We start from the raw sequence: 69,974 nt of genomic DNA on the forward strand, positions 1-69,974 counted from the left end.
CAGTCATGGCTGGTGGCTCTTACACAAACATCTTGATTACCATCAAGCAGCATCTCACTCACCATTTGGATCATCTGGCTCCAAAATGAGTCCAGCTGACCACCAGCAGTTCTGGGAAAGGTGGTCCTTGTCCTGCAGGTCTCTTCTGGGCAATCATTTCCAAGCCAATTGCAGTGCACTATGACGGCATCTCATCAGTGCAGACACCTCAAAAGTTAATGGCCCACAGACCTCTTCTGAAGAGCCACCATGGGTCTAGCCTCATCGAGCCCTAGGTCAAACCTGTGGTGCATGGAAGCACCTATGGGGTTTGGGCAGCTCCACCAGCACTCCAAGTTTGTCCTCTGTCAAAGCTTAGCAAAAGCTTGTGTGAAGATTGCATGTGGGGGGTTAGAATAGAATAGAATAGAATAGAATAGAATAGAATAGAATAGAATAGAATAGAATAGAATAGAATAGAATTCACAGAATGAACCAGGTTGGAAAAGACCTTTGAGATCATCAGGTCCAACCTATCACCCAACACCATCTAATCAACTAAACCATGGCACCAAGTGCCTCGTCCAGACTCTTCCTAAACACCTCCAGTGATGGTGACTCCACTACCTCCCTGGGCAGCACATTCCAATGGCCAATCTCTCTTGCTGGGAAGAATTTCTTCCCAACATCCAGCCTGAACCTCCCCTGGCACAGCTTGAGACTGTGTCCTCTTGTTCTGGTGCTGCTTGCCTGGGAGAAGAGACCAACCCTCTCCTGGCTACAACCTCCCTTCAGGTAGCTGTAGAGAGCAAGAAGGTCTCCCCTGAGCCTCCTCTTCTCCAGGCTAAGCAACCCCAGCTCCCTCAGCCTCTCCTCACAGGGCTGTGCTCCAGACCCCTCCCCAGCCTCGCTGCCCTTCTCTGGATACCTTCCAGCATCTCAACATCTTTCCTAAACTGAGGAGCCCAGAACTGGACACAGGACTCAAGGTGTGGCCTAACCAGTGCTGAGCACAGGGCAGAATGACCTCCCTGCTCCTGCTGGCCACACTCTTCCTGATGCAGGCCAGGATGCCATTGGCATTCTTGGCCACCTGGGCACACTGCTGCCTCATGTTCAGCCTACCATCAACCAGCACCCCCAGGTCCCTCTCTGCCTGGCTGCTCTCAGCCACTCTGCCCCCAGCCTGTAGCACTGCCTGGGGTTGTTGTGGCCAATGTGCAGAACCCGGCACTTGGATGTGTTCAGTCTCATGCCCTTGGACTCTGCCCATCTGTCCAGCCTGTCAAGGTCCCTCTGCAGAGCTCTCCTACCCTCTAATAGATCAATTCCTGCCTCCAGCTTGGTGTCATCTGCAAATTTACTGATGCTGGACTCAACCCCCTCATCCAGATATTGAACCCACCATAGTGGGTGCTACTGAAGGGGTCTGGTCCCACCACCAAGATGAGTGATATTGAGGGGAGTCCCACCACAAGGTGAGAGGTGCTAAGAGGATAGCAGCTCTAGCTGGGAGCATCCTTCCGGTATCTCCTGTCCCTAATTCCCAGCCACACGTGGAGCATCAGTGACATCTGCTGCCCTCTTTGGGCATCGGCGCTGGACCCACCATGCAGCCATCCTCCACGTCTCGGCTCTGTCCCCATAGGTCCTTCCTAGGCACACGGAGCCTGTGGGTGTCCCCGGAGAGGTGAAGACACCACCCACATCCCCCGGCCAAGGGATGGGGCATGGCCACCATGGAACCACTGCTCGCTCTCGCCCTCCTGCTGTGCTCATCCCTGTGGGCTTCATCTCAGGATCTGCTGGAAACTGAGCCTAAAAAGATCAAAATTTTCCAAAACAAAGAAAAATTGTGCTTGGGCGGCCCAGCAGCTGGAGCAGGGCATCCTGCAGTGCAGCAACATGAGCTGCAGGTACATGGGGGAACAGCTCCTTCTCCCCCAACCTGAGGAGAAGGAAGAAGGCCACCAGGAATTTAATTTCTCAGGGGCTGGATTTGTGTTTCAAGGGGACCCCCAGAAGCACCAGAGCAAAGTAACCACCACCATGCATGCTGTGGTCTTTCCCCTCAGTGTGTGCTCGTTGCGTTTGTAACCAACCAGGCACAAAGCGAGAAGAGCCTACAGCATCCTGGCTGTGCATGAAGGATCAAGGTCCCTCATGCCCCTGCAAGAATAGAATAGAATAGAATAGAATAGAATAGAATAGAATAGAATAGAATAGAATAGAATAGAATAGAATAGAATAGAATAGAATAGAATAGAATAGAATAGAATAGAATAGAATAGAATAGACCAGGTTGGACCTTTGAGATCATCCAGTCCAACCTATCACCCAACACCACCTAATCAACTAAACCATGGCACCAAGCACCCCATCCAGTCTCTTCCTAAGGATCAATGTCCATGATGCTCCAACCATTAACCCAACAAACACATCATACCCGTTACTCAACAGGGCAGCAGTGGAGTCCTCATCCCTGGAGGGGTCTCAAAGCCATGGAAACGTGGTGCTGAGGGCCACGGTTTAGTGGTGACCAGGCAGTGCTGGGTTGATGGTTAGACTTGAAGATCTGAAAGGTCTCTTCCAAGCAAAATAAGTTTATGGTTCTGTGATCTTCTGTGATACTCCCAAGGGTTAATGGTTGGACTTGATGAGCAGAGAGGCCTCTTCCAATCAAAATGATTCTATGTCTCAAGCTGTGCCAGGGGAGGTTTAGGCTGGATGTTAAGAAGAAGTTCTTCTTAGAAAGAGAGATTGGGCATTGGGATGTGCTGCCCAGGGAGGTGGTGGAGTCCCCATCCCTGGAGGTGTTTAGGAAGAGCCTGGATGGGGTGCTTGGCGCCATGGTTTAGTTGATTAGATGGTGCTGGGTGATAGGTTGGACTTGATGATCTCAAAGGTCCCTTCCAACCTGGTTAAGTCTATTCTATTCTATTCCTATTCTATTCTATCTATTCTATTCAATTTATTCTATTCTATTTCTAATCTATTTCTATTCTATTCTGTTCTATTTCTATTCTATTTCTATTCTATTCTGTTCTATTTCTAGTCTATTCCTATTCTATTCTATTCCTATTCTATTTCTGTTCTTATTCTATTCCTATTCTATTTCTGTTCTTATTCTATTGCTATTCTATTCTATGATACTCCCAAGCCCAGCTGTGCAGAGCTGGCACCTCCCCCTGCAGAGCAACAGCTCCATCCCAACCTCCTCCTCGACCTCCTTCCACCCCACCCCACATTCCACCACCAGAAAACGAAACCCAAAGCCACCACCCCACCCCACCCACCGTCTACCAACCCCCTGGGGGTGGATACTCCCCCCAGGGAAGGAAACAAGCAGGCCAGCTACACAAACTGAACAACAAAGCAGCAATTCCATTTGGGTTTGCATTACTCTTTCCTGTTGTCCTTTTCCAATAGTCTCACTTTATTAGATGCCACATCGAGAGAGGACGTTGTGCTGCATGCAGCGGAAGACTGGAGGGTTTCTAGGTCCTGTGTAACATTTTCTCGGTCTCTTTAAGAGTTGTCAACGGAGTACTTGGCTGTAAAATCACTGCATGCAACTCAGAATGCAACCAGCAGTAGAAGAGGCTCTTTTTTTCTGTTGTTGTTTCTTTGTGTTGCTATTTCCCCAACCACCCTCCCTCCCTCCCCCCCTTTTTTTTTTGCCTTTTTGTTGTTGTTCTTGTTGTATTTTTATTGGGTTTTCTTGCACCATTCCCAATCCATACCTGCATGCTTTATTTACAATGCAAAAGGAGTCATTCAGGGCAGAGATTACCAGCAGAAACAAAAAGAAAAAGAAAGACCCCCAAGAAGGTGGTGGCAAATGGAGACAATAAAGGATGAGCTGGGACAAGGGGGGCCAGCAAGTTGTGTGGCTTTAATTGTGGGGGTGCAAGGAGATGATTTGAGCCTTGTTTGCCTGAAGGGAAGGCAGGCTGAGGGGAGAAGGGCAAGACAGGAGATGGGGAAAGGCAACCTTAGTTGCTCTGCACACACGAAGGAAGAGGCTGGGCTGCTGCAGGGCTCAGATCTGGGGGGGTTGTTTCTAAAGGTAAATTCATCCCCCACCCATTTCCCCAGCACAGCTCAGAAGGACACAGAGGCCAACTGCTGCTCCAAGAGGTTAGGGAAAGGCCAGCAAAAGTTTGGGGCAGGTCCATCACTCTGGAAGGATGACACCACCCTACAGCCCAACCAGCTCTGTCCAGAGCAGTGAGGATTTGGGAATGGCTGCACTGAGGACCATGGGATGCAGAAGGAAATGATCCAAAAGAACCAGGTCATTCCCATCTGGGTCCTCCATGCAGCCCACAGTGAGGGTAACATGGCTCAGGGCCTCTTGCACTTACTCATGCAGAATTGAGAACTGCCTGAAAAGGAGGAGAAAGCCAATTTGGAGTGTCCTCTCCCATTGCACACTTCCATGCACTATGACCTGAGGAGTTCCCCTCTTGGGAGCCATGCCACTGGGCAAAGTCTAGAGTGATGGAGCAGAGCATGCACATGCTGCTTTAAGGTGTCTCCATCTGTGGTCCAAGGGTGGCTCCTGGTGGAGAGATGGCAACAAAGAATTTGCAGCAGCCAGCTGGGGCTGGAAGGAGGAAAAAGGACTTCCCTGCATATGCAAGGTCTGAGCTGGGCTGGGGAAGGGCTGCTCTAAGGCAGCAGGATCACACAACCAACGTGGACATCACGCAGTGCCATGGAGATCATGCAGCCCTGCAGAGATGCTCATTGCAAGTCAGCACTCAGAGCAAATTCTGCTGGGAGAAGAGTGGTGGTGGTAAAATAACCAAGAACAGGACAGTAACTCAGCCAATTCAAGAAGAGCAAGCTCTGCAGTACAGCTGCATCAAGATCACATGAGAGGCCAGCAGGCCACAGCAGCAGGTTGCAAGGGCAGTGATGGGACAAGGGGCCAGGGGGCACAGGACATGCACAGTATGTAGCTGACCAATGACATATTCCAGATGTGCTTATTGTGCTACTAGTGACACCTCTGTGCTTGAGGTGGTCCAGAGACAGCCAACAGTACCGAACCTGATCAGCATCATCGAGTCTGAGAGCAGCTTGACTCTCCCGCTACTGAGAACACATCAAAACATCTCCAGATGACCCTCAAAGTGCAGGCTGGAGACAATGGTCCTTGTGCATATGTCAAACAAACCCAGGCCAACCCAAAGTCTGGAAGGCCTCTAACTGTGCCAGCTCATTTCAGTCCTTGAGGTCTTGTGAAGCAATAATCCTTGCAGACATCAGCTGGTTGGTGGGAAGTGTCTTCTCCTTCAGCTTCCCTCCTGAGTGTGGTATGGAAAACAGAAAGGACAGTCTGAGGAGGACCAAGGAACTGCCCTGGGGGGTCCAGCTAGTCACTACTGCACAGCTAGGAGGTGAAGAGGAGGTAGTCACAAGCTTGAAACATGAGTGGGCTCCTACAGCAAGGAACACAAACCAACCCAAATCTCTGTTTGCCTGCGAGCGCAGAGTGGCTCCTGCTCCTCCTCCTCAGTTTATAATTATAGGTGGCTCTGCCTCAGCAAGGGACTTGTCAGGATATTGCTCAGGTGTACCAGATCAGAACTCAAGCTCAAGCAGGACTCAGAGGGTTACATCAGTGACGCAGGCTTTAGCCTAATCATGACAACACAGATGCCGGGCTACGGCCACGACCCACACCGAAGCCAAAAAGAGCTTTGAGGTATCGACATCAGGCAAGCAGGAGGAGCCGGCGCTCCCACCCCCCGGTGCTCAAACCCACCCCCAAGGCTGGAGGAGAGAGCACAGCCAGGCTGGTGGCCGTGCAGCCCCACCGGGAGACCCAGGGGCCACCAGCGGGCGGCGATCGGAGGAGCCAGGCGAGCAGGGGCTGGAGGAACACAGAGCATCGCACACGCACACACACACACACACACCAGGAACGCTAACCACGGCGGGCGTGAGACTAGTGAGGAAGAGGAACAGGGAGGGGGCAACTATTGCTTGGCAAAATTGCACACCAGGATAAGCCAATGACTTCCCCCACCCCGAAAAAACAACAACCACCCCCCCCAAAAAAAACAACACCCCCAACCAACCAAAACAAACCAAACCAGAACCAAAACCAAAAGGAAGAGAATAGAAAAGATCTGGGTTAGTTTTGAGGTGGAGATACGGAGCGGGCACGGAGGATGCTTGGAGAAGACAGGGGAGGGTCGCTGCCCTGTGACCAGAGGCGTGTAGCAAGACATGGCTGCGCTGGAAGACGGACATCGGGGCATCTACGAGGGCTCGGCAGAGGGGATGGGCTGCTCCCGGGAGCTTCAGGCAAGCAGCTCCTTTTAATCACTGGCAACGTGGTTCTCGTTCTGGAGGGTGTGCCAGCGTTCGATCTTCTTGTCCTTGTTCTTCAAGCACTCGTACCAGTGTTTCAAGCGCTCCCCCTTAGCCGTGATGCCCAGCTGACAGCCACCTGGGGGAACGAGAGGGGAAGACACATCACACTCGGTGAGGAGGCTGACGTGAGGGGGAACCACTTCCCTGGGGACAGAGCTCACATTTGGGGCGTTTCCCTTCCCCTCCTGGATTTAAAATGCAGTGGAAACAACTAGAGCTGCTCTGCTTGCACTGAAGACCCCCACCCCCTCTGTGATGCTGGAGATGGGGCAGTCCATCAGGTTCCATACTGCCCCAAGCACCCAACCTGCATGGTCCCTCCTCAAAGCCCAACCTGGGGTGCCTCAGAGGGGTTAGTGACCTACACATCCCTCCTGCAGAGGTCAAGCAGAGCACTGGGCACTGAAAGCACATCCCAGAGCACAGAGACTCGCAGCTCACCAATGTAATCGTTGGATTTCCCGATGTCATAATCCCAGACAGAAATGTCCAGAGACTTCTTGGCCAGGTCGTTGTGTTTTATATCATAGAAGAACTCCTGCAGAAGGAGAACACCTAGGTCACCCCCAGCACCCCCAAGAAAACACAGCCAGGAATTGCAGCTAAGGAGCTGCAGATGATCCCTGTGGAGCCTGAATCCACAGTCCAGCAAGAGGATAGTTAAAACACACCAACAAGGAGCAAATGCTCCTGCCCTGCAGCACCTCTCCTTCCAGGATCACAGGATGGTGCTCAGATGGTGATACCAAACTGGGAGGAGTGGCTGGCACACCATCAGGCTGTGGTGACATTCAGCCAGACCTGGACAGGTCAGAGAGTTGAGTGAGAAGAACCTCATGAAGTTCAACAAGGGCAAGTGTAGAGTCCTGCATCTGGGGAGGAATAACCTTCAGCACCAGTACAGGTGAGGGGGTGATCTGCTGGAGAGCAGCTCTGTGGACAGGGACCTGGGAGGACAAGTTCATCATGAGCCAACAACAAGCCTTCATGACCAAGAACACCAATGGTCTCCTGGGTGCATTGAGAAGAGTGTGTCCGGCAGGTCGAGGGAGTTGTCCTCCCTCTCTACTCTGACCTGGTGAGGACTGGGAAAACTGGGTTCAGTTCTGAGGTCCCCAGTTCAAGAGAGACAGGGAACTACTGGAGAGAGTCCAGTGGAGGCTGGCAGCGGTGCCAAGTGACAGGACAAGGGGCAATGGGCACAAACTGGAATCCAGGAGGCTCCACCTGAACAGGAAGACAAAATTCTTTGGTGTGAGGCCGATGGAGGCCTGGAGCAGGCTGCCCAGAGAGACTGTGGAGTCTTCATCTCTGGAGAGACTCCAAGCCCACCTGGACATTGTGATCCCGGGCAAGCTGCTGTGGGTGCCCCTGCTTGAGCTGGGGGGCTGGACTGGATGATCCACAGAGGTCCCTTCCAAATCTCACCATGCTGGCATTCAGTGACCCATCTGCTGAGCTCACCCCTTGTCTCTAACTGAGCACTTTGCAGGTGTCCCACCAAAACAGCACCACCTTGAGGATGCTCATCCCACCCATAGCCCAGGCTGAGGTGACACAGGGCTGGCAGCATGGGCAGCAGGGAGGTTTCAGGGTGTAGTGGTGCTGCCCAGCCCTGCACTGGTGAGATCACCCAGAGCAAAGCGCCTCCTGAAATATTCCTGGGTACAGAAGGGGAAAAGGAGCTGGAACTCCAAGAGAGGAACCAAGCCTTGGGCAGTTTGCCTTCTGTCTCCTTGGCACAACCCATTAATTAGCTGAACTGATTTAATAATGCAGCAATCACATCTGTCCTCACCTCGTTAAACTCGGGATTCAAGGTTTTCTTCTTAATCTGTGTCTTGTGCTTGGCCTTTTTTCCCATGTCAGGCTTCAGCCAACTGGGGGCAAGAGAAAACAGCTCAAAACTCAAGTGTGACATCAGCCTGAGCTTATTGACTAAGCAAAACTGAGGTTTGGGGCTAGAAAACAGCAACTGCAGGCTTCTAGAGCGAAGAACTGGGTTAGCCAGGCTCTTCCCCCCTTCTAAAATAAACATAAAATCAATAAAATCCTGATGATTATTTTTCTTTCCCCCCCTGGACTGCCAGATGAGACACAGGAAACCATAAACACCTCAGCAGAAACCTCTCTGGAGGAGCATCTCTTGCTGGGAAATGCTCAGACACCGGAAAGCAGAGAGTCCTGCACACAACTTTTGATGTCCTGCCAAACAATGCACTGGTCCCAAGGCTTCTTTTCCCCACCCAAGAAAAGAAAGGACCTCCTGTTCTCCAGCTCTGCAGCTCTGAGTCTATGCATTAGGGAACCTGTGCATTCAACAGGCTGCCCAGGCCAGTGGTGGAGCCCCTACCCCTGGAGGGATCTAAAAGACCTGTAGACATGGTGCTGAGGGACATGTTTTAGTGGTGGAATTGGCTGTGCTGGGTTAATGGTTGGACCTGATGATCTTAAAGGTCATTTCCAACCCAGATGATTTGGTGATTCTATGATTCTCACCTACAGGGACTGGAAGGGCCTAAAGGTTGGGTCAGTCTCACTTAGCTTCAGCCATGGCAGTGGTACCCAAGCAGAGCATTACCACTTTGCACAGTCAACTCTGGTGGGCATCTCACTCCTGCATGAGGTCTCAAGGTGGTTGGGGAAATGCTCTCCTCTCTCCAGTGGCTTTAGAAGGAGCTCTCAGCCCATCAGTTACTGCCCAAGGACAGTGGGTGGCTCCACAACCACATGTTACCACAAGGAATCACAGACTCATAGAGCTGTTAGGGTTGGAAGGGACCTCAAGGATCAGCTAGTTCCAACCCCTGTGTGAGGGGAGGGACACCTCACACTACAGCAGGTTGCTCAAAACTACATCCAGCCTGGCCTTAAACACTTCCAGGGATGAGGCTTCCACCACCTCCCTGGGCAACCTGAGCCAGTGTCTCACCACCCTCATGGGGAAGAACTTCTTCCTAACATCTAATCTGAATCTACCCACCTCTAGTTCTGCTCACTACCTGACATCCTAAGGAGTCCCTTCCCAGCTGTCTTGTAGCCCCCTTGCCAGGGGAGGTTTAGGCTGGATGTTAGGAAGAAGTTCTTCGTAGAAAGAGTTATTGGCCATTGGGATGTGCTGCCCAGGGAGGTGGCGGAGTCACCCTCACTGGAGGTGTTTAGGAAGAGACTGGATGAGGCACTTGGTGCCATGGTTTAGTTGACTAGCTGGTGTTGGGTGATAGGTTGGACTGGATGATCTCAAAGGTCTCTTCCAAGCTGGTTAATTCTATTCCATTCCATTCCGGAAGGCCACAATTAGGTCTCCTCAGAGCCTTCTCTTCTCCAGACTGAACAGCCCCAACTCCCTCAGTCTGTCCTCATAGGAGAGGAGCTCCAGCCCTCTGCTCATCCTCATGGCCCTTCTGTGGACACACTCTTGAGCCATCCCCAGCTCCCACTTACAGCTTCACGAAGGGGTCGGAGTAGCCGTTGGCATCCATGGCTGCCAAGTGCACGCAGCGCACGATGCCCACAATCAGGCCTCCCTGCTGGGTGCTGTACATGAGGGACACCAGGATCTTCCCACGCTCCTCCACATCCCCACCACGATCTACCTTCAAGAGGAAGCAACCAGAGATGTGGACACACAGGGGTTGCGTGAGGAAAACTCAAGTGCGGAGCAGGTGAGACCAGATGGGCACAAGGGGACCTTGCATCGTCTCCATGAGGGGAAAAAGGGGGTTGTCCATGAGGGATGAGGGGTGAAATGTGCATGGAGCATGGTGCCCTCCAAGGCCTCTTACCTCCTCTTCATACAGTGCCATCCCACGGGATGCGCCGGTTGTTCCAGTGCGCTTCGTCTTGGATCGGGAAGGGGGAAAGAGACTTCCATGAGTGACAGTAGTGTAGTGTCCTACAGGACAAGCACCCCCAGGAGCCCACCCAGATCTTTTGCTGGCCTTAGGAGAGGAAGGTGGCTCAGAAATATTCATCTACTCCACCAGCCTCCCTCCCCCTCAGCACCAGGGAGCACAGTTCAGGGATGGATTAGCCTGACCTCTCCTCCACAGTGACATCCATCACCATAGGCTGGCAACACATTCTCCACCACAAGGTCAGGTTGGACAGAGCTCTGAGAAACCTGATCTAGTCACAGATGTCCCTGCCCAGAGGGTTGGAATAGATGAGTTTCAAAGGTCCTTTCCAACCCAATCCATTCCACGATCCTATAACACCAGCAGATCTGCAGCCACTGCAGAGGTCACCAGAGCCACTTCCCCTGGATTCCCACCATGCTCTTATCTCCTGGCCTTGATGTGCCACATCAGCTCAGGCATGGATGGGAATCCAACTCCTAAAGATGCCTGTGAAGTCAGGCACCCACAGCTCCAAGCTCACCGCTATCTCCCTCATGTGCCATTTGCTGGCAACCTCAACATCAAGGGGCAGGAGAAGGAAATGTCACAGGAACTCACTGGTATCACTCTCTCCAAGCAGATGTTGAAGTTCTTCTTCTGGTTGGCTTTGAGTTTTTTCAAGGACACTCTGGTTTCTCCAATAAACTCATTGTGGCCAAATTTGTCTTCATCACACACAGAGATCCTGAGGGGAACAGGAAAGATGAACATCAACCAGACTGGAGCAGCACCTGGCTCCAGAGCACAAACCTTCTCCTGCAAGGGCACTGGTGGGGGGTGGACAACACAAAAGCACCACCAAAGCCTCCATCCCTCTGGTTCTCCTCTGACCAAAAGCAGTCAGAAAGATGAATTTCTGTTGTGCCACCAAAAATCACCACTGTTAAGGTGTGCTTTGTGATGGGGCAAGAAATCAAGAGGTGGAAATTTCCTCTAGGAAGGGAACGCCAGAAGACTTTTAGAGGCCTCCAAATGTTCTGCTGGGACACTGTCCAAGCATGTGTAGATATGAAAGAGACAAATCTCTACACTGAGAAGGGTTATAGTAGAGTAAATAATATTAAATGACAACACCAGAATTGTACCAGCAAATCTCTTCACAGAAAGGGCTGTCAAGGGCTGTGAAGGGAGGTGGTGGAGTCACCCTCCCTGGAGATATGTAAAAGAAGCTTGGATGTGGTGCTGAGGGACATGGTTTAGGGGTAGTTGCTTAGCAGCAGGGGTGAGGTTGTGAGCACGAGGCGAGCGGTTGGGTTTGATGATCATAGAATCAATAAGGTTGGAAAAGACCTCAGAGATCATCAAGTCCAACCTGTCACCACAGACCTCATGACTAGACCATGGCACCAAGTGCCACATCCAATCCCCTCTTGAACACCTCCAGGGATGGGGACTCCACCACCTCCCTGGGCAGCACATTCCAGTGGCTAACAACTCTCTCTGGGAAGAGCTTTCTCGTCACCTCCAGCTTAAACTTCCCCTGGCACAGCTTGAGACTGTGTCCTCTTGTTCTGGTGCTGCTTGCCTGGGAGAAGAGACCAATCCCCACCTGGCTACAACCACCCTTCAGGTAGTTGTAGAGAGCAAGAAGGTCTCCCCTGAGCCTCCTCTTCTCCAGGCTAAGCAACCCCAGCTCCCTCAGCCTCTCCTCACAGGGCTGTGCTCCTGACTTCTCCCCAGCCTCATTGCCCTTCTCTGGACACCTTCAAGTGTCTCAATGTCCTTCTTAAATTGAGGGGCTCAGAACTGGACACAAGACTCAAGGTGTGGCCTAAAGGTGTCTTCCAACCTCAACAGTTCTGTGGTTCTATGATTCCCAAATGCTTTTATTTCTCTTCAAAGGGCCATCAAGGTCAGCACGCTCACGTGGAGCTTGTTGGGTTTTGACCAAAACCTCTGCATTTCCTCCTCCTGAGGAAGGCTGGCTTGAGATACTCCACACAAGGAGACCCACTGTCCCCACCACCCCAGCTACTCTGCTTACCTGAGGGTTTTCCTCTGCATGTCCTCATCTGTGATGCCGTGGTACACCAGGGTCTCGTTCCACACGGGGTTGCGAGTGTTGCGCAGCGTCTTCGTCCTCAGCTTGTTTGACTGCAGCATCAAAACAGAGGAGGCATGATTAGACCCTTCAGCTCCTCCCCACCTCCACTCAGGCTCCTGGCAGAGGAGTGTAAATGAGATGCTCCATCACTTCTGCCTCACAGGAGTAGCTCTGACTGGGCCCTGAAGGATGTCATTGCTGCCCGCTGAGGCTGTCACGCCTGTGAGCCATCAACTCCAGGTGAGCATCTCCAACCTGACAAGGTGGATCTTTATGCAAGCACCAAGGACTCAGCTGCCTGCAGTCAGCAGGGTAGACTTCACCACCTGGCTTCTGTCACTGTCTGGGGTCTAGTCGCCCAAGGACATCTATACAAGAAGTTGCCCAGGGCAGGCTGCACAGGGCTTGAGGGGGTCTAAAGGAGGCGCCAGCAAGGGACACGAGGAGCTCTGTCACTTGGCCATGTGTCCTTCACAAGCATATATGTAAAAGAAAACAACTAGAAGAAATGGAATTAATGGAATGAAGCTGGAGGTGGGGAGATTCAGGCTGGAGGTGAGGAGGAAGTTCTTCCCCATGAGAGTGGTGAAGCCCTGGAATGGGTTGTCCAGGGAGGTGGTTGGGGGCCCGTCCCTGGAGGTGTTTAAGCCCAGGCTGGATGAGGCTCTGGCCAGCCTGATCTAGTCTGGGGTGTCCCTGCCCATGGCAGGGGATTGGAACTAGCTGATCCTTGTGGTCCCTTCCAACCCTGACTGATCCTATGGTACTAAGAAAGATCAGCAAATGAGACTAAGCAAAAACATATCCCAAGGTCATGACACCTTGACAGACCCTGCACAAGACCAGGAAGTCCCCACACATGAAGCAAGCCTGGAGGTATCAGCCCAGCAGTTTGACTTTCAGATCCTCACTGGTTTACACTTCTTCTGAAGCCCCCCCAGAAAGTCTCCTTGGGCACCAGGCCAGTGGTGGTCAGTCCTGCACCAAAGGTTTCCCCACCAAGACCTGCTTAGCTGGGCTGGGGAATGAGATCTTCAAAGGCTGCTTTGATGGAGGGAGTCAGAGTTGGCTCAGTGGTTATTTCTCCACCGCTCTAACCAGAAGATGCTGCAGCAGCAAATGGATGGCTCAGACCCCAGGAATAATTAGAGTATGTGTCAGGTGCTTTGTGATGCATGAACAGTGTCACCTCCTCTGAGGCTCCACTCCATCCCTGCTGTTCCTTGGGTAGGGGAGAGCATCTGCAGCATCAGCCCTTCTCGGAGATACCTCCCTGGTAACACAGCAGCAGCAAGTGACAGCATGGAGAAATCAAGGGGAGGAAGCTTGATGCGAGGCAAGAACCTCAGGGGCCTTTGAGGAAGCGCTGCTCCATCTCCCAAGCACACCCAAACCAGGCAAAATCTCACCTTGCTGGCTCCAGGCAAGAGGTGCAGCTTGACATAGGGATCTGCCAGGCCATTGGAGTCCATTGGTTTTAAGCCCTAAAAGATAATCAAGAAAATGTCCTTAAGATAAGGCAGGAAAGACAGAAAGCTGCCCATGAAGCAGCTCAACAAAGAGAAAACATGTTCAGCAAGCCAAGAACCGCTGCTCCAAGCAGGTGGGGGTGCCATGATGTGCTGAAATATCAGACCCATCAAGCAGAGGTCTGTCCTACAGACCTCCCAGACCTACTTGAGGAAAAGCCACAGAGATCTGTTGGAGCCATTTGAAGAAAAGCCCCACAGACCTTCCAGACCCCCTCCAGGATGAGCCCCACAGACCTTCCAGACCCCCTCCAGGACGAGCCCCACAGACCTTCCCAGTCAGGAAGAGTGGAGCTGGGCTGGGTCTGCTGAAGAGCAGCCTCTACCAGCACCCACATTCCTTCCATCTCATCACACTGAGGGCTCTGGGGGCCAGATGGACTTAAATTGGTGAAAGAAGGAGAAAAAGAGGACCACTTACTTTGGCCTTGATGAGGGTGCAGTGCAGGGAGCTGTTCTCCTGGTCGTAGAGCAGGCTGAACTCCAGTGCTCCCAGTGTGGCTGAGAGAGAGAGGAGTTGGGAAAAGGACCTGATTAAAAGCTCAGCCAATTACTGCTTAATCGGCTCTGATTAGTAATAATTAGGCAGATTGGTGGTGGAAATGTAAGAGCCATGGGAGGCACGTGGGACCAGGCTGGCATCAGCCAAACTGCCACACACACAAATCCAGCTCTGGACAGCAAAGCTTTACAAAGCTGCAACTGCCTTTAAGGTTCAGCAGGCAAAGGAGGATGTACCCAGCAGGGGAGGTTGAGGCTGGATGTTAGGAAGAAGTTCTTAATAGAAAGAGTTATTGGCCATTGGAATGTGCTGCCCAGGGAGGTGGTGGAGTCACCATCCCTGGAGGTGTTTAGGAAGAGACTGGATGGGGAGCTTGGAGCTGGGATTGTTTAGTCTGGAGAAGAGGAGGCTCAGGGGAGACCTTATTGCCCTCTGCAACTAACTGAAGGGAGGTTGTAGCCATGAGGGTGTTGGTCTCTTCTCCCAGGCAAGCAGCACCAGAACAAGAGGACACAGTCTCAAGCTGTGCCAGGGGAAGTTTAGGCTGGAGGTGAGGAGAAAGTCACTGTCCCTGGAGGTGGTCAAGAGGGGATTGGATGTGGCACTTGGTGCCAGGGACGGTGACTCCACCACCTCCCTGGGCAGCACATTCCAATGGCAAATTACTCTGTGAAGAACTTTCCCCTCACCTCCAGCCTAAACTTCCCCTGGCATAGCTTGAGACTGTGTCCTCTTGTTCTGGCTCTGGGTGCCTGGGAGAAGAGACCAACCCCCACCTGGCTACAACCTCCCTTCAGGTAGTTGGAGAGAGCAAGAAGGTCTCCCCTGAGCTTACAGATAGGTCCCAAAGAGGCAGCTGCCTTCATGACTTGAATTTGGAAGGAGTGGGAAGGGTGGTGTGAGCATTGAGACTGAACCATTGCCTGCCAGAGCTCAGTAATCTGGTGCAAAACTGACTGAAGATCCCATGAAGATCTCAACTGACTGAGCAGGGACAGCATGCAGAACCTACCCCAGCTCCAGAGCAACATTCCCCAAGGACTCTTCCCACCAGAGACCCACAACCTTAGAATCACACAATCATTTGGGTTGGAAGAGTCCTCCAAGACCATCAAGTCCAACCCTTAACCCAGCACTGCCAGGGCACCACTAAAACACGTCCCTCAGCACCACATCTCCACAGCTTTGGAACCCCTGCAGGGATGGGGACTCCACCACCGCCCTGGGCAGCCTTATGCTGGGAGTCACAGCCCCAAAGTGACCAACTCTTCTCAATCATAGAATCATAGACATGTTAGGGTTGGAAGGGACCTCATGCCCTGCCATGGGCAGGGACCCCTCACACTACAGCAGGTTGCTCACAGCCACATCCAGCCTGGCTGCAAAAACCTCCAGGGATGAGGCTTCCACCACCTCCCTGGGCAACCTGTGCCAGTCTCTCACCACCCTCATGGCAAAGAACTTCTTCCTGACATCCAATCTGAATCTATCCATTTCTAGTTTTGTTCCATTCCCCTCAGTCCTATCACTCCCTGACAGCCTAAAAATCCCTCCCCAGCTTTCTTGTAGCCCCCTTCAGATACTGGAAGGCCACAATTAGGTCTCCCCAAAGCTTTCTCTTCTCCAGACTGAACAGCCCCAACTCCTTCAGTCTGTCCTCATAGGAGAGGTGCTCCAGCCCTCTGATCATCCTTGTGGCCCTTCTCTGGACACGCTCCAGCACCTCCTGATCCTAGTTCCCCCTCCCTCCCCCCCCCCAAAAACCAGCCCCTGCCCCCCAGCCGGGTGCCTCGGGTACATACTGCCTTCATCAGAGTCGTAGCTGTTGGCATCTTCCTCCTCCTCCTCGCGGGGCTGCTGCCGCGCTGGGGCAGCTGGTGCCGGTGGGACAGCAGGGGGCTGCTGGAAGCTGGAGGGCTGCTGGAAGGCAGGGGGCTGCCGGGCTGGCCTCTCCTCCCTGGTGGGGGGCACAGCGTAGCCGCCTCCTCGCTCCTCCCTGGCGGCGGCACGGGCTGGCTCCGAGGGTCCCAGCGGTGGGCTCGCTGCAGGATGGACCCAGTTAGCCCCCGGCACGCTCTGCCCCCCAAGCCCCTTGCAAGCAGCTGGACTTTACCTTGTCTCTCTGGGAACCGGCCAGCTGCCCCAGGGCCTGCTCTTCCTGTTGCAGGAGCTGCTGGGGACAGATCACAGAATCATTTTGGGTGTAGAGACAAGAAATTGCTCCCCATGTCTAACCTAAACTCTCTCCTGGGGCCACTTGAGGCTGTTTCCTCTTGTCCTATCAGTTGCTCCCTGGGAGAAGAGACCAACCCCCAGCTGGCTCCAGCCTCCTTTCAGGGAGGTAGGGAGAGCAATGAGGTCTCCTCTCAACCTCCTTTTCTCCAGGCTGAGCAACCCCAGTTCCCTCAGCTGCTCCTCACCAAACCTGTTATCCAGACCCTTCACCAGCCTCATTGTCTTTCTCTCTACCCACTCCAGCCCCTCAGTGTCAAAGTTAGGGCCCCAAAACAGAATCCAGGGTTTGAGGTGTGGCCTCACCAGTGCCCAGTACAGGGAGATGATCCCTGCCCTGGTCCTGCTGGCCACACTGTTGTTGATCCAAGTTAGGATGCTGCATTACTGGGCCATTCCCTGGGGTGATGCTCCTCATCCCATTCCCATCCCAGCACTGCCACAAGCAGGGAGGTGTCTGCCCATGGCAGGACATCGAGGTGTCACCCCCATAAACTGAGCCTCCTGGCTGCATGCCCCTCACATCCTACCTGGGGATGCTGCTGGACCAGGAGCAGCAGCAGGAGCAGGGCTGGCAGCAGCTGGTGGGGGTGGCCGTGAGCCTTGCACGGAGCTGGTTCTCTTCAGAGCTGCAGGGAGAAACGAGCATCAGCAACAAGACTGGGGGGGCTCTGCCTGGGTCAAGCACGGGGCTGCAGCCAGAACTGGCAAGGGAAGGGCAGTCAAAGGCAGGAGAGAGAGAGGCTTGGAGGTGGCCAAGATAACATCTCAGCCCTCACACAATGTGCAGTCCCTTGAGGTTGCTAGGTGCTGCACGTTGAGCAGAGACAACCCTTGTACACCTGGCATCTCCATACCCCCCACCTTCTCCTGCCAGGCACCCCTCAGCTCGGCTCTCACCAGGGCTCCTGCTGACCCCACTCTCGGCGGCGTACTCGCGGCCATCGGCGCCCCCGTCAGCGACCTCGCCGCCACATGGATCTGCTCTGCCCTCTGCTGGCTTGCGGCTGGGCACCACGGAGCCGCCCCGGGCACCTGCCGTCACGTCACTACCTGCAGGGACAGGGTTAAAGCAGTGGTAAGCCTCACACCCTGACCACCCATCCATCCCCATTGTGTCACCTGGGCAATGCCCAGCCCGGGTGTGAGGAGGATGGGTACAGCCACGGCAGCACCATCAGAGCATTGGGGACCATCAGCCATCCAGCACCTGTGGGGTGCCAGGAGGGCTCCTCACCATCCAACCTGCACACAGTGGTTGGGAAAGCACAAAGGACATTCCAAAGGACACAGGAAACCACGGGGACAGGAGAGACCCACAGGGAAAACGAGGCCAGAGGTATCCATCACCTGGTCCTCAGCACCCATCAAACCCCTAACGACATCCCAGCTCCACGCTCCCTGGGACGGGAAGATCGTATTTTCTTTCTGCTGATCACCTTCCATTTGTCAGTGAGACAGCAGCGACAGCTGCCTTTGTCTCTCACTTCCATCACCCAGCAGCGACCATCCCAGTGGATAAAGCCCAGTCGTGCGCGCCGGGGTGCCGGGGCCGCTCCGGGGTGATGAATGGCAACCCAGGGACGTGAGGACAAAAAAGGTCTCGGAGCTCACCTGGCTTGTGCCTCCTGACACCAGATATAAATCTTTGCTCTGGCATAAATGGGATGTTTCTCCTTGGCTGGGCTCTCAGGGTCACCAGGCAGAAGGAGAAAGCGAAACGCAACAGATTGTGGCTCGGGGGAGGGGGGCGGGGAGAAGATAATGAAGAGAAGGAGGGGAGGGGGTCGGGGGGAGGAGAGGGGGAAGGAAATGAGCATCCACAACCCTGCGCCCCGTGGTGCAGAAATAGCAATGCAAGAATTAATGTTCCAAAGGAGCTTTAGGAAACCGATGGAGACGTCACCGTGCGCCTGCTGATCGCCGGGGAGGAGCCGGGCAGCCCCAGCGACTGCGCGGGCGAGTCGGTGCCTTCCCGACAGCAGCCTGTTGTGGGGCCGAGGAAGCTTAATGGCACCAGTTACCAGCGCAATTAAATAGTCTTAATTAAGTGGTTTCCCCAACTGCTGCTGCGTGGGAAGATGAAGATCATCACTTGGCTGGGCACAGCCTTGCCAAGGCTCAGCCGGAGCTTCCCGCCGGCGCTGCGAGCTGTAGCATGCGGATGTGCCTGAGCCTGGATACCCTCAAGCCGTGGAGGGATCCCACCCCAAGGTGTAGGATGCATCCCCACAGTGAGCAGTGCTGGAGCGTGGAGAGGGTACAGTGCTGTGCCACATACCCTGCTCACTGAGATGCTGCCTGCGCACAGCCAGCTTGCCCAGCACAGGGCAAAGCCCCAGGCAGCTGCAACTGGGAAACCCAACACAGCCCCAGGAGGCAGCCCTTAGCACTTCCTGGGCACCTGCAACCATCTGCCAAACAAGTTAGGGCCACCAGGACAGATCCTGAGCCAAAGGAAGGATGGGATGAAGAGGACCACTCCAAGGGATGGTGTCCTCAGCCCCTCCTTGCCTTCTCCATGCGGCTGAAGAAGGGCAGAGGGAGAAGAGGGTTTGCAGGCACTGGGCTGCTCCCAGGCTGATCATCACAGTGATGGCTCAGATAACCTCATCACCTTGGTGTTGTGATGCTGAACTGCAAAAAATGGGGAATAAGTAAAAATGAGCTCCCAGCAGCACAACTCATTCAGGAGCAGCAGGAGCCCCAGCCCTGGCTCATATTGGTGCCCAGTCCTGGCTCATGTTGGTGCCAGCAGCAGCTAGGAAATGTTGGTCCTGAAGGCATGGATCCAGAGCAGCATGGGATAGAGCTGATGGTTGGATTCAATGATCTTTAAGGTCTTTTCCCAATCAAAATGAGTCTATAAGGGTAGAAATTGGTAACCCCTGGTGAGGAACATGACTTTGACCCTGTGAGGAGGAGGCACCAATTGCTGTCCCTCAATGCAACCCTATCCACCAGCATCATTACAGACAGAATCACAGAGTGCATCAGGTTGGGAGAGACCCTCAAAGTTCATCTTGTCCACCCCCCCTGCAGTAGGCCTAGGAGGGGGGCTGCAAGGTACAACCAGGTATAACCATCAAAACGATCACAGCATCCTCCCTTTGCTCTGGTGACCGTGCACAGAGCAAAGCTTTGATGTGAGGAGCCCTAACATGACCAGCCCAGAGGGCAGAACCTCAGCTGCTCCATCCCTTGCAGGCATGCACAAGCTCCCTCTGCCCCCCACAAGCCTTCTAAAAGCATTCCCAGAAGTTTTTCTAGGGATTTCCATCAAACACCCAGAAAAACAGCTGCCAATCAACGGTGGGAAACCAAACACCCCCGGAGGCAGCTCTGCTCAGCGTCTTCACACCAGCCCAGGCGTCTGCCGTGGGTGGGGAAGCCCCAGAATAACTCTGGTCCCCGCAGAGGGGGCGGCAGCAGCCAGCAGAGGTCCTGCCGCTGTCACCTCCCAGGAAAACACAGAGGGGAAAAGAGGGAAGGAGAGAGGCAGCTGAGCGAGGTGTGAGGGTCGGTGCTTACCATCAGAGTCCTGCTCGACCGGGGGCCTGGGGTCTGCCTGGCCTTGGGGGGCACAAACAGAGCAAGAAGTGGTGAAGCTGCAGCTCACCCACCCCACCAGCAGCCTGGGATGTGCTGCCACTCTTACAGAATCCCAGCACGGTGGGGGTTGGAAGGGACCTCTGGAGATCATCCAGTCCAACCCCCCTGCTCAAGCAGGGGCACCCACAGCAGCTTGCCCAGGATCACAATGTCCAGGTGGGGTTGGACGCTCTCCAGAGAAGGAGACTCCACAACCTCTCTGTGCAATCTGCTCCAGGGCTCCATCAGCCTCACACCAAAGGATTTTCTCTTCCTGTTCAGATGGAACCTCCTGGGTTCCAGTTTGTGCCCATTGCTCCTTGTCCTGTTGCTGGGCACCATTGACAAGAGTCTGGCCCCAGCCTCTTGGCCCCCACAGGTCCTTCAGCTCTTGCTGAGCATTGAACAGATCCCCTCTGGGGCTGCTCTTCTCCAGGCTAATCAGCCTCAAGTCTTTCAGCCTTTCCTCCTCACAGAAATGATTCAGTCCTCCCAGCATCTTCAATAGCCTCTACTGGACTCTTTCCAGTAGCTCCCTGTCCCTTTAGAAACCAGGCAGCAGCTACAGACTGCTCTGGACGCTCTTTGCTAGGGCTCACCCTTGCAAATGATGGGGAGAAGCCCCAACACCTTGCTGTGTTGGGTCCCTTGCAGTGATGGAGGAGGGCTCCAGCACCTGCTGTCACCTACCTCGGGTGGGTGCACGAGAGGGGAGCTTTTGGTCCTGGAGCGGTGGTTCCACGGGGCTGGGCTCACTCAGGGCTTGGGGTCCCTTGTTCTTGCTGACAGGCATCGGCTGGGGCAGCATCTGCTTGGGCAAGCCCTTGAAGAACCAGGCACCAGAGCGCTTCCACACCTGGGGGTGCAGGTAGAAGGGTAGTAGCCATGCCTTGGGGGATGCTGGGTACAGACCCCTCCTGCATCACCAGGGTCCTCCTCAAGCAAGCAACGCTGAGGACATAGACCCCTGCACCCACCCTGCTCCACGATCACAGAATCCCAGCATGGTGGAGGTTGGATGGGACCCCTGGAGATCATCCAGTCCAACCCACCTGCTAAAGCAGGGGCACCCCCAGCAGGTTGCACAGGACAGCATCCAGGTGGGTTTGGAGTCTCTCCCAAGATGGGAAGCCCACCATCACTCAGGGCAGCCTATTCCAGTGCTCCAACCCTCAACATGCAGAAGTTCCTCCTCATGTTTAGGTGAAACCCATGGTCAAGTTTGCGCCCATTACCTCTCATTTGTCCTGTTAATTAACTAACTCATCAGCTTTTGGACTCTGTAGGTGTCAGGGAGCCCATCTTTGTCCCCAGAAGTCTCTTCAATCCCATTTTCTCTCAAAAATGAGCTCATCCTACAAGAGCCAAACTTGCTGGGCAAGACTTAATGCTCCATGGGAGACTTCACCAGTCTGGAGCTTGTCCCATCGCAGAGGTCTGAGGTGGGTACAGACCAAGGTGAAGCCAAGGGCAGGGATGTGTCCCCACTCCAGCACAAGGAACCCCCAGGGCAGGGGATGATGCCACACTCACCTCTCGCTGCTCACTGCAGATCTTGCAGAGCCAGATAGTGTGGGGCCGGTTGTTGGTGGTCTGCACCCCACACTTGGTGCAGACATTCTGCAAGAGAAAGCAAAGCACCAGGTGGGGACACTATGGCCACCAAAAAAGTCTCACGGCACCAGCATCTCCCGTGGGGAGTGTGAGATTAATGAGAGTTGGCTAATGAGAGATGGTTAATGAGAGGTCTCCTAGCAATGACATCAATGATCATAGAGCCAGACTGGATTGGGTGGGAAGGGACCTTTGAAGCTCACCTGGTCCAACCCCCTGTAATGAGCAGGGACATCTACAACTAGAGGAGGTTGCTCACAACTCCAAGCAATCTGAGATGGTTCCAGGGATGGGGACCCTACCACCTCCCTGGGCAACACATTCCAACGGCCAATATCTCTTTCTGAGAAGAACTTTCTCCTCACCTCCAGCCTAAACCTCCCCTGCCACAGCTTGAGACTGTGTGCTCTTGTTCTGGTGCTGCTTGCCTGGGAGAAGAGATCAGCCCCCACCTGGCTACAACCTCCCTTCAGGGAGTTGTAGACAGCAAGGTCTCCCCTGAGCCTCCTCTTCTCCAGGCTAAACAACCCCAGCTCCCTCAGCCTCTCCTCACAGGGCTGTGTTCCAGACCTCTCCCCAATCTCATTGCCCTTCTCTGGACACCTTCAAGTGTCTCAATGTCTTTAAATTGAGTGGCCCAGAACTGGACACAGTACTCAAGGTGTGCCCTAACCAGTGCTGAGTACAGAGGCAGAATGACTTCCCTGCTCCTGCTGGCCACACTACTTCTGATGCAGGCTAGGATGCCATTTAATTTCAAACCATCACCCCTTGTCCTGTCACAACAGGTCTTGCTCTAAAGTCTGCCCCCAGCTTGCTGACTGGTCCCTTTAAAGCACTGAAAGGCCACCAGAAGGTCTCCCTGGAGCCTTCTTTTCTCCAGGCTGAACAACCCCAACTCTCTCTGCCTGGCTCCACAGCAGAGGGCTTCCAGCCCTTCCATAATTGTTGTGGCCTCCTCTGGCACCTCTCCAACAAGTCCATGTCTCTCCCATGCTGAGGGCTCCAGAGCTGGCCCCAGAACTGCAGGGGGGGTCTCAGCAGAGTGGAGCAGAGGGGCAGACTGCCCTCCCTCTGCCTGCTGCTCACAATGTTCCCTTGTGCCACCTGCAGCTGGGCAATCCAACAAGTGCTGAAAGCCTAAGGTGCCCATTTTTCCCCCAGGGTGGGCTGTGTGGGGACAGGGAGCTGTCTCACCTTCTTGCAGTCCTCACAGACGACACAGGCAGAGCCCCGTGGCCCCAGCTGCTCCCCACAGAGGATGCAGCGGTTCACCCCATCCCCCAGCACGCTCCGGCGCATGTCCTCCAGCCGGGTCATCAGTCGCCTGGCAGAAAGGGGACAGGGACAGTCAGGACAGGCACTGCATGGGCAGGACATAGAGATCCTGCTCCCAAGAGACAGATGCTGCCTTTGCTCCAGCAGCTCCTTTTCCTGGTGCAGTTTCCAGCACAGCCTCTCCTCTTCCAGCAAGCCACATCCCAGAGGACAAGACACATCCTAGGAGACACGCTGGAGTATTCTATTCCCCTACAGCTTTAGATCACAGAGTTATTCATTTCCAGCAATGGTGGCAGGGAGCAGATCCCATCCCCAAATCCCACATACACAAACCCCATCCAAGTCAGCCCAACAAGGTTTGGCATCAGTGAAGCAGATCCCATCCCCAGATCCCACATACACAAACCCCATCCAAGTCAGCACAAGAAGGTTTGGCATCAGTGAAGCAGATCCCATCCCCAGATCCCACATACACAAACCCCATCCAAGTCAGCACAACAAGGTTTGGCATCAGTGAAGCAGATCCCATCCCCAGATCCCACATACACAAACCCCATCCAAGTCAGCACAACAAGGTTTGGCATCAGTGAAGCAGATCCCATCCCCAGATCCCACATACACAATCCCCATCCAAGTCAGCACAAGAAGGTTTGGCATCAGTGAAGCAGATCCCATCCCCAGATCCCACATACACAAACCCCATCCAAGTCATCACAACAAGGTTTGGCATCAGTGAAGCAGATCCCATCCCCAGATCCCACATACACAAACCCCATCCAAGTCAGCACAAGAAGGTTTGGCATCAGTGAAGCAGATCCCATCCCCAGATCCCACATACACAAACCCCATCCAAGTCATCACAACAAGGTTTGGCATCAGTGAAGCAGATCCCATCCCCAGATCCCACATACACAAACCCTATCCAAGTCATCACAAGAAGGTTTGGCATCAGTGAAGCAGATCCCATCCCCAGATCCCACATACACAAACCCTATCCAAGTCATCACAACATCACTGGCATCAGTGAAGCAGCTTTCCCCCCCAGAAAAGCTCCTTTTTCCCCTGAGTCCCAGTGACCATGGAAGAGCTACAAGAGATGTTGGAAGGACTCTGGTAGGGAACTCCATGGTGTTCAAGAAACATGCAGGCATGGCACTTCATGACATGGTTTAATGGCCATGGTGGTGTTAGGTTGATGGTTGGACTTGATGGTCATAGGGGTTGGTCTCTTCCCCCTAGTGTCAGGTGATAGAATGAGACAAAGATTGTGCCAGAGGAGGTTAGGAAAGATTTCTTTACTGCAAGAGTGGTCAGGCCAAATTTGGAACAGGCTGCCCAAGGAGGTTGTGGAGTCACCATCCCCAGAGGTGTTTAAGCAAGGAGTGGCCATGGTACCTGGGGACATGGTTTAATGGCCACGGTGGTGTTAGGATGGTTGCTGGACTCGATGATCTTAGAGGTCCTCTCCAACCAAAGCAATGCTATGATTCCATGAACTAATGATCCTGCATAGCATTTACTGTATGAACATTTTCAGCCCTGTGAGGTGCAAAAAAAGCCTGCTGGAGAACAGGCTATAAACCTGAAGAAGAAGAAGAAAATCCCAGTTAAGCAACTTCTAGAAGATAAATCAGCCCTGGCAGCAGTAGCTCGCAGAGCAAAGGCAGGAGAGAGCTGCTGCCGAGCTGTACACTCCCATAACCCAGAATCCTGCCCCTAAAAATAGCTCTAGAAGGGAAAAATGATGCATTATTTATGCCATTCAGCGAGGAAGGAGAAGGAACCAAGAGGAGGAGGAGGAGGAGGACAGGATACCCAAGCCCACCAGGGAGAGCAGCAGCTCCCACGGCAGCCTGACCCAAATCTGACAGAGCTGCTCACAGGGCAGGTGGGAAAAAGCCACCTGATGTTTGTAAGACATTTTCCTACATGGCTGATGGCAGCTTCAGATTTATGGTGGTTGGGCTGCCAGCATCTCTGAATCACTCAGAAACAAATCTAGGAGCTCTCCTCTCTAGAGGGTGCCTCCCTTCTCTGTGGTTGATCTCCAGCCCTTCAGCTGAGGGAGCTGGGGTTGTTCAGCCTGGAGAAGAGGAGGCTCAGGGAAGACCTTATTGCCATCTACAATTACCTGAAGGGTGGTTGTAGCCAGGAGGGGGTCAGTCTCTTTCCCAGGCAAGCAGCACCAGAACAAGAGGACACAGTCTCAAGCTGTGCCAGTGGAGGTTCAGGCTGGAGGTGAGGAAGAAATTCTTCCCAGAAAGAGAGATTGGCCATTGGAATGTGCTGCCCAGGGAGGTGGTGGAGTCCCCATCACTGGAGGTGTTTAGGAAGAGCCTGGATGAGGCACTTGGTGCCATGGTTTAGTTGATCAGATGGTGTTGGGTGATAGGCTGGACTGGATGATCTCAAAGATCTTTTCCAACCTGGCTAATTCTGTTCTGTATTCTGTTCTGTTCCAGGATGGTCAGCATGGTGTGCACCACCCAGGGCAATGGGACTCTGCTACTGTGCATGGGCTTTTGACCAAGGAATAGCAGCAAAAGAGGAAAAAGGAAGCACTGTGGAGCACACAGCCTACTATATTTCATAGGATGCCCCATTGCAAATCTGCTGCAGTCAGTGGCAGCATCTTGAACCACTTCATGAGTCAAGCCCAGCGTGGGGATCACAGAATCACCAAGGTTGGAAGAGACCTCAAAGATCATCAAGTCCAACCTGTCACCACAGACCTCACAACTAAACCATGGCACCAAGTGCCACATCCAACTCCCTGTTGAACACCTCCAGGGATGGGGAGTCCACCACCTCCCTGGGCAGCACATTCCAATGGCTAACAATTCTCTCAGTGAAGAACTTTCTCCTCACTTCCAGCCTGAACTTGCCCTGGCACAGCTTGAGACTTGTTCAGGCACTGCTTGCCTGGGAGAAGAGACCCACCCCTTCCTGGCTATAACCTCCCTTCAGGTAGTCACAGAGAGCACTAAGGTCTTCCCTGAGCCTCCTCTTCTTCAGGCTAAACAATCCCAGCCCCCTCAGCCTCTCCTTGTAGGGCTGTGCTCGAGGCCTCTCACCAGCTCCATGACTCAGCATATGTTAGCTGACCAAAGCCACATTATTGCAGCACCATCTTTAGGTGGAAGATGTCAGCCCTGCTGAAACCCACTGGTGAATTTCCCACTGCTCCATACACAGGATTGAGAATGCTCAGGGCTTCTGATGGGCAGATGCCTTCCAATGGTTATTGAACCTGTACACCCTTTCCATCAAGGATCACAATGTCCAGGTGGGTTTGGAAGCTCTGCAAAGAAGGAGACTCCACAGCCTCTCTGGGCTCCAGGGCTTCAGCAGCCTCACACCAAAGAAGCTTCTCCTTCTGTTCAGACAGAACCTCCTGGGTTCCAGTTTTGCCCCTTGTCCTGTCCCTGAGCACCACTGACAAGAGTCTGGCCCCATCCTCTTGCCCCCCACAGGTCCTCTAGCTCTTGCTGAGCATTGAGCAGATCCCTTCTCAGGCTGCTCCAGGCTGAACAGCCCCAGGGCCTTCAGCCTTTCTTCCTCACAGGGATGCTCCAGCCCCCTCAGCATCTTTGTAGCTTCCATTTGACTCTCTCCAGTAGTTCTCTGTCTCTCTTGAACTAGGGAGCCTGGAGTTGGACCCAGGCCTCCAGATGTGGCCTCACCAGGGCAGAGTAGAGGTGGAGGAAAACCTCCCTTGACCTGCTCACCCCACTCTCCTTAAAACACTCTGGGAGACCATTGGCCTTCTTGGCCAAGCACTATGTTCACATCTGCATGAGTGCTGGAAATCACCACGTTCACAGCTACAGTGTCACCAGACAGCAGCTGGCTGCACTCACAAGCTCCTCCAGCCTTCATCCCCTGAAGTTTCAGCAGTGACCTCTCCAAGTAAAGTAATTCTGCTCCTCAGCCTTCCCTTGAAAAACAACATCCTCAGAGCTCAGTGAGCTGCTTTAGTGCCTTTCCACTTTGCTCTGGCAGCCTAACTCCCTGCTCCAGTGTCATTCCCAAGGAAAGTGGCTGCCTATTCCTGCTCTTCAGCATCTGCTTTTGGCTCTGCAGATGACCCAAAGGTGATGTCTTCCTAGAGCTGCTAGATCCATGACCCACCCTTGGCTGCTTCCTGAGCTCCATGACCCTGTTACAAAGAGAGAGATGCCAAAGATCTCAAGAGACCTGCGTCACCCCCTGATTACCCAGCCAGCAACCAGCAGCATTCCAATTGAACCTGGAAGCTGGCTGTTCCTCCCCCATTTCTTATTTGAATGATATGAATCACACCGTGGTTGTTCCCAGCCCACTTCCCACCACATGCAACACAAGGTCTACACGAAGAGCCCCCAACAGCAAATAATCACCAACATCCCAGCACGCTGCTCCCACCTCAGAGAGAACATTTGGGGGGTAAACCCTTTCTTTCCCTAGCAGTGAAGGCCATGTACAAACCCATTCTCTTCCACAGCTTCCCCCTCCCTCTGTGCTGCAAGAGCTTTGCTCCAAGAGAAGCAGCTTCCAGTTGGAAATCTGCAAGCCCAAACAAACTTATTATAGAAACTGGAACAAATGGCACAATCAAAGAGAGAAGGAGAAGAAGAAGAAGGGGGGAGGGGGGGGAGGAAAGCTTTTTGCATTTCAAGAGATTCATTATTTAGCCACAAGAAAAAAAACAAAACACATAAATCTCTCCCAGTCTCTCATTTACCAGAAGCAGCTCCTCAAGAGGTTGTTTTGAACTGGTGGAAGAGCTTCAGCAGCCAGTACATACACCTGTGGCACCAGTATCAAACAAAGCACATTTGCCTAATTAAGAACAACCATTCCAGATGCAGAAATTGGCCTTTTTTCCCCCTCTTTTTTCTCCCTTTTTCCTCCTCACTTCAAATGCTGCAGTGAAAGGACTGGTTTAAAAACCCATAATAGTAAATTTAGGAACTAAAATGGAAGTCCTGGGGTGAAGCTGTGTGATGGGTTACCCCCATCCTGAAAGCAGGGGGGGGAGGACTTGTGAGAGCTTTGCCCTCCCTGCAGGGGGTTTTCTCCCTGGGAAACCGAGTTAGTCTGTTCCACTCCCCCTCCCTGTCCAGCAAGCCTATAAAAAGGAGGACACTGCAACCATTAGCTCTCTTTTGGCTCTTGCCTTGCTTGGATGAGGGCTGCTGCTGGCTTCCTGCTTCTCTGCCATGCGGTCAGGCCTGGTCCTCCTCCCTACTTAGGCTAGGCTAGGCTAGAATAGAGCAGAGCAGAGCAGGTTGGAAGAGACCTTCAAGATCGAGTCTAACCGATCACCCAGCACCATCTAATCAACTAAACCATGGCACCAAGCACCCCATCAAGTCTCTTCCTAAACACTTCCAGTGATGTTCTCCTCCTCCAGCACCTCCCTGGGCAGCACATTCCAATGGGTAACAACTCTCTCTGGGAAGAATTTCTTCCTAACATCCAGCCTGAACCTCCCCTGGCACAGTTTGAGACTGTGTCCTCTTGTTCTGGTGCTGCTTGCCTAGGAGAAGAGACCAACCCCCTCCTGGCTACAACCTCCCTTCAGGGAGTTGTAGACAGCAAGAAGGTCTCCCCTGAGCCTCCTCTTCTCCAGGCTCAGCAACCCCAGCTCCCTCAGCCTCTCCTCACAGGGCTGTGCTCCAGACCCCTCCCCAGCTTTGCTGCCCTTCTCTGGACACCTTCCAGCATCTCAACATCTTTCCTAAACTGAGGAGCCCAGAACTGGACACAGGACTCAAGGTGTGGCCTGACCAGTGCTGAGTAACAGGGGGAGAATGACCTCCCTGCTCCTGCTGGCCACACTGTTCCTGATGCAGGCCAGGATGCCATTGGCCTGCTACATCCCTGCTACCTCCACACCTCTCCAAAGGACTCTAAAAGCCTGGGTTTGTATACTTATTTTCCCCATCCATCCTTGTTCCTTACCCCTGTGAACCCTTCCTGTCATTGTTAAGTATATATATATTGTTTAAAGAAAATTTCTGCCTCTGCTTCCAAGCCAACTCGAGGTGGTGGAGTCAGCATCACTGGAGGTGTTTAGGAAGAGCCTGGATGGGGTGCTTGGTGCCATGGTTGAGTTGTTAAGATGGTGTTGGGTGATAGCTTGGACTCGTTGATCTCAAAGGTCTTTTCCAACCTGGTTAATTCTGTTCTATTCTTGGTAGATTTGCTTCTTCCCTTTTCTTTCTTTCCTCTTGATTAGGAAAGAGGAGAGGGAAGTGGGGGAGGGATTCTCAGCCTCTCAGCCTTGGCCCCCATCTGAGCTCTTAAACCCCAGTTAAGGCTCGAGCCACCACAACCTGGCAAAAAGAGGAGAGGAGCTGGGCAAGAGGGTGTCTCACCGGGACAGCTCCTGATTAAGGTAATAACTGGGAGAAAAAAAAAGCCCCCAAAACACCAAAAAAGCTTTGACCCCCTCCAGCACCTCCCCACATACATGCCAGAGCCCCATGCAAATGCTGTTCTCCCTGGAGAGATCATAGAATGGATTGGGGTGGAAGGGAGATTTAGAGACCATCTAGTTCCAACCCTGCTGCCATGGGGCAGGGACACCTTTTACTAGACCAGGTGAGGTGGTGGTGTTCTCCTTTCCAGGAAGGAGCTTTCTGCCTTCCTAAAAAGCATTTCCCTCCCTCCCTCTCCCCTCAGTCTCAGTTATATTTCTCTTTTTCTGATGGCACATAAAAATCAGCATCCAGGTCATCACTCTCCCTCACACGTCTCTAGGACTGCAGCAATACCTTCCTCACCATTACACCCACTTCAAAGTACCCATCCCTCTGGCCTCTCTGAAGTGAGCTTCAAAGAGCAGGAAATATGCTTCAAATTGTTCAAATAGGGGAAGAAATAAAAAGCCAACCCAAGAGAGGAGCAATTGAAGGCGGTAGCAGGGAGCTGGCTAAACCCAGCAGCTGGGAGCATCCTTGATCCCACAGCCAGCCCTGTGGAGATGGAGAGAATCCATCATCTGCCAGAGGAATATTTATTAATGACTGATGGGAGCAGGAGAGAAGACCCAGGTATCAAAATGCTTCACCTGCACCTGAGATGCCAGCAATAAAACAGCCCCCTGGAAACAGAGAAGAATTTTTGGTTGGAAAAGATGCTGTAAATCATCCAGTCCAGCCACAAACCCAGCACTGCCAGGGCACCACTAAGCCATACCCCTCAGCACCACATCTACACAGCTTTGAAACCCCTCCAGGGATGGGGACTCCACCATTGCCCTGGGCAGCCTGGGACAAGCCCTGACAACTGTTTTGGGGAAGAAATTGTTCCCCATGTCCAACCTAAACCTCCCCTGGGACCACATGAGGCCATTTCTTCTTGCCCTATCACTTGTTCCTCGGGAGAAGAGACCAACCTCCTACCTGGCTCCAACCTTCTTTCAGGAAGATGTGGAGAGCAAGAAGGTCTCCCCTGAGCCTCCTTTTCTGCAGGCTGAACAACCCCAGTTCCCTCAACTGTTTCTCACCCAAACCTGATGTCCAGACCCTTCACCAGCTTCACTGGTCTTCTCTGGACACTCTCCAGCCCCTCAGTGCCCTTCTTGGTGTGAGGGGTCCAAAACTGAACCCAAGATTTGAGGTGTGGCCTCACTAGTGCTGAGTACAGTGGGACAATCACTGCCCTGGTCCTGCTGGTCACCCTATTGTTTATCCAAGCCAGAATGCTGGAGGTAATCCTGGCCCTGTGAGGAGAAGCTGAGGGAACTGGGGTTGCTTAGCCTGGAGAAGAGGGGCTCAGGGGAGACCTTCTTGCTCTCTACAACTCCCTGAAGAGAGGTTGTAGCCAGGTGGGATTTGGTCTCTTCTCCAAGGCACCCAGCACCAGAACAAGAGGACACAGTCTCAAGCTTTGCCAGGGGAGGTTTAGGTTGGATGTTAGGAAGAACTTGCCAGCAAGAGAGATTGGCCATTGGAATGTGCTGCCCAGGGAGGTGGTGGAGTCCCCATCACTGGAGGTGTCTAAGAAAGAGATTAGATGAGACACTTGGTGCCATGGTTTAGTTGATTAGATGGTGTTGGGTGATAGGTTGGACTTGACGATCTTGAAGGTCTTTTCCAACCTGGTCTATTCTATTCTATTCTACTCAGGATAGAAAGCCACAGTGCTACAGCATCAGCATGTGGTCTTACATTAGGACCAGAGCAACTCACAGAAAGACAGAAAGCCACTGGCATTAAGGGGTGATGCTCTCTGGAAACAAGACTTGACAGTGGGGCAGGCACACAAGAGTTTGTTGTGTTTAAATATTCATTGGCACTCTGCAGAAGTGAAGGGGCTAAAGAGCTGCCTAATGGGTTTGAAATCAGGCTGGGGAGGACATTTAGTGCAACCAACAGTAAACTGCTGCATGGGGACAGGAGAAGGGCCTGGCCTGCAAGGAAGGACCTGATCTGGGGCATCATGAGCTGAGTCGTGAGGTCTGCGGCGACAGGTTGGACTCGATGATCTTTGAGGTCTCTTCCAACCCTGGTGATTCTGTGAGTCCTCCTCGACCCCATGTGGCAATCATAGAATGCATTGGGTTGGAAGGGACCTTTCAAGGTCACCTAGTCCAAGCCCCCTGCAGCTAGCAGGGACATCTTCAACCACAGCAGGTTACACAGAGCCCATCAAACCTGACCTTGAATGTCTCCAGGGATGGGGTGTCCACTACCTCCCCTGGGCAACCTGTTCCACTGCTTCACCACCCTCATAGCAAAGAATATCTTCCAGTGAGGGTGGACTCCAGGCACCACTTAGGTGGCAAAAAGAAATTCAAGTGAGACACAAAGGAGGTCAAGAAAGTGCCTCCAGAATTAAGCACTGCCTTGCCTCCGTAGGGAAATCATGTGCCTTAAAGGGCTGAATATTAAATTAAGGCTAATTTTAATGGTCTGAAAGAGGCAAGGAAAGAAGCCAAGCTGCAGATTAGAGAAAACATAATTAAAATCAGGATGAAAAATTAGAAGCAATTATTTCCCCCCCCCCCCCTTACACAAGTAACTAAAAGTAAAGCATCTTCTGTGCTTTTATTGCTCGGCTTGCAAAGCTCACCCTCCACTGTCAGCCCTCACTATGGAGAGAATCACAGAGCCACCAAGGTTGGAAAAGACCTCAAAGATCATCAAGTCTAACCTGTCACCCAATACCTCATGACTAAACCCTGGCACAAAGTGCCACATCCAATCCCCTCTTGAACACCTCTAGGGATGGGGACTCCACCACTTCCCTGGGCAGCACATTCCAATGGCAAACGACTCTCTCTGGGAAGGACTTTCTCCTCACCTCCAGCCTAAACCTCCCCTGGCACAGCCTGAGACTGTGTCCTCTTGTTCTGGTTCTGGTTGCTTGAGAGAAGAGACCAACTCCCTCCTGGATACAACCTCCCTTCAGGAAGTTGTAGACAACAATGAGGTCTCCCTTGAGCCTCCTCTTCTCCAGGCTAAGCAACCCCAGCTCCCTCAGCCTCTCCTCTCAGGGCTGTGCTCAAGGCCTCTCCCCAGCCTTGTTGCCCTTCTCTGGACACCTTCAAGTGTCTCAATGTCCTCCTTAAATTGAGTGGCCCAGAACTGGGCACAGGACTCAAGGTGTGACCTAACCAGTGCAGAGTACAGGGGCACTATGACCTCCCTGCTCCTGCTGGCCATGCTATTTCTGATGCAGTCCAGGATGCCATTGGCCTTCTTGGCCACCTGGGCACACTGCTGGCTCATGTTCAGCCAGCTGTCAATCAGCACCCCCAGGTCCCTTTCTGTTTGGCGGCTCTCCAGCCACTCTGCCCCCAGCCTGTAGCTCTGCATGGGGTTGTTGTGGGGAAGTGCCCCCCAAGGAGCCCAGGGGGCACTCATCCATTTCCAAGTGTCCCGTCTCATGCTGGTGCATCGCTCATTGTGACATGCACCACCCCAGGTGATGCCTGCTGTGACATGCACCACCCCAGGTGATGCCTGCCGTGACATCCTACAGAAAGGGTGACATTTTGCAGGCTCATCCCAGGCTCAGAAAGAAGAGAGGAGGTTTTCCTGTGCTTTTATTTTCTCCCAAACCCCACCAAAGCCCAAGCAGTCGTCAGGCCATGAATGCACCTCAGCTCTTCTAGAAGCTGGCACCTCAGGAGACCTTTCCATCTGCTTCCAGCCGCCACTCTGCCCCTCCCAGCCCCTATTTTTATTTGTGTGTTGTCTGAACATGAGGAAGAAAATAGGAGCCTGTGCTCCCCAGCGAGCATCCCTGCTGCTGGCCACCGAGGTTAATGGCTTAATCCCCCGTGACCTCAGCCATCTGCTCCAGCACCACACACGTGGCAGCCCAGCAATAAGCAGCCAAATTAAAAGGCAATCCTGCTCCATAGATGGTCCTCTTGGAGGGAAAGGTGAGAGGCTCTGACCCATGGAGAGACAGTCAAACCATCACATTTTGAGAGGAGACCAGAGGGAAGGGAATAGCTGCACCCAGGCAGGGGCATGGCCCGATGCAGGAGTCACAGATCCAAGCCACGAGGTCCTCTCCAGAAACAACAATGTTTAACTGGGGATAGTTTTAATATTTTCTTTGATGCCAAGACCATGATGGACCTCATTAGGCAGCAGGGTAGGCTCGGTGGGTTATTGATGACAGCTCATTAGAGGTGCATAATGGAGCCAATTAGTGCTTTCAGATGCTCCTGTATGGAACAGGCTCCTCATGGAGCACAGCAAGAGCATCACCACTGCTGCTGGAGATGGCACAGAGCTGCCACAGAGACCTGCCAACTGTGAGCCCAGGCCAAGCAAGGAAGGAGAAGGGATGAGAACACATCCAGATCCACCCCTGCCACAGGTCTGCTCTTCCCTCCAGCCCCCATTCCCATCACCTTTTGGCTCCCGCACCTCTGAACAGTCCCAAAGGACTATCATAGAATCACAGACCAGTGGGGGTTGGAAAAGACCTCTGGAGATCGAGTCCAACCCTCCTGCTAAGGCAAGATCACTTAGGGCAGGTCACACAGGCATGCACTCAGACAGGTCTTGAAAGTCTCTGGAGAAGGAGGCTCCACCACCTCTTTGAGTCATGGAGTCTCCCAGGCCCCAGGTAGTTGTGAAGTCCTTCATCAACTCACATCCAACACACTCTCACTCTGTCGCTCTTTCAGATGATTTCAGCTCCTATTTTCCTTCTCTGTGCCATGAGACAACGACTCAGCCAACAAAAAACCCCAACCCCCACCTCACACACCAAAGCATCCCTGTCCTACAAACCTCATCAGCATCCAGAGCACGCCTCCTGCGGGCCTCCATCCACCCCCGGTGCTAAAAATACTCCTCTGCTACATTCATCTGAGCTGGGGGTGACATCAAGTCCAGTTCCACAAACATCTTCTCAACAAGCAGCATCAATTTGTTCCCACCTCACTCCAGCTGGCCAAGCTACAGGGCTGGTGTGATGGCGGGTAGAGGAGAGGGGACGTGAGATGGAGGAGATGGGTGGTAGCTGCAGGAAATGGGTGGTGGGTACAGGAGAGAGGACACAAGGTGAAGGTGATGAACAGTGGGAACATAGAGGGGACCTGAGATGGAGGAGGTGGGTGGTGGGTAGAGGAGAGAGCACATAAGACAAAGGCAATGGACAGTGGGTACAGGAGAGAGGAAACAAGGTGAAGGTGATGAACAGTGGGAACATAGAGGGGACACGAGATGGAGGAGATGGGTGGTGGGTGCAGGAGAGGGGACCTGAGATGGAGGAGATGGGTGGTGGGTGCAGGAGAGGGGACCTGAGATGGAGGAGATGGGTAGTGGGTGCAGGAGAGAGGACACAAGGTGAAGGTGATGAACAGTGGGAACATGAGATGGAGGAGATGGGACGGTGGGTAGAGGAGAGAGCACACAAGACAAAGGCATTGGACAGTGGGTACAGGAGAGAGGACATGAGATGGAGGTGATGGATGGTGGGTGCAAAAGAAGGGACACAAGATGGAGGAGATGGGTGGTGGGTAGAGGAGAGAGCACACAAGACAAAGGCAATGGACAGTAGGTACAGAATAGAGGACCCAAGGTGAAGGTGATGAACAGTGGGAACATAGAGGGGACCTGAGATGGAGGAGATGGGTGGTGGGTGCAGGAGAGAGGACACACAACAAAGGCAATGGACAGTGGGTACAGGAGAGAGGACACAAGGTGAACAGTGGGAACAAGAGAGGGGACATGAGAAGGAGGCAATGGATGGTGGGTGCAGAAGAGGAAACATGAGATGGAAGCAATGAATGGCAGTAAATCAGGCAGGACTTCCTGGCATGAGGAGCTTCACCTGCAGCCAGCACCCAGCTGGAGGTTGCTCAAGTAAAGCTCCAAAGCACCCCTTCAAACATCCACTGATGGGGACAATTCCAAGTATTTACCACATGCCTTTGGAAGGTGCATCCATTGATCCCAGCTGTTCACTGAGCTCACCCAAATCCAGTTTTTAACAGATCTTCCTTCCCCCACCCCTCCTCCTTTACAGGAGCAGAAAATCCCAGAAACTGGGAGAAATCCAGGAGCACCTCCTAGAGCAGCCTGTCCAGCTGCAGAACTCAGTCACAGCTGCTGGCATCCCTGCCAGAGGCCAGCCTGACAAGCCTGGATTATTGTGTCTACAAGGAGCTACCCTGGGTAATGTCTGAGCGGCTCGGGAGCAGGCACTGCTGCGGGACGCGGTCCGGACGCCGTCCCACATTTCAGTAGCTGCACATCCTACAGCTCCTCTTCTGCAGGCCAACAAACACAAAGGACTTGGCAAAGCTCCTGCTACTCCTACACACAGGAGGCAAATAAGCTGCCACTGCACATCCCAGCTTCTCCCTGCTCTACTCTGAGGACAAGCTCTGAGTCCTCCGCCCAGCTTTTTTCTCCATGAATGAGGAGGAGAAAAGCTCCTCCAGCTCAGCTAACAAAGCCAAGAGGGAGAGGCTTTGGCAGGGCTGCAAACAGCTGCAGCAATGCAGCACAACAGGGAAGTGAAAAAAAAAAACTCTCCCCTCACTGCTAAAGTTGATTTAGAATCATCCAACTGGTTGGAAAGGACCTTTAAGGTCATAGCATCCTAGAATTGTTTGGGTGGGTAAAAGCCCTCCGAGATCATCGGTTCCAACCATCCACCGAACACCACCATGGCCATTAAACCAGGTGCCATGGCCATACCTTTCTTAAACACCTCCAGAGGTGGGGACTCCACCACCTCCCTGGGCAGCCTGTGCCCATCCCTGACCACTCTGGCAGCAAAGGAATTCTTTCCTATTCTCCAGCCTAGCCCCCTCCCCTGGCACAATTTCAGGCCATTTCCTCTTGTTCTGTCACCTGATGCTAGGGAAAAGAGACCAACCCCTCGACAACCATGAAGCCCAGCTGTTAACCCTACACTGCCAAGCCCAAATTTAGGTATAATCCAAAGAGCAGCACATTTGGGAGGCATTCTTATCAGGCTATAAATGGAGAGTCACCATCCCTGGAGGTATTTAAGAGCCATGGGGACATGGCACTTCAGGACATGGTTTAATGGCCAGAGTGATCTTAGGTTAACAGTTGGAGTCAATGACCTCAGAGGTCTTTTCCAACCTAAATAACTCTATGACTCTTTGATAGGAAGCCTCTAAGACTCTCTGCTGCAGCTGGAGCTTCCCATGCCTGCACCACAAGCACACCCTCAATATTTAAGGGTCATTAAGCAGCTGGGGGGATGGATTAAAGGCTTGAGGCAAAGCTCTCCCCACGCTACAAGAGGGGCTTTGAGGTTCTCCAGGCAATGGAGAGCAGAGTCCTGCCTGGACTTGAGCATTTTCCCTGCAAGGGAAACCAAATCAGATTTTAAAGAGCAGTGGATGCTTAAGCTCAGCAAGAAGCAAGTGCTCTGCTGTACTGAGAAAGGCATGAGGGCTGACAAATGGGATTAGGGAGATGCCCTCTGGAAAACCAGCCCCAGCAGAGCAGGGCCACAGCCAAATCTCAGCACTATGTCACCAGGCACTGTTGACCAGGCAGGGTGGAGATGTAGTAGAATCATGGAATTACTTTGGTTGTGAAGACCTCCAAGATCAAGTCCAACCATTAGCCCAGCACTGCCAGGGCACCACTGAATGATATCCCTCAGCACCACATCTCCACGGCTTTGAAACCCCTCCAGGGATGGGGACTCCACCACTGCCCTGGGCAGCATGGGGCAAGCCCTGAAAACTGTTTTGGGGAAGAAATTGTTCCTCATGTCCAACCTAAACCTCCCTTGGTGCTATTCCCTCTCATCCTACCGCTTGTTCCTTGGGAGAGCTGACCAATCCCCACCTGGCTCCAGCCTCCTTTCACAGGGAGAGGTAGAGAGCCAGGAGGTCTGCCCTGATGAAAGCAAACATGGGCACTTCTCAGCCTCTGCTCCATAGAATCAATGAGGCTGGAAAATACCTCAGAGATCATCAAGTCCAACCTGGCACCCAACACCTCGTGACTACTAAACCAAGGCACCAAGCGCCACATCCAATCCCCTCTTGATCCCACCAATCCTCCAGGGATGGGGACTCCACCACCTCCCTGGGCAGCACATCCCAATGGCTAACAACTCTCTCTGGGAAGAACTTTCTCCTCACCTCCAGCCTAAACCTCCCCTGGCACAGCTTGAGACTGTGTCCTCTTGTTCTGGTGCTGGTTGCCTGGGAGAAGAGACCAACCCCCACCTGGCTACAACCTCCCTTCAGGGAGTTGGAGAGAGCAAGAAGGTCTCCCCTGAGCCTCCTCTTCTCCAGGCTAAGCAACCCCAGCTCCCTCAGCCTCTCCTCACAGGGCTGTGCTCCAGACCTCTCCCCAGCTTTGTTGCCCTTCTCTGGACACCTTCCAGCATCTCAACATCTTTCCTAAACTGAGGAGCCCAGAACTGGACACAGTACTCAAGGTGTCCTAACCAGTGCTGAGTACAGGGCACAATGACTTCCCTGCTCCTGCTGGCCACACTGTTCCTGATGCATGCCAGGTACCTCAGCACCAGGGATGCCCCAGCACCCACCGGTGATCATGGGTACCCCCCACAGATATGGCTGGGGCAGAACCAGCACCTGCAGTCCACTCAGGAGCTGGTCCCAGCTTGTGGCTGAGCATCACTGAGATGTATTCAGCCTCCCAGGCAGCTCATTTCTGGCTGGCAGGAGGGATTAACCACGTGGCAGGAGGGGATGATGGATCCTCCTCTGCTCCCAAATGCAAGCACCTTGCACCTTCTGGTGAGCCTTGGCTTGTGCCCACGCTCACGGGTGCTCAGGGCTGGGCAAGCAGCTTCACACCACACAATGAGAGGTTATTAATGACCCCTTCTGGACCAACAAAACAACCCCCCCCCCCCCAACAAAAATCGATGAGGCTCTGAAATCTCAGTCCAGAGCACAGCAACAACCCGAGTGGCAGCAGCACACCGAGCAGCAGCAGCCCTCCCTGCTCACAGGTTCCTCCTGGCCAAGGACCAACTGCAGCTCGAGAAGATCCCCCGCAGGCTCCTTTCAGGAGAAACACTGCAGTGCAGTAGCTGCTGGCCAGGAACGCAGCCAACCAAGAGCTTCCCAGCCACGGCCACCAGCCAGCCCCGAGCTGCCTCCGGTCCCACCAGCAGCCCCTTACCCGATCCGCTCCTGCTCCATCTCCTCCATCTTCTCGGCCCGGGCGATGACTCTGTTGATGATCTCCTTCTCTTCGTCCGTCAGCTCCTCACCCTTCCGCTGGCGCTCGGGCTGCCCGCCCCGTGCTGTCCAGCCAGCTGGCACCCTGTGGGCAGAGGGGAACCAAGGCTTCACCCACAGACCCACACGTGTGCGTGCCCCTGTGCGTGGCTGTGCCACCACCTCTCTGTGTGTGGGGGCACTACCCAGGCACCAACTCCCTGGCTCAGGAAGAAGGAACACAACATCTCCCATAGGAGGGTTTTGCTTGGAAGAGACCTCTAAGATCATTGAGGCCAACCCTTAACCCAGCACTGCCAGGCCACCACTAAACCATGGCCCTCAGCACCACATCACCACAGATTTGAAACCCCTCCAGGGATGGGGCTGAAACCCCTGCCAGGGATGGGGCTGAAACCCTTCCCAGGGATGGGGCTGAAACCCCTCCCAGGGATGGGGCTGAAACCCCTCCCAGGGATGGGGCTGACACCCTTCCCAGGGATGGGGCTGAAACCCCTCCCAGGGATGGGGCTGAAACCCCTCCCAGGGATGGGGCTGAAACCCCTCCCAGGGATGGGGCCTCCACCACTGCCCTGGGCAGCCTAGGTCAAGCCTTGACAACTCTTTTGGGGAAGAAATTGTTCCTCATGCCCAACATAAACCTCCCCTGGTGCAACCTGAGCTCATTTCCTCTCATCCTATCGCTTGTTCCTTGGGAAAAGAGATCTTCCAAGCTCTCCTCCAGCAGGAAGCTTGGAGACAGCCCCCTCCCTGAACTTTTATTTCTATTTTCAGGAGGTTTCATGTGGAAACACTTGTTTCATGTGGAGAAAACTCCTACTTTCAAGTGTATTCTGGTTAACTCCACATTAACCATCAAAGGACATGGCTCGTGTTGCACCTGCTCTCTGCCATGTCACAGCAGGTTTGCCAGCAAGCCACAGGACCACGGTGGTGACCACAGGGATGAACACTTTTGGTGAACAGGAGGTTTTTCCCCTCCTGACATCAGTTCCCAAGATCCTTTTGCACAGCCTGGGCATCAGGCAGCTCTAACATGGTGACACCATAATGTCCAAAGACCTTTCCTGGGTTGTTTCCCCTCTCCAAGGCTGAGCAGACTCAGCCAGCCTTAAACCTTCAATCCATTACAACCCTATGCAATGCTCCCCCAAAAGAATGGCTTTTTTTCCCCTGCATCCAGAGCAGAGTCCTCTCAAGATAGCAGCAAGCAAAAAAAACCCCAATAAACCAAGTGAGATACTTACTGCTCCTTCTCGCTGCTGGGAGGGACAAGGAAAGAGAGGGAACAAGGATTAGAATGGTGGAATGGTTTTGGTTGTAGATCTGTAAGACTGTGCAGTCCAACAGCTAACCCAGCACTGCCAGGCCACCACTAAACCACAGCCCTCAGCACCACATCTGCACAGCACTGAAACCCCTCCATGGGGTGGGGACTCCCTGGGCAGCCTGGGACTGGCCTTGGCAAACTACTTTGGGGAAGAAATTGTTCCTCCCTCTCAGCCTCCTCTTCTCCAGACTGAACAGCCCCAGTTCCCTCAGCTGCTCCTCACCAGACTTGTTCTCTGGACCCTTCACCAGCTTCGATGACCCTCTTCAGACACACTCCAGCCCCTCAAGTCCTTGGTGAGAGAAGGGACAAGGACAGAAGCACCAGTGCTCTCCCTGCTCTGCAGGGACAGTGTGTCCTTCTCCACAGACCCTCGCTGCTCCTCCAAAGCAGCATGGGGCAGTGAGCTCCAAACACAAGCTTCACCTGTCCTTTGTACCATCTGGGCACCTAAACCCCAGGGGGTCTGGCCTCTCCACCTTTCTCAGGGGCGGTTAGCAGGCAACATGGCAAAGCATCCCCATCCAACCAGCACAAACCCCGGTCCCAGTGACCCCCAGAGGAAGAACCAAGGTGGCTTGACCCACACCTCCCACCCTCCAGGACCAGCAGCATCCCACCCACCATCCCTTGTCTCCCTCCTCTCACCTGGCTCGGAGAGACATGGTTCTGTCACTAGGGCACATCCACCGGTCAGAGCTGCCACCCACTACCGTGTCGGTCATCACAGGCAGCCCAGGGGACCGAGGTTGGGCACAGCAATGCTCCACCGACTCTGCACGCTGGGGAGGTCACTCTGCTCCTCTGCCCAAGCTCTCAGACAGCAGGGACTCTGGAGAAGGTGGTTCGGTGCTTCCAGCCAGGCTGTAAGGAAATAAACCCCAAAACCACCAAATCATGCTGGGCAGGGCTTTGGTTTGGGCATGAAGAGGAGTGGGAGCAGGGAGAGGAACAGGAATGTCACTGCCTTGATGTCACGCAGAAGACACAGGAGCCTACAAGCACCACCCTCCCAGGAGGGCACCTCAGCCACACTCAGCACAGATATGATTAATGAGGCACCCAACCTGCCATTAATTATTATGAGGCTTCAGAGCTGGGAGGGGACAAGAAGTTTCACAGTCTCACAGTATCACTAAGGTTGGAAGAGACCTCGAGGATCATCAAGGCCAACCTATCAACACAGACCCCATGACTAGACCATGGCACCAAGTGCCACATCCAATCCCCTCCTGAACACCCCCAGGGGTGGAGACTCCACCACCTCCCTGGGCAGCACATCCCAATGACGAACGACTCGCTCGGTGAAGAACTTTCTCCTCACCTCGAGTCTAAACCTCCCCTGGCACAGCTTGAGACTGTGTCCTCTTGTTCTGGTGCTGGTTGCCTGGCAGAAGACACCAACCCCTTCCTGGCTACAACCTCCCTTCAGGTAGTTGTAGAGAGCAAGAAGGTCTCCCCTGAGCCTCCTCTTCTCCAGGCTAAGCAACCCCAGCTCCCTCAGCCTCTCCTCACAGGGCTGTGCTCCAGACCCCTCCCCAGCTTTGTTGCCCTTCTCTGGACATGAGAAGGAACATCCAACTGATGTGAAATTCAGAGCCTGAGTGCTGGTTTTTCCAATGTTCTGGGAATTTTCTGGGTTTTATCCCACCCCCCCTACCACATGGCCATGGGGACTTGACAGCAAAGCCCACGCTGATGCTGACCAGCTTCACCCAAGGCACAGGGGTAGTTCCACCCATCCCATCACCTCTTCTGGGGGGAAACTATGGCTCTTACCCTGGGTAAACACCACAGGTAGAGCAGGGCAGGATCCATCCCCCTGCCCAGCCACTTGCCCCTGCCTGTGGTTACACCACAAGTCACTGTCACATCCAGACCACTCTCAGGATGATCATGATCCCCAAGAGCAGCTTTCAGGTCCGTGGATTGCATCACCCATCAGATATCCATGGCAGAGAGAGAAGCTCAGGTAGAGCCTCCTGTTACAGTCATTACAGTGGGAATAAATGGGAAAAGGCCATCAAACCATCCATCCCATCCATCCCATCCATCCCACCCCACCCTCCAAGGGCTTGGCTTTGCTGCAGCACTGATGAGAGCCCAAGGCACTGAGGAGGACACAAACCACCCCTTCATCAGGGAAAGGTTTTGGGAACTCAACTATTTCCCATTCATGGAATTTTTGTCTTTCCTCCCTGCCCATCTTCTGCCCAGATCACTCACTCCCAGCACACACTGGCACCCCACCACAGCAGCAGCCTCCTGCCTGCATTGCTGGCAGCATCTGGACTGGAATCACTTCCTCCTGTCTGCAGCATGACCAAAATCCCACTAAATCTCAAACTCCTCTGCAGAGCCCAGCCTGCAGCCAACGAGGACCCTCCACAGCCTCCCAAACCTGCTGTCCCAGGAAGGTGCTGCCTCAGATTCCTCCCCATCTCAGCTACCCACATCCCACTGGGTTGCAGGATCAAAGCCAGCATCCCAGAGCTGCCAGTGGGTCCCAGGAGGATTGGAGCTGAGCCCAAGCCTGGTAAATGCACCTTGGCAGGGGCACAAAGCAACCCCCCCTTGGCAGGGGCACAAAGCAGCCCCCCCTTGGCAGGGGCACAAAGCAGCCCCCCCCCCTTGGCAGGGGCACAAAGCAGCCCCCCCCCCTTGGCAGGGGCACAAAGCAGCCCCCCCCCCCTTGGCAGGGGCACAAAGCAGCCCCCCCCCCCTTGGCAGGGGCACAAAGCCCCTCCAACTCCTGGCAGAGCTCCCAACAGAGGCACTGGGGAAACACCCTTGGCAGGGCACAGAGAACCTCCAGCTCCCAGCAATACTCCAACAGAGACACTGGAGAGGCTGTCCCCAGGAGATGATGACATGAAACAGGAGCTGAAAATCCATCCCACCGAAACCACAAGAGTCAGGAAAAGCAAAGTTGCAACTTTCCTAGGAAAGAGAAAGGGGGAGGGGAAATAAATGTGCATTTAACCCCCAGCTTCCACTTTCTGCTCTGCAATGTTGCAGAGGTTTCTCCACCACTCCCTGGAGCGTCAGCAGAGACTTGAGGCTCACCTTTTGCTTCCCTGATCACTTCCCAAAAGACACATTTTTGACATGTGTTTGTATAAAGAGAAGGGAAGCACGTGGGGTAATTAGTGCTCTGCTGGTTTCCTCCAGTGACTGTCCCTGTGCCAAGCCAGGAGGCTCTGATTGACAAGGTCAGTTAAATAAGCAAATTGGTCCTTTAAGTCCCCACCGTCACCTCCGTGATCTGCACTGCAGCAGCAGACTCCTGCCAGGGAGGTAGGGAATGGAGGGGCTCTCCCTGGGCCAGACATGGATTTAATGGGATGTTCCAGGAGGAAGGGCAGCACTGTGCCACCAGCACCCAGGTTGGGGCAGATGGGGGTGGGTAAAGAGCTTGTCCAAGGTCACCAGGGGGTGGAAGATGGCTTGAGTTGGACAGGAACTTAAAGACATCTAGTTCCAACCCCCCTGCCATGGGCTGGGACACCTCCCACTAAGCCAGGCTGCTCCATGCCTCATCCAGCCTGGTCTTAAACACTTCCAGGGATGAGGCATTCACAACTTCTCTGGGCAGCCCATTCCTGTGTCCCACCAGAGCAGCAATTAGGAGGGGAAGAAGAAGAAGAGGAGAAGCAACTAGGGGAGGAAAGAAGACAAAGAAGAGCAGCAGCTAGTGGAGGGGGGGGTGGGGGGGAAAGAAGAAGAGCAGCAGCTAGTGGAGGGGGGGGAAAGAAGAAGAGCAGCAGCTAGTGGAGGGGGGGGAAAGAAGAAGAGCAGCAGCTAGTGGAGGGGGGGGAAAGAAGAAGAGCAGCAGCTAGTGGAGGGGGGGGAAAGAAGAAGAGCAGCAGCTAGTGGAGGGGGGGGAAAGAAGAAGAGCAGCAGCTAGTGGGGAGGGGAAAGAAGAAGAGCAGCAGCTAGTGGAGGGGAGGGAAAGAAGAGCAGCAGCTAGTGGAGGGGGGAAAGAAGAAGAGCAGCAGCTAGTGGAGGGGGGAAAGAAGAAGAGCAGCAGCTAGTGGAGGGGGGGAAAGAAGAAGAGCAGCAGCTAGTGGAGGGGGGGAAAGAAGAAGAGCAGCAGCTAGTGGAGGGGGGGAAAGAAGAAGAGCAGCAGCTAGTGGAGGGGGGGGAAAGAAGAAGAGCAGCAGCTAGTGGAGGGGGGGGAAAGAAGAAGAGCAGCAGCTAGTGGAGGGGGGGGAAAGAAGAAGAGCAGCAGCTAGTGAAGGGGGGGGAAAGAAGAAGAGCAGCAGCTAGTGAAGGGGGGGGAAAGAAAAAGAGCAGCAGCTAGTGGAGGGGGGGGAAGAAGAAGAGCAGCAGCTAGTGGGGGAAGAGCAGGGGAAAATCTGTTTTTACCTAGTGAAGAGGGTAGATCAACCACCAGCCTTTCAGCTGCTGGAGGAGGACAGCTCCTTCCCCAGCTAGAACTTTCTGCCAAGACCAGCCTGGCCATGGGTGTTTCACTTTGTGGTGGATGGAGCCGAGCCCAGGGCCAGCTCCAGGAGGAATACTCAAGCCCTTCCCTCTGCCTGTAAATAATAGATTTTGAAGATCTACTTTGCATTACTTCCAGCAACTACTCTTCCTTGTCCTAATGCTTCCTTCTGCAGTTTTAGCATGCAGCAAAGAACAAAACAACAGCTTACAGTCGATTTCCCACCACCACCACCTCCTGCCAAAGCCTTGCTGGGATAAAAGGCTGTGGCCATCCAGGTCGAGATCGATGGGATGCAGCAGCGGCGTTTAGTTAATGAAATGGAAATATCCCACCCTAGGCAGATGCCAAGACCTACCGGGGTTTGGCTGGCCCCAAAAAAGGTCCCAGGATCTGCTTCCCCTCATCTCTGCATCCTCTCACCCCCACGCTGGCTGCTCGAGGTTCCCCAAGCAGGAGGGAAGGAGGTGGCAGCTCCCCGCCGGCAGGACCGCGGCGCGGCCTGGGCAGAGCCAGGAATAGAAGCAAGGTCTTAATTTCTGGCCTTAAGGAAGAGCCACATGACTCTCATCACGCCGCTCCGCTGCTCCTGTGTGACGGAAGCCATGGATTTGGCCATGCCCTGGCCAAAAGGGACCGAAGGCCTTCCGCGAACCTCTCTGCCTCTCCCCGAGCCGCTGCCGGCGCTGCCGTCCCGTGCGCAGAGGTCGCTCGCTCCGGGCCCAGATGTGCCAACTCACAGGCCCATCGCTGGCACCCTGAATGAGGCAGGTGCAGCATCGCCAACCAGCAGGTCCCTTTCCCCCTCCAGCAGCCTTGGGCAGGCAGCAAAAGGCAGAGGAAGCCCCATGGAGCAGCTCCGTGGACAGCAGGAGGGGAGGTGGGGCAGCGGGTGAGCAGCGCAGGACCCAAAGCCACCAGAAGGACCCAAGCTGCCACCACCTGCAAAGAGATCCCACCACTGAGCTGCCCAGACACACTGGTTTTAGCCATCTGGAAATAACATCCCTGGGGTAGAAGAGAGTGGGGAGAAAAAAAGTCAGTGTGTTGAAGGCTCCTGATGCAAGAGTCAGGTTTTGGTGGTGAGCTCGACGTCTCACACTTGGCGCTGCCTGCAGAGATCGGCTCCACCAGCAAAGACACTGACACAGGCAACCTATTTCTCCAGCCTTCTCAGCTCTGCAATGCAGCTTTCTTAAATATTGAATAAGTCTGCTGCTCTCCACCACCTGCCAGTGCCAATGATGAGGTAATTTTTGCATTGACAGAGCCCTAACACAATTAATCTGGGCTTGAAAAAGCAGATTTTAGAGCCCGGCCATTCACCCGGCTTGTAGACAGAGCATCAGCCAGACCCCAAACAGGTCACCCAAAAACTGCTGCTCAGGTGCCAAGTGAGAGGTTATTTCTGTGTGTCATCACCAAACAGGAGGCTCTGAACTCCAATGAATCCAAACACCATCCTTTCCATCACAGTGCTGGGGTTCCACACTAGCTCCAAGGCCAGCCCGGGCACAGCAGCTGATTGCCCAGAGAGGCTGGGGATGCCTCCTCCCTGGAGGTGTTCAAGGCCAGGTTGGATGGCAGCCTGGTCTAGTGGGAGGTGTCCCCTGTCCATGTCAGGGGGGGTTGGAACTAGATGATCCTGAAGATCCCTTCAAACCCAAGCTATTCTATGATTGACACTCCCCAGCTGGGGATGGGGAGGGGAAAATAAGGTGTGAGGATGAGGTTGCCTGACAGGGCTCACTCCAGGGAAGTATTTTGAGGCCACAAGGTCCCAGGGGGAACCTCTGAGGCTGAGAAGAAGCCAGGATGTGCCAGCAGCCCCAGGATGGGAACTGTGCCTCCCTGAATACCACACACACCGTTTTTATCTCTCTCCCAGCTAGTGGTGACATCTGCAACCGACTCACAAGCTCCTCAGGGCGAGATCCTGTCCTTCTCTGTGCCCCATGTGCCTCCTAGGTGCCTAGAAACCAGGAAAGCTGTGCAAGCCACAGGGGACTTTGGGTCCCAACCAGACCACAGAATCACAGAACTGCCTAGATGGGAAAAGACCTTCAAGAGCATAAAACCCAGTCATGAGCCTACCACTGCCAAGTGCTGACTAAACCATGGCTCTCAGCACACCACCACTGCTCTTAAACACCTTCAGGGACGGGGACTCTACTACCTCCCTGGGCAATCTGGTTCCAGTGAATCAGAGACACTGCACCCCACATCCAGCTCTGTTCCAAGCATCTCACAACACCCAGACTCCTCTTATCCCAGCAAAAAGTTTTCCCATGCACTCCACCCCCTGCCCCCAGCATCCCCTATGGCATGGCTCTAGGAGCCATGGAGAGATGGCCAAGCCAACAGCAGGGTGCTCACTGCCCTCCAGGTTAGGAGGATTTGGGTTTACCTGCAGAGGTGTGTGTGTGTGGGGGGAAGGTTTAAATAGCCCCCAAAAAGCTGCTGTGTAATGCTGCAAAAGCATCAGTGGAAGAGCCAGGGGAACAAGGGAGGGCAGCCCAGCTCTGGAGAGAGAGTCCTGTGCAGTGAGATTCCCTCAAATCCTGGCATTCCTGGGCAGCCAGGGCCTGGGCTTTGCCTTGTCTCAGAGACAAATTGCTTTAGAAAGTTCGGGCAAAACTGGGCAAGCTGCTTGGTGGCTGGAGCCTCAGGAAGCAGCCCACGTCGGAGACTTGCCTTTAAAAAAGGAAAGAAGAGGCAGAGCTCAGCTGGCAGAAGTGCGTGGAAGTGGCAAACCAGAGCTGCTTGGCCTGGGGCTGCCTGCAAGCACCCAGACAAGCCTGGCATCAGGGCACAGGACAGCAGGACAGGCACCCTGTGACTCCAGGTGAAGCACTGAGCGACCCACAACGGGAGCAGCATGTGCTCCTGTGAGGACGTGAGCGCCCCAGCTGCCCAGGAATGCTGCTCTGGTGGTGCAAGGTGGACTCAGACCTGGAGATGCTGAGCCCTTCAACCACACTGCAGCAAAGCAAGGGCCAGGGGCCCTGGAAATCCAGCTTCCAGGAAAGACCCAGAACCAGCCAGACCTAAACGTGGGCTTGCTGCATCCTTTGGTCATTGCATCCATCAGCCCCATGCAAGAGCCGTACAGGGAACAGAAGCCCCGCAGCATCCCAGGCCAGCCTGACACTAGTTGGTTAATCAAGGCTAACCGTGGCCCCAGCGGTGATGGCCACAATCCACAGAGCAGAGTGTACACAGAATGCAAAGCAATTAAAGTCCTGACCACCCTCTGGTGTCCCTAGTCCCATGGCTGCCCCTACAAAGCCCACCCTGACCACAGTACCCATCCACCCAGCCCCATGGCAGGTTGGGATGGGACCACCACAACCCAGCACATTGGCCCCCACTGAGCTGCTCCTGCCTCTGCCACCCTCCAGCTAAAGCCCACCACACACCAGAGCAACTGGGCTGAAGCCCTCCTGAAGGCCTTTTGGTTTGACCAATGGCTTTTCTGCCTTTAAATCCACAGAAGGTGCTGAGAGATGCCTTTCTTTGCTTCCCCTCCTCCTTGGTTCCCAGCTCCCTGCCACTCTCCTGACAAAGATCCCTCCCAAGGCAGCCGAGAGCGGCGCACAGTCAATTTTATTTAAGCAGCACGTTGACATTTCCTCCAGCAGCTCCTTCCCAAACCAAACACTGTTATGATGCTGTCATGAGGATTTACTCCCCTTGATTAATTACAGGAAAAGACAATGGGAAAGAAAACAACCAAACAACCCCAAAACAAACCAAAAACCAAACCAAACCCAAATCACTTCTGGGTTCATACAACTTACCCATGGCTGCTGGAGCTCAGGAGGGGGTCTTCAACTGGGTGATGCCTGAGTGCATCCCAAACCTACCCAGAGCTACAGCAGCAGCGTTGCTGTCACTCCTCTTGTGGTGGTAGAGCTGCTCCAAAGGCTGCTTAGCAACAGATTGCTGCACTGACCAGGCACACCGATCCCACCTGGCACACCGATCCCACCCTGGCCACACCAGACCCACCTGGCACACTGATCCTACCCAGCACACCACCAGGGGTAGGACACATGGCTGCTGCCAGCAGCATGAACCAGGCCCACAGAATCATAGCATGGCTTGAGCTGTTAGGCACCTTAAAGATGACCCAGTTCCAACCCCCCCCCGCCAAGGGCAGGGACACCTCCTGCTAGATGAGGTTGCTTAAAGCCCCGTTAGAGACACTGGCACAAGGACCCTCACACAACAGCAGGAGCAGCTAAAGGAAGTTTAGGGATGAGAAAAGGTTGGGAATGGTAAGAAGCATGCCTGGAGGTGATGGGCCCCACAAGATATCCCAGCAGCAGTCAAGGACCATAGTGCCAGGCCGTGCTGCAGGAGTGACAGCTGGGGGTGGCCACATGCTGCATCCCCAGGCCAACACCCTGGGTGGAGGATGCTCAGGGCTGCAAACCCATTCGCCTTGGTGGGCAGCAGGGATGCTCAGCCAGGACCAGAGGAGCCACATGGAGCCAGGCACCTCAGAACAGGAGGAGGTTCCCTCAACACCACAGCCCAACCCTCTCCAAGAGCCCAGGCAACAAGGAGCAGACAGCCACCCAGCTCAGCATCTGCACCTGAGAGCTGCTGGGCTCCCAGCTTGCCCAGTCACTAAAGGCAGCTGCTTTCTCCCCTCACAGCCCCTCGTTAAGTGTCTGCTGTCATGCCCCCCATCACCATACATGGTGCCCAAACTGCAGAGCCCATACCCACCTCCTGAGGCTGCAGGAGAGCGATGCTGCTCAGAGCCATGCAGGGAGCAGCAGCAGGGATGGAGTCAGGGCACCTTCCAGCACACGAACCTTATAAACCATTCACCCCAGCCTCAGCTTAAGGAGGATGGGCAACTTAATCAGGCTGGCCACAGGAGCACGGGGAGCAGAGCCCTCCTCCCTGCCCAGAATGCTCACTGGGACCACCTGGAATGATTCATTACCCGTTATCACTAATTGGCAATGACTGCAGTGACATGCCTGCAGGCAGGAGGAGGGCACCAGGCTGAGGCCACCAGCAGCACTGAGAGTCACCGCTGCTACCACAGCCCCCAGGACCTGCTGTGGGCACAGAGGACCATCTCCTCTTCAGGTTCTAGAGAAAGCCCCTTAAAACTTAAGGCGAAAAAAAGAGCTTCCCGAGCTGCAAGTCCCCTCCTCCTTCCTCAGTTTTACTCCCCTTACCCTTTCCAAACCCAGAGAATGTTGAACACCAGCACACGCAGACCCACACGGCCACAGAGGTGCAGCAGAGTCCTGCAGTGGACTCCTGGGCTTCACCCTCGCTGCAAAGGGTGCTCCAGACACCCAAACCTGTGCTTTTCCCACATTGGGCACACGTTTCAGCTCTCCTCAGGAGCCAGGGCGCTTGCAAATGCATGACTGGGAAAGAGGAGAAAGCTGCAGCCAGCACCGAGCAGGGGCCGGTGCTTGCACCCAGGTGGGATGCTCCCGAGGGGGGTTGGTGGGGTTGATGCAGGGGGGAACTTCACTGGAAGCCCATCCCTCAGCCCACACACAGGGGTGATGGAAACATCTCCCACCTCATCTCCCGGCCGCGGCACAGCTCTGCCCGAGGGCTCAGCCGGCTGCGGGGCTGCTGCAGACGAGCATCACCCACCCCACACAACCCCCAGCTGCCCAGGGGGTGCCCAGCAAAGCACCCACTGGATACCACAGCAGCTCCCAACTCCAGCGTGTGGGCCTCGGCCCCCACAGCTCCACACCACCCCGGGGCTGATCCCCGCGGAAGGGTTGGACGCATCTCCTGAGTCAGCCCCTTGAGCAAGAGGCTCCGGGCTCGCTTAAACCCCGAGCAGATGAGCGATGCATCATCAAACAAAGCCCGGTATCACAACATGCACGGTATTTATTTCCAGGCTAAGCTGCAGCCTGGGCTTTTGATACCAGTAATTAAAGCAAATGGTTCATCTGTTATCATATTTGCATCCCTGGAGCCAACTGGCTGCGTTTTGAAGCCCTGTATTACCTTTTCTCCCTCTTCTGTTTTTTTGGTGGTTGTTGTTTTTATTGCAGCCTCCGAAGAAGTGGGGAGGGGTAGTGGGGTGTGGGGTGTGAATATCAGCATGATCCACACAGACTTTGTTTTTAACATCCTGGGGATGGTGTAAGGACGGACCAAGCTCAAAGCAGAGCCACGTTGCAGGCAAGCCACCCTGCCCTGAGCTTCTCGGCAGCGAAATGAAGTAGTATTAATTGCTCAAACACAGATTGCTGCTCCCGTTTATAACTGCAGCCTAAATGAATAGGAAGACACCAGCAAGAGGATCAGGTCCCTTCTCTGGAGCAACCCCGGAGGTTGCAGCCTATTGTCTGAGCCGCCTGGGTTTGCTTCCAGGAGGTTTCACGCTATGGTTCCAAACAGCTTCTTAATGCCTCTTCCGTCTGTCCTGGGAAAGGAGCGGCAAAGGCACCTGCGAAAGCCCCTGAGTCAGCCCTGAGCTGGGCAGTGATGCCTGTCCAGACCCCAAACTTGGGGGGTGGAAAAGCCCAAAGCACCCTGACAGCACATTCTGTGCCCCAGGACCAGGCTGCTCCCTGCATCCCAGCACTGCCATATGGCCAAGGATGGAGCTCAGCTCCCTGCCCACACAGCGGGACCAGGGACAAGGGACAATTTGAGGGGTTTAAGCCCCCAACACGCTTCAAAGTTGCCTGAGCACAACAAAGTCCCAAAGCAACACCCAGAGCAATCCTCAGCCTGGAGCCACACACCACGGGGGTGATGCCGGCCCCAAGGACCAGCAAGTGCCAGCTCTAGCCACTGTCCCCAGCCAGGAACCACGGGCAGGTGAGGTGGGGGGACACCTCCCACACAGCTCCAGGACGATGCAAGTTTCGCCGGCCAAGGAATTCTGCTTGCTGAGTATCCCTGGATCTGCACCCTCCGGAGCGGGGACCCCCTGCCCTCCGCCGTTCCGCCCCTGCCCAGCCAGGGGGAAAGGAGTAGTGAGACGCCCCCCACCTCATTTCCCTGCTCCCATCCCTGGCTCCAGACCTTGAGGGACCCCCATCCCCCTAAACACACGCACACCCCTGACCCCTCTTACCTGGTCCGGGGCCGGGGCAGGCCGGGGGCAGCGGCAGCCCCGGGCTGTCCCCCCGCGCTGGGCTGGGCTCGGCGCAGCAGCTCCGGCGGCAGCACTGCGGAGCGGGGCGGGGACAGCACCGGGACCGGCCCCGCTCTGCTGCCCCCGCCCCGGGCACAGCCCGAGCCCTCCCCCGCTCCCATTCATCCTCCTCCTCCTCAGCCCTCTCCCATCCCCAGCTCCCAGCTCTTCTCCATCCCTCCCCCGTCCCTCTCCCATTCTTCCTCCTCCCCAACCCTCTCCCAATTTCATCTCCCATTCTCATTCCATCGCTTTCCCATTATTCCTCCTCCCTAACTTGCTTCCATCCCTCCTTCTCTCCCATTCTTCCTCCTCCTCAATCCTCTCCCATCTTCAGCTCCTTTTCCCTCTCCATGCCTCCCCCTTTCTCATTCTTTCTCCTCTTCAACTCTCTCCTCAGCTCCCATCTCCTTACCAATCTCATCTCCATCCTTCTCTCCCACCCCATCCCACTCCATCCTTGGGGGACTCAGCAGTTTTTTGCACACACACCCTGAGAGAGACTGACCAATGCACATCCAATCTCTGGCAGGGACCAAGCTAGAGCCAGGCTGAGGTGGAGCCCAGCTTACCACCATGTTTTGCTGTCAAGTCCAGCAGCTCAAGCACCCCCATTTTACCCCCTTTCCATAGTCCAGTGGGGCATCATGACACCCTCCAGCTTCCATGACTTTGCAAAAGATCTCCTGCCAGCTGCTCCTGCATCATCTCTCACCAGGTGAAGTGAGGTGGAGGGGATGGAGCTCAGAGTTGACCTGACACTTCAGCATGGGCAGCCAAGGAGGGAAAGTTAATCAGACAGTTTGATAAAAGGATGATGGGAGATGAAGTCAAGGGGATGAGATATGGCTGCAAACTGCCTCTGAGAGCAGGAGACCAACAGGCTTTGAGCAACACTCAGCCATGGCCAAGGATGTGACACCTGAGACAAGAGGAAGGAAAGTTTCTCATCCTTTAAGCTGGATTTCATCATAGAATCATAGAACGGTTTGGGTTGGAATGGACCTTAAAAGATCATGTAGTTCCAACCCTCTGCCATGGGCAGGGACACCTACCAGATCAGATTGCTCCAGGTCCCATCAACCTGGCTAGGAACACTTCCAGGGCTGGAGCCTCCACAGCTTCTCCAGGCAACCTGTTCCAGTGTTTCACCACCCTCGTGGGGGAAGAATTTCTTCCTCATGCCTAATCTCAGTCAAGCTTCTTCGAGTTTGAAGCCATTATTCCTTGTCCTGTCACTCCCTGACTTTGGGAGGAGCCCCTCTCCAGCCCTCCTGTGGGTTCCACTTTGGGAGAAGTCCCTCTCCAGCCCTTTTGTGGGTTCCACTTTGGGAGAAGTCCCTCTCCAGCCCTTTTGTGGGTTCCACTTTGGGAGGAGTCCCTCTCCAGCCCTCTTGTGGGTCCCACTTTGGGAGAAGTCCCTCTCCAGCTCTCCTGTGGGTTCCACTTTGGGAGAAGTCCCTCTCCAGCCCTCCTGTGGATTCCACTTTGGGAGAAGTCCCTCTCCAGCCCTCCTGTGGGTTCCACTTTGGGAGATGTCCCTCTCCAGCCCTCCTGTGGGTTCTACTTTGGGAGAAGTCCCTCTCAAACTCTCCTGTGGGTTCCTTTCAAACATTACCAGGTTGCTCTGCGTTCTCCCCAGACCCTTCTCTTCTCCAGTCTGAGAACAACCCCAACTCCCTCAGCCTGTCTTCACAGCAGGGGTGCTGCAGCCCCCTAATCATCTTCATGGCCTCCTCTGGAATATGTCTCACGTCCTTAATCATTCCCACAGAAAAGATTTGGGTTTTAACCACCAGCAAATAAACCTCCCATGAAAACCCTTCTTGGGGGCTGGGGGGTGGAGGGGGAGGGTGGTTAGAAAAGAAATCCCTGCAGACAGAAACCCTTGCAGGGTGGAGCACGTCCCTGCCTCCAGCAAGCAAAGTGTTCCACCACTGGATGCTGACTGGCATTTCATTTAGGAGCCTGATGGACATCTTCTCCCTCTCCCAGGCTCAGGGATGGATTTCTTCGTTTAGGGGAAGAATGCTTATGCAAAGCAGCCGGAGACAGGAGCGCTCCTGAGCTGATGTGTCTTGACACCTTCCTTGGAGACTCACAAAAAGCAGCAGCATGAGCAGAAACTGGGAAAATCAGACCCAAAAAAAACCACCCCAACCCCCATCCCTGCTTTCCAGAAGAGGGGAAGGAAAAGGGGGAGGGGGGGAAGGGGGAGGGAGGGTGCAGACAGCAGCACCTGCAGGTCCCTCCTCTGGGTACCTGGCACTCAGACTCCCCCTTTTCTTTTTTTCAGCCCATCTTCTAAAAATAGGGGGGAAAAAAAAAGAAGCTGTTTGGATTCTTGTGGGATTTGAAACACTTTTTGGCAGGCTGGTGTCTCCTGCAGCAGATCAAAGAGCAGGAGGTTTATTCCCTTATTTCCTCTCAGGTTTATTTTGGTGTTCCCCAGCCCTCAGATTCCCAAGGATCTGTTAGGTTTCCCACTCTGATCCCACTCAGCGCCCAGAAAATTGCCCAGCCCCACCTCAGAGCCATCCAACCTCAGCACTGTGCCCACACAGACTCACAGGATCCCACAGTCCCAGCATGGTGGGGGTTGGAAGCTCATCCAGTCCATCATCCCTGCCAGATCAGGGTGACTGACCCACAGCAGGTTGCCCAGGATGGTGTCCCAGGAGGGTTTGGAGGACTCCAAACACGCTGAAGTTCAAGTGCAGAGGCAGGGATGGAGCCTGTGGATGAAATTGGGAATGGAGCCAGGAAAGGGAGACAAGGGATGGAGTCAAGACTGGAGCCAGGATTGGAGAGGGGGATAGAGCCAGGAATAGAGCCAGGGATGGAGCTAAGGATGGAGCTCAAGATGGAGCCAGGGAATGAGGCAGAGCCAAGGATGGAGCAGTGGATGGAGCTGGGAGGGAGCCAGAAATGGAGTCAAGGATGGAGCACTTTCCCATGGGGCAGCATGGCCACCCAAGCACATCCTGATGGCAGGGTGCAGGAAACACAACCACACCAGCAAAGGAAAGCTCTGGGAGAAAACCTCTCCCCTCACTTCACAGCCCAGTTAGTGACATCCAACTGAAGGAGTTCAGGAGCAGTGAGACAGTGCCAGGCTGGGGCCAACCCTCAGGCATCTGCAGGGTCAAGCAGTTGCATGGTGAAAGGAACACAAAAGATATTCTCTTTGCTTTCAGTTCAGATGAAAAGCATTCCAGTGGAAATCTAGAACCCCCCCAGTCTGCTGTCACTGACTCCAATACCACAAAAAATAAACCAGGAGCATGTCCAACCCTCCCAGCACTGCTGCCTGAGCTCAGTGACACTGAGTGATGGCAGCTCAAGCACCCAGGAGAGCATTTTTCACTTCTCTAAATGACTACAACCTGAGCTGCTCCTCTGCCAAGCCCTCCTGGCCACTGATCCTGAAGGATGTGCCCAGGAGCTCCTTGGGAGGTGATGGTAAGAAACACAACTGACTGCATCAGAGCTCACCACCATCTACCAAAGCTCAGTCTCTACACCATGCTCAGCCCAAGGGCTTCAGAGCTGGCTGAATGATCTGACACACAAGAGAGATCTGCTCCCCTTCTGCCCTGCTGAGGCCACAGCCAGAGGACTGGGATCACTTCTGGGCTCCCCAGTTTGAGAGACAAGAAACTACTGGAAAGAGTCTAGCAGAGGCTACAACAATGCTGAGCATCCAGATGCTCCAGAAGCACCTGGCCCCTCCTCATGAGGTGATGGCTGTGCCACAGTGATGACACCTCCAGGGATCACAGTTCCACCAAGGCTCTGCTGAGGCAGAGAGGACGTGGTTTAGAGCTCCCGTGGTCTAGGGCAGCCTGAGAGAGCAGAGCTGTCAGCTCTGCCAAGCCACTGGGGATGCTCTTCCCCTTGATTCAAGTGCCATTAGAAAATGTAAATTAGAGGTATGAATGAAAAGGGGAAGGAAAGGAAGTTTCCCCCCTTGGTTCGGGTGCTGGGGTGTTCCAGGGACACCCAGCTGCTCCAGGAGCTGATAACAGGGGATTTTTTTTTTCCTCCTCTTCTGCAGAAGCAGTGGAGAGAAAGAGAGGAGGAAAAGTGCCTTGTGAGGATGCTGGCACATGTTTCACCATCCCCTGTGTCTCTCTGCAGCATGCCAGCCCCATTCTGGCACCGTCCCTGCTGGGCACACAGTAAAGCATCTGCAGCAAGGCCATTTCAACACCCCACCCATCCCAGGCACTGGCACCCCCAAGAGAAAAATCCCCCCCTCCCCAACCTACTCATCACCTCACCCCCAGAGCCTCCAAACCCTGATAAAACCCACAGGGACCCTAAATCCCTCCCCATCATCCCCCACCTCCCCTGCCCACATTACTTGCGGTGGCACGGGCAGGACCTGCCCCCTCCCCGCTCCCCCCAGCCCAAGCTGGGGGCTCAGCCTGTGGTCCCAGCAGCCATGCAGAGCTCAGCAGGCTCAGCTCAATCCTGTAGGCAGCTCATTACACTCTTTTAATAAGCTATGTGCTGGTTTTACATCCATTTTCCCTTCCTGATAACGCTCTGTCCTACATAACTGCACCATTATCCTCGGTGAGGTGAGGGGGAAGAATCTCTTCCCTAAAAGACAGCCTGCATTAATTTTTCAGTAAGTGCCATCAAAGATTTAATCTCCAGCTCCTCCTTTTTGTTAATGGGATTAGCAGAAATTTATTTACTGATTTAATTAATGGCCATGCCTTCCAGCCAGCTGAACATGGGAGCTGGTTTGGGCTGAGGAGAACTGGGCTTTGCAGGCACTGCACACACGAAAAAGCAGCTGCCTGGAAGGTCTGAGTTGTTTGAATGCTTTACACCAGGGCCCACTGGAGTGAGGGGAGGAAGGAGGTGTAGCTCCCCTTCCACCCATGAACGTGGAGCATCAGCTGTGCTCCAGTAGTCCAAAGAAATGATAGAATGATAGACTCATAAAATCATGGAACCATAGGATGGAAGAGAGTCCCAGAAACATTCAGGTTGGAAAAGACCCTTAGGATAGGAGAGAGGAGAGGAGAGGAGAGGTTCAGAGAGGAGAGGAGAGGTTCAGAGAGGAGAGGTTCAGAGAGGAGAGGTTCAGAGAGGAGAGGTTCAGAGAGGAGAGGAGAGGTTCAGAGAGGAGAGGAGAGGTTCAGAGAGGAGAGGAGAGGTTCAGAGAGGAGAGGAGAGGTTCAGAGAGGAGAGGAGAGGTTCAGAGAGGAGAGGTTCAGAGAGGAGAGGAGAGGTTCGGAGAGGAGAGGAGAGGTTCAGAGAGGAGAGGTTCAGAGAGGTTCAGAGAGGTTCAGAGAGGTTCAGAGAGGTTCAGAGAGGAGAGGAGAGGTTCAGAGAGGAGAGGTTCAGAGAGGAGAGGAGAGGTTCAGAGAGGAGAGGAGAGGTTCAGAGAGGAGAGGAGAGGTTCAGAGAGGAGAGGAGAGGTTCAGAGAGGAGAGGTTCAGAGAGGAGAGGTTCAGAGAGGAGAGGAGAGGTTCAGAGAGGAGAGGAGAGGTTCGGAGAGGAGAGGAGAGGTTCGGAGAGGAGAGGAGAGGTTCGGAGAGGAGAGGTTCGGAGAGGAGAGGAGAGGTTCGGAGAGGAGAGGAGAGGTTCGGAGAGGTTCGGAGAGGTTCAGAGAGGTTCAGAGAGGAGAGGAGAGGTTCGGAGAGGAGAGGTTCGGAGAGGAGAGGAGAGGTTCGGAGAGGAGAGGTTCGGAGAGGTTCGGAGAGGTTCGGAGAGGAGAGGAGAGGAGAGGAGAGGTTCGGAGAGGAGAGGAGAAGAGAGACCAAACCAAACCAAACCAGGTTGGAAGAGACCTTCAAGATCATCACCAAGTCCAACTGATAACCCTACTCTACAAGGTTCTCCCCTAAACCATATCCCCAAGCACCACATCCAAACCACCTTTAAACACTTACTGAGATTCTTGAAGGTGTCCAGAGAAGGGCAATGAGGCTGGGGAGAGGTCTGGAGCACAGCCCTGTGAGGAGAGGCTGAGGGAGCTGGGGTTGCTTAGCCTGGAGAGGAGGAGGCTCAGGGGAGATCTTCTTGCTGTCTACAACTCCCTGAAGGGAGGTTGTAGCCAGGTGGGGGTTGGTCTCTTTTCCCAGGCACCCAGCACCAGAACAAGAGGACACAGTCTCAAGCTGTGCCAGGGGAAGTTCAGACTCGAGGTGAGGAGAAAATTCTTCCCAGAGAGAGTCATTAGCCATTGGAATGTGCTGCCCAGGGAGGTGGTGGAGTCCCCATCCCTGGAGGTGTTCAAGAGGGGATTGGATGTGGCACTTGGTGCCATGGTTTAGTTAGTCATGAGGTGTTGGGTGCCAGGTTGGACTTGATGATCTCTGAGGTCATTTCCATCCCTATTGATTCTATGACATCCAGGGTTGGTGACTCCACCACCTCCCTGGGCAGCATATTCTAATCCCTGACCACTCCTGCTGGGAAAAAAAAATGTCCTGATGTCCAGTCTAAATCTGCCCAGTGGCAGCTTGAGGCCATTCCCTCCTGTTCTATCACAAGTTAGCTGTGAGAAGAGACCAGCACCAGCCTCTCTACAGTGTCCTTTCAAGTAGCTGTGGAGAGCAAGGAGGTCTCTCCTCAGCCTCCTCTTTTCCAAACTAACCATCCCCAGCTCCTTCAGGCACTCTTCCTAAGAGCAACTTAAAGATTACCTGGTTCCTACCCCCTGCCATGGGCAGGGACCCTCCTACTAGAGCAGATTGGTCAAGGTCCCATCCAGCCTGGCTCTGAACGCTCCCAGGCTTGGAGTCCCCACAACTTCTCTGTGCAACCTGTTCCAGTGCCTCACCACCCTGGTGTTAAAGAGTATCCTCCTCATGTCTCATCTCAGTGCAGCTTCTGCCAGTTTGAAGCCACCATCCCCACTCCTGTCACACCATGCATTTGTATAAAGTCCCTCTCTAGCTCTCCTGTAGCCCCCTTCAAATCCTAGAATCATAGAATTGTCTGTTTGGAAAAGGCCTCAAGATACCCAATCACAACCTCTCACCGTTGGTACCATCCTCCAGCGCACACTGGTGCTGATTCCCAGGGACCTACTCCATCCCTTGGTGGTCAGAGGGACTTTCCTGCATCCCACCATGGAATCCCATCACAGAATGGTTCGGGCTAGAAGGCACCTTGAAGATCATCTGGGTCCAACTCCCTGCTACAGGCAGGGACAGCTTCCACCAGACCAGCTCGCTCAAGACCTTGCCCAGTCTGGCCTTGAACACCTCCAGGGAAGGGGGGAGCAACACCTCCGGGGAAGGGGGAGCAACACCTCCGGGGAAGGGGGAGCAACACCTCCGGGGAGAGGGGGAGCAACACCTCCGGGGAAGGGGGGCAACACCTCCGGGGAAGGGGGGCAACACCTCCGGGGAGAGGGGGGCAACACCTCCAGGGAAGGGGGAGCAACACCTCCGGGAAGAGGGGGAGCAACACCTCCGGGGAAGGGGGAGCAACACCTCCGGGAAGAGGGGGAGCAACACCTCCGGGGAAGGGGGGGCAACACCTCCGGGAAGAGGGGGAGCAACACCTCCGGGGAGAGGGGGAGCAACACCTCCAGGGAAGGGGGAGCAACACCTCCGGGGAAGTAGGGGGCAACACCTCCGGGGAAGGGGGGGCAACACCTCCGGGGAGAGGGGGAGCAACACCTCCGGGGAGAGGGGGGGCAACACCTCCGGGGAGAGGGGGGCAACACCTCCGGGGAGAGGGGGGGGGCAACACCTCCGGGGAGAGGGGGGGGCAACACCTCCGGGGAGAGGGGGGCAACACCTCCGGGGAAAGGGGGCAACACCTCCGGGGAAAGGGGGGTAATGCCCAGCTACAACACATCCTCACCTAACAAGTGGGTTTATGCATTTATCCACCTCTCACCCCCTCTGAAGCCCGGGGCAGGGATGCTCGGGATCGCAGGAAGCCCAGAGAGGGGTCCTGAGCCTCAGCCCCGGGGCAGGGATGCTCGGGATCGCAGGATGCCCAGAGAGGGGTCCTGAGCCTCAGCCCCGGGGCTGGGGGGAGCAGCACCCCCCGACACCTCTCGCCTTGCTTTATATAGGTCAGGCTGTGCTCGGCAGCCACGCTGGCAGCGGGGGAGGTTGGACTTCACACTCTTGCTCTCCGAGCTGCTTTTCTAGGTCACCAGCCCACAGCGGTGCATTAAAATAGTCTCTGCACTTCCCATTTCCCACGGCCGTAGGCTGCGATCCCAGGATGCTGCAGCTGCCAGCCGAGGGGGAAGGAGGACTGGAACCTGGGGGGCGGGGGGGGGAGGGGGACGGGGGGCACGCTGCAAAACCAGATCTCTGCCCACCCTATAGCCACCCCTCTGGGCACTCCCAGCAATACACAGGGTGGGCTTGGGGGAGGGAGCAACACTGCACCCCCAAAATGAGCAGCCCCAAGGATGTTGGGGTGGGTGCAGCAAGCTGTGCCCATGGGGCCAAGGGGGCAGTCTCCATTTATCCCTCTCTCAACCCCTCTGAAGACAAAGAGGTGATGATGGCTTGTCCATGGAAGGGTCCCTCTGAAGCCAAAGGGAATGGTGCTCAGGGCCATGAGGTGCCCACAGAAGGGTCCCTAAGTGCAGCTCTGGGGCTGGGGGACCAGTACCCCCTGACAGCTCTTAACTATCACTTAGAATCATAGAATCAATCAGGTTGGAAAAGACCTCAGAGATCATCAAGTCCAACCTGGCACCCAACACCTCCTGACTACTAAACCATGGCACCAAGTGCCACATCCAATCCCCTCCTGAACACCTCCAGGGATGGTGACTCCACCACCTCCCTGGGCAGCCCATTCCAACAGCTAACAGCTCTCTCTGGGAAGAGCTTTCTCCTCACCTCAAGTCTGAACTTCCCCTGGCACAGCCTGAGACTGTGTCCTCTTGTTCTGGTGCTGGGTGCCTGGGAGAAGAGACCAACCCCCACCTGGCTGCAACCTCCCTTCGGGGAGTTGTAGACAGCAAGAAGGTCTCCCCTGAGCCTCCTCTTCTCCAGGCTAAGCAACCCCAGCTCCCTCAGCCTCTCCTCACAGGGCTGTGCTCCAGACCCCTCCCCAGCTTTGTTGCCCTTCTCTGGACATGTTCAAGAGTCTCAGTGTCCTTCTTAAACTGAAGAGCCCTCAATATGAACAATATAATTCACCCTGTGCAACAGGGACCAACAAGGACCTGCTGCCCAACCCCGTGGCACCAGGTCTCACCCTCCATGACCCAGCAGGTGAGTGAGGTTAACCACCCTGTGCCAGGGTTTATCTAAGGAGACAGAGATGCCAACCCCCACCCCAGGCTGGGAGCTGCAGCCTCCAGCAGTGATTTCTGTTCAATCCACAATCATTAGCTCCCAGCAAGGAGTAATAGGCAGGCAAACAGGCAGGCATATTCCAGCCAGGGACAGAAACCTAGAAGCATTCTCCTGTGGAGAAATGAGCTGCTCTGCTTTGAAGCCCAAAAAGCATCACTCAGCTCTTCTCTCCCTCTCCAACAGCTTCCAATTGGAAATTTTACCCCAGGGAAGGAAAAGTGAAGCCCAGCAGTGAATGGCAGCCTGCAGGTGTCTGCTGCCTTTCCAGCCTGCCTCCAAGAATATCTGCCCATCCTGCCAAAAAAAGCAGCACATTTCAGCTGGTGGCTCCTCCAGCCCTCCCCAGCGAGGGGAGGGCCCACAGGAGGGAAGCAGAAAGGCAGAAGAAAGGGGTGGTGAGGATGGCAGCACCAGGCCACCACAGAGCTTCTCACCGAGACACAGGACACACCATGACTCTCCCTGAGACAGATCAAAGCAGTGCATAATTGCTTGGTCTTTCCCAGTGGTGCTGAACACAGCCCCTGGTCACTCTCCCCCCCAAGGATTCCTTGGCAGGGCCTGCTGGGTCTTGCCCATGTGAGTTCATTTGTTATTATTTCCCTTCCCTTCCCTTTGATTTTTAGGGCAATCATTTCCCTGCCCCCTGGGTGTGCTGCACAGCCCCTCCACAGAACCCCAGCTTGGTGGGGTTGGAAGTGACCTCTGCAGATCATCCACTCCAATCCCCTTGCTCAAGCAGGGGCACCCACAGCAGCTTGCTCAGGATCACAATGCCCAGGGGGGGTTGGAAGCTCTCCAGACAAGGAGACTCCACAACCTCTCTGGGCAGCCTGCTCCAGGGCTCCAGCAGCCTCACACTGAAGAATTTTCTCTTTCTGTTCAGATGGAACCTCCTGGGTTCCAGTTTGTGCCCACTGCCCCTTCTCCTGTCACTCAGCACCACTAGCAAGAGTTTCACTCTATCCCCTTGCCCTCCACCCTTTACCTCTTGCTGAGCATTGATCAGATCCCCTCTAGAGCTGCTCTCCTCCAGGCTCAACAGCCCCAGGGCTCTCAGCCTTTCCTCCTCACAGAGATGCTCCAGGCCCCTCAGCATCTTCAGTAGCCTTTGCTGGACTCTCTACAGTACTTTCAAGATCTCAGCCTATAGTGCTCCAGCACCAAGCATCATCCCCTGCACCACAGAACCCACCATGCCAGGGGGCTGAGGTCCTTCCCCAGTCCTGGTGCCAAGTGACATAACTCTGGAGGGCTGAGAGCAGCACGTTGGTGGGGACCTCTCTGCATGCTGACCATGCTCCCTTTTCCCATATGAACCCACAGCAAAACTCTTGGGTGGTCTGGCCATGCCAAAGCCTCTGTTCTTCACCTGGTGATGAAGAGGTTAAATCAGTACATGCTATAGTCACAGGGGGACCGTCTCCAGCAAGCACAGCATGTTTAACAAGCTCAGAAATCGATCCTGTCATCAAGTCCTCCTCAAACAGCAGTGCAAGCGAGATACCTCTGCAAAGGGATTTGCCTGGCAAGTCCTCCCAGCATGGAGTGATTTGCTGGGGCTGATCCCAGGAAAATCCCAGCCCAGATAGGACAAGGAGTGGGTGATAGTCTAAGCTAAAAGAGAGAGATTCAGACTGGAGAGAAGGAAGAAATGTTTGACACTGAGGGTGGGGAGAGCCTGGCCCAGGTTACCCAGAGAGGTGGGAGATGTCCCATCCCTGGCACCCTTGCAGGTCAGGTTGGCTGGGGCTCTGGGCAGCCTGCTCTGGTTGCAGATCTCCCTGCTGGCTGCAGAGGGTTGAACTGGATGAGCTTTGAAGGTCCCTCCAAGCCAAACCATTTGAAGATTCTATGATTCCATCCCCTGATTCCCCAAGGACACACAGCCCAAAGCCACCAGCAGCCCCCTTACCCAAAGGGCTGGTTCCCAGCTTCCTTTCTCTCCCAGCAAAGGCTGTGGGACATGGATTGCTGCTCAGGTCACTGCCCTGGGGGCAGGATTTGCTCTGAAAGATGAAAGCAGCAGCAGGCGCCGAGTTTCTCACGCAACTGGGAGGTGGGGCTGCAAGGGGCAATGCTGCTCAACTGGTAGCCCAAGGCTTCGACTCCAGAGCTGAGAACTGGCTGGCTGGAGCTCCCAGGTCCTGCAGGTGGTGTATTTACAGCTGCCCTTGCTTCCAGCGTGCCCTGCTCTGGGAAGAAACCCAGCAGACATCCCTCATCCTGTGCACCAGCCAAGCAGCAGCATGTGCTGAGAGCAGAGTGCCAGAATCTCAGAGGGGCAGGGGCTGGAGGGGGCCTCTGAGGATCATCCACTCAAACTCTTGCTGAGCATTAAGCAGATTACCTCTCAGGCTGCTTTTCTCACCTCTCAGGCTGCTCTTCTCCAGGCTAAACAGCCTCAGGTCTCTCAGCCTTTCCTCCTCACAGAGATGCTTCAGGACCCTCAGCATCTTGGGACACAGTCTCAAGCTGTGCCAGGGGAGGTTTAGACTCGAGGTGAGGAGGTGAGTGAGTCGTTTGTCATTGGAATGTGCTGCCCAGGGAGGTGGTGGAGTCCCCATCCCTGGAGGTGTCCAAGAGGTGATTGGACGTGGCACTTGGTGCCATGGTCTAGTCATGGGGTCTGTGTTGATAGGCTGGACTCGATGATCCTCGAGGTCTCTTCCAACCTTAGTGACACTGTGATACTGTGATCTTCAACAGCCTCCACTGGACTCTCTCCAGTGGTTCCCTGGAGCCCAGAACTGGACCCAGCCCTCCAGATGTGGCCTCAGTAGGGCAGAGTAGAGGTGGAGAACCTCCCTCAACCTGCTGGCCACACTTCATTCACTCCAGGAAACCTTTTTGACTCCTCTCACCCAGTGAGGACAAGCAGCAACTTGCAGCCATCCATGGAGCAGGGTGTGAGCCAGTCAGTCTCACCTCTGTGCCTGGAAAGATCATGGAACAGATCCTCCTGGAGTCACTACTCGCTCAAAAGAATAGTGAAGAGGTGATTGGGAACAGTCAGCATGGCTTTGCCAAGGGCAAATCCTGCCTGACCAACCTGGTGGCCTTCTATGAGCAGGTGACAAAATTAATAGATGAGGGGCGAGCAACTGATGTCGTTTACCTGGACCTGAGCAAAGCCTTCGACACTGTCCCGCACCACATCCTGGTCTCCAAACTGGTGACACATGGGTTTGATTGGTGGACCACTAGATGGATAAGGAACTGGCTTGATGGCCGCACCCAAAGAGTGGCTGTCAATGGCTCCATGTCCCAGTGGAGGCCAGGGACAAGTGGAGTCCCTCAGGGATCAGTCCTGGGACCTGTCTTATTCAACATCTTTGTGGGGGACATGGACAGTGGCATTGAGTGCACCCTCAGCAAGTTTGCTGATGACACCAAGCTGTGTGGTGCAGCAGACACGCTGGAGGGAAGGGAGGCCATCCAGAGGGACCTGGACAGGCTGGAGAGGTGGGCACAGGCCAACCTCATGAAGTTCAATAAGAGCAAGTGCAGGGTCCTGCATCTGGGTCGAGGCAATCCCAGGCACAAATACAGGCTGGGCAGTGACTGGCTGGAGGGTAGCCCTGAGGAGAGAGACTTGGGGGTGCTGGTGGACAAAAAGCTCAACATGAGCTCTCAGTGTGCACTTGCAGCCCGCAAAGCCAATCAGATCCTGGGCTGCATCAGGAGAAGTGTGGCTAGCAGGTCGAGGGAGGTGATCCTCCCCCTCTACTCAGCCCTGGTGAGACCCCACCTGGAGTACTGTGTCCAGTTCTGGAGCCCCTATTACAAGAGGGATGTGGAGGTGCTGGAACGTGTCCAGAGAAGGGCCACGAGGATGATCAGAGGGCTGGAGCACCTCTGCTGTGAGGACAGACTGAAGGAGTTGGGGCTGTTCAGTCTGCAGAAGAGAAGGCTCCGAGGAGACCTAATTGTCGCCTTCCAGTATCTGAAGGGGGCCTACAGGAAGGCTGGGGAAGGACTTCTCAGGATATCAGGTAGTGATAGGACTAGGGGGAATGGAATGAAGCTGGAGGTGGGGAGATTCAGGCTAGATGTGAGGAGGAGGTTCTTCACCATGAGAGTGGTGAAACCCTGGAATGGGTTGTCCAGGGAGGTGGTCGAGGCCCCGTCCCTGGGGGTGTTTAAGAGCAGGCTGGATGAGGCTCTGTCCAGCCTGATCTAGTGTGGGGTGTCCCTGCCCATGGCAGGGGGGTTGGAACTAGATGATCCTTGTGGTCCCTTCCAACCCTGAATGAAACTATGAAACTATGAAACTATGAGCTCCTGCAGACCTCCTGAACCCTGGAGTGCTGCCACATGAATATTCCCCAACCACCTGCATCTCCTCAGCAAGCAAAGGGAGAGGAGAGCCTGTGAGTTATGCCAGAACTGGTGGCTTTGATCTTTAGTGCTGTGGAGTTGTTTTGCTGCTGTTTAAAGGCAAAACAGCCTCTGAGAGCTTTGATATTCCTGAAGACACCAACAGTCAGGCTCAGAAATGCTCCCTCCAGTTAAGGTGTCTCCAGGCTCCCTTCTATTCACCTGGATAAAGAGGTTCCTCCAGAAAAACTCCAGGTTCCACCTGAGAATGCTTCCAGGATGGGGTTTATATCATTCCTCTTCTGGAAGAGATGTGCAGAAGGTCAGGGAAAGTCACCCAGATCAGACCCATAAATCCAAATTACCCACACTGGGCAAACTGCCTTCAGGTAGTGGAGATCTATGGCTCTGAGGTGTCCTGCTGGAGAGAAACTGCTGGTGCTGGACACATGACCCAGAAAGGGACACAGCATGGATGCCACATCCTCAGATGTGTTGCTGGGTGTTCACTGGATGGACACACAGCCAGCATCCCTCCTGGACACCCCAGGAAGTGACTCTGAGCAGCATCTTCTCATCCCAGTGCTGCTCCTGCTGCAGTGTTGCAAAGATGGATTCTCCCAGCTCCTCGGCAGCAGGGACAATTGCAAACCCACCCACTCACCCCCACCCCCATGGCAGGGGGTTTGGAATTAGATGGGGTTCTAAGAGCTCTCTAAGAGCTTTTTCAACCCAAACCATTCCATGACTCTATCATCCAGGTGTTCTGGTGAATCCCACCTTTGCTTTAGCAGACACTGCCACAGCCAGAAACAGCTGCTCCCATCCATTGATTCCACTGGGACATGCTAAGAACCATATGTGGCCTCTTCCCCACTTCAGAAGCAAAGGGGAGAAGGAAAGAGGGAGGGAGGAGAGAAGGAAAGAGGGAGGGAGGAGAGAAGGAAAGAGGGAGGGAGGAGAGAAGGAAAGAGGGAGGGAGGAGAGAAGGAAAGAGGGAGGGAGGAGAGAAGGAAAGAGGGAGGGAGGAGAGAAGGAAAGAGGGAGGGAGGAGAGAAGGAAAAGAGGGAGGGAGGAGAGAAGGAAAGAGGGAGGGAGGAGAGAAGGAAAGAGGGAGGGAGGAGAGAAGGAAAGAGGGAGGGAGGAGAGAAGGAAAGAGGGAGGGAGGAGAGAAGGAAAGAGGGAGGGAGGAGAGAAGGAAAGAGGGAGGGAGGAGAGAAGGAAAGAGGGAGGGAGGAGAGAAGGAAAGAGGGAGGGAGGAGAGAAGGAAAGAGGGAGGGAGGAGAGAAGGAAAGAGGGGAGGGAGGAGAGAAGGAAAGAGGGAGGGGGGGAGAGAAGGAAAGAGGGAGGGAGGAGAGAAGGAAAGAGGGAGGGAGGAGAGAAGGAAAGAGGGAGGGGGGAGAGAAGGAAAGAGGGAGGGAGGAGAGAAGGAAAGAGGGAGGGGGGGAGAGAAGGAAAGAGGGAGGGAGGAGAGAAGGAAAGAGGGAGGGGGAGAGAAGGAAAGAGGGAGGGGGGAGAGAAGGAAAGAGGGAGGGGGGGAGAGAAGGAAAGAAGGGGGGGAAAGAAGGAAAGAGGGAGAGGGGGAGAAGGAAAGAGGGAGGGGGGGAGAGAAGGAAAGAGGGAGGGGGGGAGAGAAGGAAAGAGGGAGGGGGGAGAGAAGGAAAGAGGGAGGGGGGAGAGAAGGAAAGAGGGAGGGGGAGAGAAGGAAAGAGGGAGGGGGAGAGAAGGAAGGGAAGGGAGGGGGGAGAGAAGGAAAGAGGGAGGGGGGAGGAGAGAAGGAAAGAGGGAGGGGGGAGAGAAGGAAAGAGGGAGGGGGGGAGAGAAGGAAAGAGGGAGGGGGGAGAGAAGGAAAGAGGGAGGGGGGGAGAGAAGGAAAGAGGGAGGGGGGAGAGAAGGAAAGAGGGAGGGGGGAGAGAAGGAAAGAGGGAGGGGGGAGAGAAGGAAAGAGGGAGGGGGGAGAGAAGGAAAGAGGGAGGGGGGAGAGAAGGAAAGAGGGAGGGGGGAGAGAAGGAAAGAGGGAGGGGGGAGAGAAGGAAAGAGGGAGGGGGGAGAGAAGGAAAGAGGGAGGGGGGAGAGAAGGAAAGAGGGAGGGGGGAGAGAAGGAAAGAGGGAGGGGGGAGAGAAGGAAAGAGGGAGGGGGGAGAGAAGGAAAGAGGGAGGGGGGAGAGAAGGAAAGAGGGAGGGGGGAGAGAAGGAAAGAAGGGGGGAAAGAAGGAAAGAAGGGGGGAAAGAAGGAAAGAAGGGGGGGAAAGAAGGAAAGAAGGGAGGAAAGAAGGAAAGAAGGGGGAAAGAAGGAAAGAAGGGGGGAAAGAAGGAAAGAAGGGGGGAAAGAAGGAAAGAAGGGGGGGAAAGAAGGAAAGAAGGGGGGGAAAGAAGGAGGGAGGGGAAAAAGAAGGTGGGGGGGGGAAGAAGGCAAGACGGAAGGAGATAGCACAGAGCTGTGGGCAAAGAACTGCTGCTGCAGAGGCAACGTGTGGCTGTGCCAGCCTGGCAGCGAGCAGGAGGTTGGCAGCCACAAGCAGTGACACTTCAGGAAGCTCAGCACTAATTAAACTCCAGCTCCTTTTCCTATCCCTGCGGAAGGGGAAGAGAAGGCAGAGGCTGGAGCTGATGAACCCTGCCTGCCTGCAAGGACCCGCGAGGCCAGAGCTCGCCTTCCTCTTCCCCTTTATTCTTGGAAAGAGCTCTAGGATGTCAGCCTCGAGATTTGTGGCTAAAAAGAACAAGTGACAAGGAGCTGACAGCCGAGGTGCTGTTACAGGAAACACCAGGCAGCTCAGGCAACGAGCAGCACGACCAGCCCTGACCGCAAGAAAGCTTCGGTTCTGGTGGGCTGCAGGCTCACTGGGATGCCCACAACCAGGCTGGTGCTTGTGATGCTCCAGCCAGGACCGGGAACCACCAAACCTTCAACCACAGATGGATTTTTCCACCCATCCACTTCCCCAAAAGTGGCTTTCTCAGAGCCTGCATCACCACAGAGCCCTGAGAAACACCCAGCTCCCTTTCCAAGACTACCCCCACCCGGTGCTCTGGGTGGCCTGCAACTGGCTTTTCCATCTTCCCAACCCCTGTCCCAGGAGGGAAGCCTGGAGCTGGGCCAGCCCTTTGCCACCCGCCCCCGAGCAGCCTGCTGTAGCCTTTTCTTTTCTCGGGCTGTAAATCCTGACACAGAGCTGCCTTTTATTCCCCTGCCTCTCCTCCCTTCCCCCCCCTCCCCACCCCCACCCCCCCTTTCCTTTCTCCCTGCTTTTTGCTGTTTGGCAGCCGTTCAGGTTGTATTTGTGTTTTGGCTGCCAGCAATGCAGCATTTACAAACCTGCCCTGGATTTATCTGCTGCAGCATCAGCCACTAAATTAACAGATACAAAAGTTGGGGATGTGTTGGAAACAAGGATTTTATAACCCCCCCCCCACCCCCGCTCCAAGATGCATGACAGCTCCCACCCCCACCCCACTCCTCCTGCCTCCATTCATCCCTCCTCAACAGCATCAATCAGCTTCAGTTTTCCCAGAGTGGATTAAATATACATTTGGATTTTTCTCCCCCCTCCCCACTATTCCCTGCTGGGTCTTCTCCTGGGAGCACTTCCCCACAGGTCAGGAGCCCACTCAGACCTCCTAATTTTGGGGTTTGCCCTGCCCAGGACCATTTTGTGGGGTCCTGAGTAGATTCTGTGTTGTCTGATATAAAGACTGAGTGCCTGCTCTCATATCTCTTGAGTGTTTTTACCCCTGGCTGGCTGCTTAAGCACATCAATTTGTAGGAATTTAATTACCTTTGGAACCTTGGATGCTTTATCAAGTGGTTGGACAGCTGATATGGTGCTGGAGGATGGGGGGGAAAGGCATAGAGCAGCCACAGGAGTCTGTGGTTTGGGGGAAAGCAGGCTCAGGAAAGATGCTCTGCAGATACCCAGAGCTGACATTCAGGATTAAGCATCCCAGGGAGCATTCCCAGGGCTGCACATGCTGATGGTTCAGGTAACCAACCCCAGCCTAGCCAGGCTACAGGGAATTCCAGAGGGATGCAGTTTGTCCATGTTCAGTTATCAGCTCACCCCTGCTCCGCTTGGCTTGCAGGAGCAAAGCTGGAGCCTGTTTGCACTCAACCAGTCTGTGACAAGCAGTGCTGGCTCTTCCCACATCTCATCTTCCCAAAGCATCCCAAGCTTTTAACTCAGCTCCATCCCTGGAGCCCAACCCATTGGCAGCACTTTTTGGCCACCCTTCCTCAAGAGCATTCCCAAAGTGATAAGGACCAGACAACAGCGATGCAAAGTTGCCGTCACCCAACACCAATAATCAATGGATTTCAACCATAAAAAGGGGATTTTTCTGGGCTCCTCAGAGCCTTGTCATGAAGTCAGGACCCAGCTTTGTGCTCACCAAATTGGGCACCCTGAGCAAATGCTTTGAGACTGAAGGGAGAAGGTATACAAGGAGAAGACAAAAGCTCCTGTCTCCCCCCTGCATACAGCATCTTCCTCTAGAACATGGACACACATTGTGGGTCAGCCTTGGGATTAATGTTGGTTATTGAGACCTTGTCCCTTCCTCCCAGGTTTTCACCGTGGGATTTGAGCTCCCTGCTCATTCCTGAAGCGCTCTCCCCAGCTGATGCACTCCATGTGTCTTGGTGGCTTCCTTGCAGCACTTGGGTCTTGGGAGAAACATCACCATAGACTTGA

The 69,974-nt window shown here is 54.4% G+C and overlaps 1 protein-coding gene across 4 annotated transcripts; it reads right to left on the bottom strand.

Moving 5' to 3' along the window:
- Window positions 1–6,046: 6,046 nt before the first annotated feature.
- On the bottom strand, window positions 6,047–51,666 carry RPH3A (rabphilin 3A). Of its 4 annotated transcripts, none has more exons than XM_068163371.1 (21): window positions 51,599–51,666; window positions 40,713–40,928; window positions 39,982–39,996; window positions 38,676–38,819; window positions 22,978–23,107; window positions 21,700–21,786; window positions 20,857–21,022; window positions 20,107–20,148; window positions 17,476–17,628; window positions 17,106–17,204; window positions 16,457–16,513; window positions 16,146–16,385; window positions 14,263–14,342; window positions 13,722–13,796; window positions 12,253–12,362; window positions 10,827–10,953; window positions 10,155–10,211; window positions 9,814–9,965; window positions 8,168–8,249; window positions 6,811–6,907; window positions 6,047–6,445 (listed from the first exon to the last, which is right to left on the bottom strand). In XM_068163371.1, exons 2-21 carry the CDS (start codon window positions 40,787–40,789, stop codon window positions 6,315–6,317), a joined length of 2,121 nt encoding a protein of 706 aa, XP_068019472.1. In that variant the 5' UTR covers window positions 40,790–40,928; window positions 51,599–51,666; the 3' UTR covers window positions 6,047–6,314. The 4 variants fall into 4 exon arrangements, 3 of the variants coding, with proteins under 3 accessions (XP_068019472.1, XP_068019471.1, XP_068019474.1); XM_068163370.1 differs by having other exon boundaries at window positions 16,457–16,516; XM_068163373.1 differs by lacking the exon at window positions 20,107–20,148 and having other exon boundaries at window positions 16,457–16,516; window positions 17,476–17,624; window positions 20,853–21,022.
- Between the last annotated feature and the right edge of the window lie 18,308 nt (window positions 51,667–69,974).

The sequence above is a fragment of the Melanerpes formicivorus genome, unplaced genomic scaffold, assembly GCF_026170545.1.
Source record: "Melanerpes formicivorus ecotype bairdi unplaced genomic scaffold, bMelFor1.0.p_v2 SCAF_72, whole genome shotgun sequence".
NCBI classification, from domain to species: domain Eukaryota; kingdom Metazoa; phylum Chordata; class Aves; order Piciformes; family Picidae; genus Melanerpes; species Melanerpes formicivorus.

Excerpts from the sequence above, each read along its gene's own strand:
- RPH3A (XM_068163370.1), bottom strand. The coding sequence starts at position 40,789 with ATGACCGACACGGTAGTGGGTGGCAGCTCTGACCGGTGGATGTGCCCT. Across the intron at positions 16,517-17,105 it reads TGGTCCAGCAGCATCCCCAG|CAGCTCCTGCAACAGGAAGA; the intron begins GTAGGATGTGAG and ends ATCTGTCCCCAG. Across the intron at positions 10,212-10,826 it reads GCTTGGAGAGAGTGATACCA|ACGAAGCGCACTGGAACAAC; the intron begins GTGAGTTCCTGT and ends TCCCGATCCAAG.